The sequence below is a fragment of the Hippopotamus amphibius genome, chromosome 5 (genome assembly GCF_030028045.1).
Source record: "Hippopotamus amphibius kiboko isolate mHipAmp2 chromosome 5, mHipAmp2.hap2, whole genome shotgun sequence".
NCBI classification, from domain to species: Eukaryota; Metazoa; Chordata; class Mammalia; order Artiodactyla; family Hippopotamidae; genus Hippopotamus; species Hippopotamus amphibius.
Genome location: NC_080190.1, coordinates 131,364,730 through 131,436,818, shown reverse-complemented (window position 1 = coordinate 131,436,818; position 72,089 = coordinate 131,364,730).

Below are 72,089 nucleotides of genomic sequence, written 5' to 3'. Positions count from 1 at the left end.
ACAAATCCCATATGCTAATGCATATATATGGAATCCAGAAAAATGGTACTGATGAACCTAGTGACAGGGCAGGAATAAAGATGCAGAAGTAGAGAATGCACTTGAGGACACAGTGGGGGAAGGGGAGGCTGGGACGTAGTGAGAGAGTAGTGTTGACATATATACACTACCAATTGTAAAACAGAGTCGTTTGAAGATACTGCAGTCTTAAGTCTGAGGTTAGTGGAGGCAAAATTCCTTCTTTCTTGGGAGACCTCAGTCCTTTAAAATTTGCAACTGATTGGATGACACTCGCTCACATTATGGTGGATAATCTGCTTTACTCAAAGCCTACTGACTAAACTGCTAATTACATCTAAAAATACCTTTACAGCAACACCTAGACTGGTGCTTGACCACAGACTAGCCAAGTTGACACATAAACCCCATCATTTCAAGGGGCATGGATACATTGGACCAAGGACCAAGGACAAATAAAGGAATGTAGTATAATAACAAGGACCCAGATGAGGCTGGAGACCACTCCACATGGTTGCTGGGATTTTCTCAAGCAGTGCTTGGAGTCTGGATATGGGAATAGAGAAGATGAATTATGGGAATGTCTCAGGGTTGGGGTTAAGATCCGACACTGTATAAGGACTGTGAGGAAGGTGAGTGACTGCTGACAGAATATTTGTGTAATCACCATAGGTCAGGGCTAGTCAGGGAAAGGAGTCTATATGATTGTATGACAGACAATGAAGTGATCTAGAGACTTCAAGTCTCTATGGCATAAAGTGCAGCGGTGGTGGGAATAGGTATATGAGAGAGGTGTTAGGTTGGAAAATATAGGAAATTGTTGACAAAGAATTAAGTGCTGAAGTTTGATATTACATGTTAGAATGATTCAGAATGAAGACAAATTCAAGAAGCAGAGTGGTTTTGATGGCCACTGGAGCTGTGAATGATAAGGAACTGTTGATTTGAATGTGGAATGGGTCTTCCACATCTTTATGGTGGCTAAATTTGGGCTAAAGCTGTGATTCATATGCTAACATTTATAATTAATGAGGGACATAAGAAGTTGGGAGAGAGTCAGTGGTATGTGACCAGATGCCACATACCTCAAAGATGGAGTGTGGAAAGTATTATAATTTGGACGTAGCCAGGCAAAGCAAGAATAATGCCAAAATCTCCTCATGAGGCTTATGGGGTTATGAGTGTTGGGAAATAAGATACTTCCATCAGGGAAGGTATAAGGAAAACAGCATAATGATTTTGATAAAGGCAAAGATAGGAAAAAAGTATCCTTTAATGAGTTTGAGGCTCAAAGGCACTATTTTATGTGATGTTTTGCCTATGGTGCTGAGTGTGTGATATTTAGTATAAACATGAAAATTATCACTGTCACACAATACGTGGCAAAGCTGAGTTAAACTCGGTAATCCATTCATTCATTCGATAAAAATGTATTGAGCACCTATTATGTGTGTGTGTCTAGGACCTTGAGAGGTGATCATGACAGAAATTGGTTTGTACCCTTATGCTGCTTACAACCTAGGAAGAGTCTTACTTTCTTGATCTCAGTCAAGCATGAAAATCTTGAAAAAGTGTCAGTGATAATGCCATACAGAGTTCAAACTTCATTCCAGTCACCCTAAGATCTCGGGGGCAGGAGATTTTCTGATGTCACAGTTCAATTAGTCTCTTTCAAGCAGCATTATTTATTGCTTCACCTCTCAACCTCATACTGTGTGTCTAACCTGATACACCCCAGCAAAACCATGACAGTGCGCGCATGGCTCTTTCTCAATTAAGATCAAGGCTAACTGTCAAGGACAGCAGGTTTCATTAGGTTGGAATTGTGGTTTTAGAACTAGAGGGGCTCTCTGGAGAAGGGAACGGGCACAGACCAAACTAGCCAACATGTTTTTAGGTGAATTGGCCAAAGAGAAAGGAACTGTCCGTGCTCAGGATGAATATGGGAGAAAACAACATGGTGCACGTCAGACAAGTCAGTAAGTAAACAAAGGCATTTAAACAGTATCGCTCAGGCATTTCATTTGGTGGAAGGAAATGAGACAAATGTCTCATGGGGACTGAAACAGCAATTATCTGCATTGCTTCACTGATGCTTCTTCCCTCCCCACTTTCATTTCACTTCTCTTTCCACTCAACATTTGAAGGTCTTACCTATTTCTTCTCCATTTCCATAGAGAGAAATACCTTTAAGTTTGACAAACTCAGTGATCTACCAGTGCCAGACCAGTGTGGCCCCGTCCAGTTCCCTTCACCTGGAAGAAAAGGAATGCCAGGACCAAGGCAGTTGCTCTTTCTCAGTCCCTTCAGAAACAATTCATTCCACAAGACTTTTAAGGGGTAACCTTTACACTCCATGCTGTGTGCCCTTCATCACGATTCTATTGTTAACCATGTGAGCTCAACTGTTAACTGCTCACTTAAAAAAAAGATCTCTCCCCCACCCTCATTTTGCCCAGTAATAGCCTGACAAACAAATAGCACCTGCCGTTGCTCACAGAGAAAAATACGAGAAAATGGAAAAATAAAGGCGCAAAGCATGAGAATGGCACTAATGCCTGATGACTGATCTTGTTAGCGCACACAGTGCGTCCTCATATTTTTCCAGAACCTTAGCTCTCTCTACTGAAGGACCACTAACGCACATACACACAGACAAAAGCACTTTGGAACAGGCGACATAGCTCCCCCCACCCTCCGCCTGGAGCTTGATTGTCAGTCTCATACACAAACCCAGACAATGCTCTCAATAGGCGTCTTTTGGGGAGACAATTGCAGAAAGCATGATAACGGGATTTGTCACCCTGATGTGGCTGCTGTTTCAGCAAGCATTTCAATAATGAAAGAAAGTTTTACTAATTGTAAATGTGAATGAATTTCAGCTGTCTCCTCTTAAAAAAATTCTTTTGGAAGAAAGCCAATTAAGATCATCTGTCTAATGCATCTCTTCACCCCCACTGCAACAATATGTCAGTTGTAATAGATGTCTAATAAACTCAGACTTCTCAGGACAGAGTGCTGAGCATGCTGAAAGAAGGCAGTGACCAGGGCCTCTACCTGCAAAATGTTTGGAAGTGACTGATGAAACTTCTCTCTATGAAAGTTTAGTCCATAGGGCGGTAGAGCTGGGGGGCAGGGGCGGGGAGTGTATTTACAGTACATCAGCACATCAAGACAGAATGGATTTCAAAACAATGATCTTCCATACTGGCGGCCTGGTGCACTAATTGTCATTTTTCCGGAGAACTGTAGAAGCTAATTGTCAAAATCCACGGCCTGGCTCCTGGATGCCTGCTGCCTTACGTCCAGAGAGGAAGTATTTACCTGAAGGAGAATGCACAAGTGCCTTCAGAAACAAGTGTAAGCAATCGTGTTGGCAAATTCTCTTTCATGAAGAAATCTTCATATAAATGCTATTCCCCTACAAGTGTGAGGCTTTACCTGTCACTATCTCAGCCTGCTGCTGTAGGCTGCTCAGCTTGCTGACAGTTACTTGCTGAAGGTCAGACTATGGTTAGTCCATTTAGTGCACTCTGCTCTGTCCTTTGGAGTCACAGTCAAAGGTACCGTCAGCACTGTGACATATGCTGTGTCCAACCCACCACCGAAACTAAATCACCTTCACTAAAGTCCCCAGTGCTGCCATTGTTCTCTCCTTAGCATAACCATTGTCTCTGCCTGCGTCAACATTGCCTCCGCTGCCATCACAGTTTGGACTAAGAGCACAGCACTTGTCAACACTTCTGCTATTGTCTACAGTAACATCATTGCCATCTTCACTACCTCTGCCACCGGAACCATTAGCATTTCTTTGGTAAGCTGCATAATGGTCCCCGACGATATCCAGGTTCTGATCCCTGGAACCTGTAAATGTTACCTTATATGGCAAAAGGTACTTTGAAGATGTGATTAAATTAAGGATCTAGAGGTGGGGCGATTATCCTGGATTATCCAGGGCTTCCAATGCAATCATAAGGGATACAGAGTTTGTATTTCCCAAAATGGCATTTTGACACTGTTCTCTACCAGAGAAGGAGAAATTAAGATAAGCAGCTTAGATATTTGTGCAGAAGTCTTAGATAGTCTCTTCTCTTTTTAATCCAGATTATTCCATGAGAATAGTATGGAATTGATCTAAAATTAACAGAAAGCAATTGCTCTGCAAGCAAACGGTAAATAGGTGATAGTCTATTCTCTTACCTCAGCAGTTCAAACCTCAGACAGGAGGAAAAGTATCTTCTTTCCTCCAATTTTCCTTGACCTATGATCCCAGCCACCCATGGCATATGCAGATGATCTTGAGAATGTTCAGTTGTGGGTAACTTATATGTGTAAAAATCAGTAGATATAGGAATGACTTTTTTGTTTTTTGTTTTTTTTTAAATAAACCCATTGATGAAGTTATTTGATGTTTCATACTCCCACAAGTAAAAAGAAAGCAGATAGAATAGGAGAAGAAGAAGAAGAAAAGTATTAATTTTGCTTCTTACCATTGGCAGGATTTACTAACCGTCTATTTGCACATAGCTGGGTCCTGGGCAGGGTGGCCTTGCTTTCTTGGAGATACAATGAACCTGACTAATTTAGATTAGGTGACTACACTAACTGAATTTACCACATAATTAGCTCATGGTTTTCACTTCACTCTGCCATGCAAGTCCGTTTTAAAAAGTAAAACTCATTCTAATTTAACTGTTTTATGAATACTTCAAATGAAAGCTTGGTCAACCAATTTTTATAGTGAGGAAAAGATATATTTCCTTTGAGTTATGTTTTTGAAGATTCAATGTAGTATTGATATGCTAATAATAATTTAATTTTTCCTTTACAAATGTAATATAATTACATTAAAAACACTTTGACAAAAAACACACAATCTTATCCCTTGGACATAACCATCTGTAGCAATTTGCTAGTTTTTCATTCTTTATTTCTTATGCCTATAACAGTCACATAATTAAAACTAGAGTGTAGGTACCATTTAAAATACTTTAAATAAAATATTTTTGTTTTTGCATTATTTTTTATTGAAAATAATCATCAGAGTATATAAAATATTTACCTAATATGTAATGATAAATTAGAAATATCAAAATTCATATTTAAAATTGTAAAAAAATGTTTTTTTCAGATAATATTCTGAAAAGCAATCTTAGAAACTGGAAGGTACACCAAACATGACTTATTTGTCTCTTCCTATTTGGAATAATAAATTTCTTTATTACCTTTAAGACATGTATAACCATCATCATTGGTTACACGTAATGGAGTCTTTTCTGGGGGAAATGGAGCCCTTAAAATGTCAGGAAATCTAATAACCTGCCAATAGAGGCCATGTCTAGTACACATCAGTACAATCTGAGATATGTAATTCTTAAAGCTAAATTTATGAGCATTTCCATCAGCTTTTAAATGATGATTAAAGTGTATGCTACTAAACCATACTACAAACCAAACTTAGACTTTTGTAAAATGGCTTTGACATTTTGTGCATTGTAATGAATTAACATTGTTAAGGATTAAAATATTATTTGTGTGCACATAAGTGAATACTTACTTTTATCCTCTAAGATAACTCAGTTAAGATAAATCATCAAAATTATTTCCACTTCTAGTCTTGCCTATATAGCTTTGAAACATCTTCAATATAAAGCAGATATATAATTTACTGCATAGGTTTTCTTCTTTATGTTTCAATTTCTCCAACAATAAAATGGTAGTATCTACTTACTACTTATATAACAATTTTATTTGAAAAGAATTATCTATAAAGCATTTGGAACTGTAAGATTTCCTTAAGAAGCAAAATAAATGGAAAACATCAAATTTATGATTAGAAATTAGCAACCATATAATACAGAGATTAAATTAAAATACAAAATACAGAATTAAAAAAATACAGATATTATTATCAAATACTCATCTCTGTAGCATCTTGGAGGCAGAGTAGAACAATGAACATGGAGTTTGGAATCAGTTATTTGGGTTTATTTGGGCTTAAATCCTTGTTCTGTTCTCACTCAGTGGTTATTTAGGAGTGGGGGGCAGGTTTTTAGAATGTCACTTAACCTCTTTGAGCTTGATCTCCATGTAACGATCTTACTGTAACATAGTGGTTTCCTCAAATGTATTTCTTTGAAATAGGCATTGTTCTAGAGCTGTGCTGTCCAATATGGCAGATACTAACCCCACATGACTATTTAAATTTAAATTTCTTAAAATTAAATACAATAAAAATTTATCCTCTCAGTTGCACCAGCCACATTTCAAGGACTCACCGTGTAGTCAGTGGCTACCATATTGGACAGTAAAGATACAAGAAACATTTCCAACATCTCAGAATGTTCTAGTGGAAAACACTGGTCAAAACATAACTGTTGTGTGAAAAAAAAATTGTGTGTTAAAAGATTTTGGAAACATTAAACAAAGTGAAACATATTTCTATATTGTAGCACATCTTGGAGGTTTTGATATGTGTAACATGGACATCCAAAAAGAGTGACATTCTAGCAGAAACTATTCCTCATCTGATAAAATTCCCCCCCACCACTTTTTTTCTTGCAAACATGACCCAAGTTTTATTATTATTTGGAATTTTTTTCTCTACTGTACAAATTGTTTGTAATGTGACTATATTACAAATGTAAGAAAAGTTAAATCATTTATTTGAAAAAGATCCTTTGATCTCAAGGAAAGTGGAGCTCCTGAACTAAGAATGTACCTGAGACCTAGTTCTGAAATGCTAAGAGAAACCCGGCACATTTCTAGAAGAATTTTAACACGTGATGGAAGAGGTGTGAACTTGAAGGTGGAATGGCAAGTTTATAATCGTGAGATGTACTCAAAGATGAAAGTCACTGTAAAGATGACATAGCAGAAACATAAAAGATTCCTGGAACATTGGTGATATTAAAGAATTGTGTCACCAGCCTTCTTATGTTAAAATAAACTCCTATTTGACTAAGCCATTATAGGCATGCATCCAAAAGTAACTCCTAATAAATGCAATCCGTTGATTTACATAATTCCTAGTCTCCAAAAAATGTGCATGTTTGTATGTTGCTTATTAACTTATACCAATAATAGGGGAACTGATCAGATTTATGTATTAAATTTATGAATTATCTTTTTGTCTGTTCACTTGAATATAGGGACTGAGTTTTACTTATCATTTTCCCCAGTATTTTCCACATAATCTGAAATATAATAACATTAATAGCACAGAGATAGAGATGTGTTAAAAGTTTGGATAAAAAAATTAGCTTCTATATACTGAGCTCCTTGTATTGTGACGTAAATGGTTTATAATCAAAGTAGATAGGAAAGTGACAGAATCTTGAAGTAAAATGTAAATGGAAGGATGCTTTTTAATTTCTGAATTGTTTGTTCATATTGGTTCTCCAATATTCTTTATCAAAAAGAAAAAAAGAAAAAGGAAGAAACAGACCTAAGATCTATTCTGAGAAATTTGAATTGTGCTAGTAAAAAGACAATGGGTGAATATTTTTCTTCCTTGGTGATTCACTAATAATTTCAAAGAAAAACTTTAGGCTAAATTTATAAATATTTAATCATTTATTCCCAGAAATGAAAAAAAATATGATTTTTTAAAATAACTACTGTCTTTTTGGTGATAACAGATGCAATCAATATTTAGAATTATGTCTGCTACATTTGCATAAAAAGAGCATCCTGAATATGGTTTCTATGGAAAAAAATACAGAACTTTAGTGAAAGATCGGCATGCACAGTGGCAGAATTCGGAATCTGATATATGGGAGATTTATCAAGAAGTATAACTTTCTTACACCTAATTTATTGTGTCCTTATCTTTTGAGAAGAGAAAGCCTCTATTCTTTGATTTTGCATCAGTGTCTTAGTATGTGCATCTATGCAGAAAATAAAAAGATTCATATTTTCACTTGACATTTCCTGTGTCTACTCTAAGATCCAAATAATTGTTTGAAGAAAAAAAAAATAAACAAGGTCATTTTGCTGTAGTTTAGAAAGTAGAAGATATTAGATTAGCAAAGAGAGTAGGTTTGAAGTTGGACAGAGTTAACATTTAGATTTTTTTTTTTAGCAAGACTACTCAATATGAAATCATCAGCTCTTTGTAGATAGGCATTTTTTTTTAATCTTACTTTTCTTTGAATGGTGCACAGTTGGTTCATTAATTTTAGTTTCTTTCTGAAATGCACTCTATGAAAGCATGCCATAAATTCCAACATACTCAGCACTGCACGCTCAAGATGATATCCACAGGCTTCCTAGGTGGCGCAGTGGTTAAGAATCCGCCTGACAATGCAGAGGTCACGGGTTCGATCCCAGCTCCAGGAAGATCCCATTAAAAAAAAAAAAAAAAAAAGATGATATCCGCTTGTGATGGTGTTCTGCTTCCATTGACATCCATAAACTTTTCCTCACTCTTTCCTCTTCTAAATTAAAGGTATAAGAAATACTGTCGAATATGATTTATTACTTATTTCCTCAGAGGATCTGAACAGAAACTATTATCTCCTTCAAATCTTTTGTGCTATCTTTCTTGAAAATTTTCAGGGAGACCTGAACCAATGTACTTACTGTTGACCTCAGAGCTACAGTACCACAATTTTTGTACTGGAAAAAAAATAACAAATAAAGGAGCTAGAAAAGATACACATTTAGAGTTACAAAAAGAAGCTTGCCCTATGTTTTGATTGACAAGAATTCAACATACTGCATCATCTGAGGCACAACTAGCTTTAAAAAAAAAAGCGTAGAATAAATGATGCAATTTTCATATTTATGGCATTATAAGCGATAGATATGACATTAGAATGTTCACAAAGAAAGGCTGGAGTAAAAATAAGCTATTTTTCTATATACCTAAACATATTAACACTCAGAGTAATTGTGTTAAAACTAAAAATGGGTTAAATCAGGTGGTGAACATTACCAATATTCATTTGTACGCTTATGTTAGTTAACGTCATAAATTCTGCATCAACCTAGGCTAGAAAAGGGAAAACTTAGTTCTGTTTCCTCCTGTTAGGATTGATTGTTTATTTGTTCATTTACTCATTCAATAAACATTTTTTAAGTGCCTCTATATGAAGTGGTTCCAACAAATAAATGCAAAACCCTGATATGTGAAATAATATCAGTATGTGCAATGTATAATGGGGTCTCAATACTCCCTGGGGAAGCAAGACAATGACTCTTGAACTGAGTCCTGTATCAGGATGTTTCAAAGTTGAACTGGAGAGGATGCCAAACCAGAGTGGAGGCCGTGGAGATGAGAGGTGTGAAGACAGCAGAAGAAATGAAGAGTCAATAATTGACTTGCTTGGGGGGGAATGAATTGAGAGATTGGGATGGCCATATACACATTACTACTAATAAGAAAAAAATAGCAAATTGTACACTTTAAATATATGCAGATTATTGTATGTCAAAACATAAATAAATAAAATAACTTACTTGCCTTTAGGCGTGAGGGGAGGGAAGACTTCAGTATGAGCAACTTGGTGAATAGTGTCGTTATTTACTGAGCGGCAGCAATCAGAGAGAGTAGACCATAAGATAACTTTGAGCTTTGTTTTGTTCTAATTGCCTGGGACACATCTGACAGGAGATTCCACTAGCAGCTGGATCCACAGGTCTGGAGCTCATAGAGAGAAGATAGTACTGGAGCTAGAAGTCTTTAGCATAGGAATGCTTTCTGAAGCCTTCTAGTGGGTGAGCTCCCTTACGGAGAGTGTGTGGAGAGTGAAGACATAAAGACCGGACTGGCCAATGGCTTCGTTAGACTGAAGCATAGCATGGACGAAAGAGAGCAGGGATTGGAATCACGAGGCCTCTGAACGCCAGGCTGAAGAAACTGGATTTTGTTTCCTGGGTTCTGTGGAGCAATAGTTCAGTGTCTCTGTCAAAACCTGGTTTCAGAGGATTCATTTAGAGTGAAAAATAGGGGAAAGCCAGATGACCCAATCTGGAAGCAACTGTTGGTGAAAATACCAAAGATCCAGTGGAGATGACCCAGATCTTAAGGCTCTGGAGAAGGTGTGGAGTCAAAGACATTCCAGTGGCAGATTCTATAAGACTAGGCACCTAATAGGATGTGGGGGAAAGACATGTGACCAAGAGGACATTAAGCACCATTTAAAGGAGAGAAAGCTGAGTTTGAATATTATAGGATGAATTCAAGTAAAGTTTCAAATTTAAACATTGGAGGGGAGGGGAGATACCCCACAGGCTTGGACACCTGACCTCAGCTCTGATAAGAGCCAGGGGCCTTGTCAAGGACGGACATGAAGAATTGGGAGTCATCTGAAGCGAGCTGATAGCTGACTCCATAAGAATGTTTCCTGTCAGAGAAATACTGTCCACATTGAGACTCAGGGAAAGCAGAAGTTACATTTAATAGAGGCTCTTAGAAGTGAAGAGCTTTGTGTTTCTATTGTCATTGGATACCCCTGGTTTATACATGAAGTACCAGGAGACTAAGTAACTTTTTTGGACTTGTTGGTAAGAATGTTAAACTGAACACCAATCCTGAACTTTCTCATTCTCTTTGTTCATGAGCTTAAAATAATTATTGAAAACAGTATTTTCTTTAGTTTTTTAAAATATAACGTTTTAACTCAGGTTTGGCAGTTCAAATAAATTTCCTGATAACACTGGCTGAGGACAGACTCCTCCGGAAAGCTGGAGCAGTCTCCCAACGAGGCCAGTTAAAGGCTACCAGTTTCCCACTATGACTTCAGGGATGCATGCAGAATGCCTAATGTATTATTAACTACTCAAAATGTACTCTGGTTCCTGCTGTTTCACAGAACAAGTATGGCAGCCTGCATTGTTTTGCAAAACACCTTTCAAAACTGACTCCCAGTTTTGCCTTACCTGCTGACATTTAAAAATAACTGTGTTGTTTACTCTGTTTTCATTTCTTGGAGCAAATAAAAGTAAAAAAGATACTGTTAGCATTTGGGTCCTGGAGCCACAGTTGGAGATGCATTTTCCCCCCTCTTTCCTTCTTGCTGCATTTTTTTTTTTAATGAAAGGTTGTTATTTTTGTTGATTGGCCAATTAGAGGAGCTGATGGCTGCTACCTACTTCTAAGACTTGATTCTATTATAAAACCTCAGAGGCTGCTTCAATCTTGCCCTAAAGAGACATAAAAGGATACACTTGCAGTTAAGTCTCCCGGCAGATGAAGGAGCATAAGCCATTGATCACAATGCGAAATGCTGAAAACTGAAAAGGAATCCAATTTATTTTAAATAAAACTACTCTGTTCTCCAGTGACAGATTCCAGAATCAGACAACAGAAAGGAACTGACAGCAGATGTTTTAGAGCCAAGACACAGAGAGACTGAGTAATAGTATAGAAAAGAAATTGCTTTGAACTTCACCCCTGCTTTAAATACTTCAAATCAATAGGGTCACAGAGCTCTTTAATAGAGTGATGAGGTCTTGCCCTAGCAGATCTGCACAGTGACAAGTTGATGTGCGTCCTAGCAGCAGGGTCATAAAAATGGCAGGCTTCTCCCTGAAAGGGGCCTTTGTGTGAGCGGGGTCCATTGGAGTGACTCCCCTGTATGGCCGCTCTCGAGAACCAGGCCCTAATAGTCTCCATCTAAATGGGACTGACCTCATGAATTACCTCAGGAAACTTAATCTATAAACTGGCTTCTTCTTATGCAGACTGATGAATTCTTGTTTATTCCTAAATGGCTGTCACAAGACCTATTCATCAAACTCTTAAGGGGGGAAGGAAACTCACAGAAGCCAGCCTCAAGTGCGGCACCGTTAAATAATCATTAGGCTTCACGGCTGGTCTTGAGACCCACTCCAAATCCACAAAGCGGGCTTCTTTTTTATTTTTTAAACTATTCATCAGAACTGCATTGAGATGAGATTCTGACCTGATTTAAAAAAAAAAAAAAAAAAAGAGTGCTTTTTGTCACTATCAGTTTCATGGCTGTGTTCTTTCTCTTTCGAGAGTTTTTTTTTTAAACAAAAGTAAAAGAAAATAAAGGCAGATGGCCAACTCTTTTCAATATCCGTTTGCTTTATTTGAGCAGTTTAATGTAGTGAAACAGAGTGAAATGTTGCTACTTGCTAAATGGTAAACAACACCATTACCCAGAATTCTGCTGTAGATTGGTACAAAACAGGGTGCTGGTGATTAATTAAACTGTTGTTGTAATTGTAATGCATGATACATAATAGATAGTGTGCCGTGTATTTTAAAAGCAGCAAATTAGCAAATAATAACTTTCCTACATAGCACATCTCCATTGCTTACTGCTAATGCATAAATAATCAAAAATAAAAGGCTATTATGCAAGTACCTAATAAAATGAATGTTTCTGATGTTCACCAATCTGTAAACACGTGCTAGTGAAGCTACACTGCATGGCTGCTGCAGGTCAGGTGCCCCTGGAGGCAAGAGGAAGAAGTTTCTCCCCAGTGGACTTTCCATTGACTACTGAATTATAATCTCCCCATCCTCATAACAGTCATACATGCGGTGGTCTACTCTACACGTATTATGCTTTTGTAGGATACCAGCCTGGGTTACAGAGATGGCTGCACAAATACTTTTTATAGAGGAAATATAAAGTGATAAGAGCAATTTTCTGATGTCATATTCATGTTTTACCTACTTTTTCACTGCGACAATTAAAAAAAAAAAGAATGTAAAGGTACTCATTTCTCCTCCCCAATTCTTTCCACCTGAAGTTCTCTAACATTTGGTAGGCAAAGAAAGAGATCCAAAAGAAGGTAATTTAGGAAGAGTGCATGCTGGTCACTCATTTGGCATAACTGAGGTAAAAATGCGCAGATGGAAAGAAAGGGCTCAGGAGATTTCGGTGAACATGAGAAACTTACAGCACAGTGTCTTTTTCCTTTCCCTTTTCTTATTTAAGCTGAATGATCAACCTTGGATATTTTTAGTTAAATAGCTTTATTGAGGTATAATTTACATACTGTAAAATTCACCCATTTTAACTGCACAATTCGGTGATCTTTAATAAATTTACAGAGTTGTGCAACCATCACCACAGTTCAATTGTAGAGCACTTCTATCACTTTCAAAAGATTCCATGTCCCCATTTGCAGTCACTCCCTGTTCCCACCCCAACATTTAGGCAACTACTAATCTATTTTATATCTTTATAGATTTATCTTTTTTGGAAATTTCATATAAATAAAATCATACTATATGCAGTTTTTATGTCTGGCTTCTTTTACTTAGCACAGTATTTTTGATGTGTACCATGTTGTAGCATATATCAGTATTTTCATACCTCTTAATGACTGAATAATATTCCATCAAATAGATATATCACATTATGTTTATCTGTTCACCAACTGATGAACCTTTGCAAATGTTTTCATTTCTCTTGGGTGGATTACTAGGAGTGGAATTGTTGAGTCATATGGTAAATTGATTCAATCTGAACTTTTAAAATGATCTCTCAAAAAAAAACAATAAAATGATCTCTCTCCATTTGCAAAATGATACTGAATTTCAGGACAAAAGCTGTTGGTAATGTCCCTGGTGGGACTAGGAGATGCTGGGTCTGCTTACACGCCCACCATTTCCACCCATGTGACCCCAGACACAGTCAGGTTGCTCACTTTCCCTGAAAGTTAGCTTCCCTCCCTCAAATCCCCAAAGGCAAAAGAGCACAATCAACTCAAGACTCGGTTAGCATTGGTTGACTCGATTAGCATGTCACAGAGACAAATAATATTTTGGCACACTGTTTTAAGCACACTAACTAGAGGCAGCACCCTAACTGATGTCTGGAATTGGGGCCTGGGATGTGGAATGGGAGCTGGTGAGTCTTGCCTCCTTTGGTCGAGTGCTACTCCACGAGAAGAGGGTGAGTGAACCGCAGCAGCACTTTGCCACCACAGAAGCTCGCTATATGTGCTGCTGTTTGAGTGGACTTTTCCCTTTCAATCGCATAAACATACTCCAGGAGGTAAGGCATCTGGGGCTCCATGTTTCCCACTTCGCTCAAGCATTTACTACTGGTGATGAAGAAGACCTCTGCCTATTCTGGTGCTAGGGATTATTTTTGGATACATGGCCACCTCTGTGATTTCTACTACCAGCCTTTGGCGTGGAGTGCTGATAAACCACACTTCATCCTACCTGCACTCTCTGAAGATAAAAACAAATGATGACTTCTCTAAGTGTAGTCTAGTAAAACTCTGATCAATGCTATAAAGCAAAATGTAGTTGATTACTGCCTGGCATGTAAGTAATACATTTCAACACACATCATCCTCCTTTAATAGTCCAGGTAGCTTTTAGTCAATAAGGACTTGGAGTGTGTGTGTGTATTCTTCCTTCTTTGCCAGACACAAGATTCTGCTCTCTGCCTCACAGTGGAGCTCACAGAATTTGCCAAGTGAAACAAGGACATCCTGAGAGCTGCGAGCAGTGTAAACCCTGCAGAGTGAGCTGCCCAAACTTCTGTGGGATTCAAAAGTTTCATGGAGCATAGACAACTTCCCAGTGGGAGATGAGAACATTATGTACAAATAACTCTGTCTTCACAGGGTGTGTGCCATGCACAGGTTTTGCCCGCTTGTATTTGTTTCTTCTCTGACACAGCATGATTTTTTAAATTGCATAAGGGTAGGGTTCTGCTTTTACTTACCTAAGATTGCCCATGCTGGGCAGCTGAGATGTGGCATAGAGAGTGTCCCATGGGGAACACACACACAAATAGAATAGTGCAATCGCACAAGGGCAGGGCTACCTGAGTCACAGCAATGCCAGATTTGCAGTACATTCCTTTCAGGTGTCTTCCTAGTGTAGCCTCAGCAGTGTAGCAAAGGACTGGGATGTACTTCGAATGAAAGTTGTGGCAGAAAGCTTAATTTGTTTTATTCTTTTGGTTGTCAGGATCTGAGACTCACATAAGCCACTCTAAGGAAAAGGAGACTTAGAGTGGATAACTGTGATTAAGAATTAAAAGTGAAAGACCATCCAGAGCCCAGGAAAACAATAAGGACCTGTTATTTGCAGCTAGTCTTATCAGTGCTATTGTTCCCTATATTTAATTAGAAATAAGATTAACCAAATTGAACCAAAATAGGAATTTCCACGTGATAAATTTTGACCTATTAAACAATGAAGAATCATTGTAGTATGGCAGAGCAATGCTTTGAAATGTTCACTAGTGTATATTTTCACCGCTCACCAGGACACCTTGGATTCTGAGGTTCAGAATCTTAAGTCTAAAGCAAATAGGAAGGATTCGTGTATTAAAACATAATTGGAGTGAATAAGTGATGGGGAAAAGCAAGGCTTGCTATGCACCCTTCCTCCCAAACTCCAAGACTTGAAACCAATTACCCCAGATTGGGGAAGAAGGAGAACATAAGGTAAAATAAAAAGTAAGGAGATAACGTGCATTCCTTAGAAAGACGATCTCTCTCTCTGGTTCCTTCACATTTTGAAAGCAGCATTTAGGGAGACTAGATATTGCAGCTGCAAGAGGGAAGACTGAGTGGTAAGTGAAACTGAAAACTTACTTTTATAAAGCACAGCAATCCTTGAGAAATTTATAATCTAACAAATATGTACATTATATATGTATATGTATATGTATATACACACACACACACATAGCAATGGATACCACAAAAATAAACAGCTGTTGATTGAAAATAGCCCTGGATGGGGAAAGCAGGGAGCGTTGGGGGTGGGGGGATGAATTGGGAGATTGGGATTGCCATATATACATTAATAATAAGAAAAAAAAATACCAAATTGTTTACTCTAAATATATGCAGTTTATTGTCTGTTAACTGTATCTTAATTAAAATTCTTAAAGAAAAGAAAAGAAAAGAAAATACCCTTGGAATTTGTTGAGCTGACTAGCTGGACCAATGCTTAGTAGGTTAGATTAGGATGAAAGATGCATTATTTGGAAAGAATGATGATGCCTTTAATTGTATTAATCTGATATGACTCTCTTATACTTCCTGGGCCAGTGATTAATTATGCTACTACAGACTAGCTACTAAACATTAGGTTTTTTTTTTTGTTTTTTTTCTATTTATTCTTCAACCTCAAACTAACCAAAAAGTAAGAAACTTTTGTCAGTTGGAGTTTTGGGTATCCAGCAGCAGGAAGCAGAGTTCGGCTAACTTAAAACGAAAAAACAATTTATTACAAGATAATAGTTTCAGGATAACAGTTTCAGGATCAAGAAGAGGCTGAAAATCTGGTAGAGAAACAACAGGAGCCAGGCAGCTTCAAGGGACTCAGGCTCCTCACTATAGGAATTACGACAGTCTTTTCCAGGCACTGTGGCAGGAAATGCGTCACATCCAAATATATTCATTCCCTGCCATGATTTATATTTCAGGGAGGGAACTTGGGTCACATGCTTGCCACCTAGATAGAAGAAGGATGGGGTTTCCTGACCGATAGTATCACCAAGCTGTACTCAATGATACAGAGGGAAAGTCCTCAACAGGAATTCAGAGTCCTGGTATCCAAAGAGGGAAGAGTTGGTTTTACAGAGCCACCAGTAACACACGTTCCTTGCCAGTTGTATGCCATCTTGACACTTGTGAATAAGCAGCAGAGGTACATCTGATATCTATGCCATAGTTCCACTTATCTTCTTCTGTGTTTTCTGGCTTACAGTTTCCATTTGCACAAATGATGTCAGAATTGCTCTCAAATGCCAATTGCCTTCTAAAAGAAGGAGCAACTTAACAGATCCTGTGATGCTAAGACTGGGTCTGAGCCAGAGATACTAAGTGCTGAACATTAACAGTTGGCCAGTGACCACGAGGTCTCCTACATGCAGTCATATATCTCTTCTTAAAAGAGAGTGTCCTTCCCAATCAACTTGAAAAACAACCCCAGCACACTCATTATTTAATGTGCTTTTGTAAATATCTTTGCTGACAGAACATTTTTCTGTTGTAAAGGAAACTGCTACCTCTTCATTCATCACTGAGATCAACCCTAGGAACCTAAGTATTTGGAACCTCTCAGTCCTCACAATGCATAATTAAGTTAACCTTACATTTAAAGTAAATGATATATTTTATGGATTAAACTAGGTGATCACTTGCATTCATAGTCAAAGAATGAGTGATGGGTATTTTTCACTGCAGTCTAAAATTTTCAGTTTGTAACAATGACATTCTGACTTTAATGCTGAGCATTCTACTGGACTTTCTGCACCAAAATACTGGGTTTTTCAGGCAAACTAAAGAAATATCAACTGCTTTCTATATAAATATATTAACTCATTTATTTATACCATTTATTAGAAATCAATTATTATAGAATACTCAACACTCAGAGACCAGTCCATTTAAAAAATCAATTACACAGTAAGGTTGTTTAATGTATCAATTAGTCTAAATGATTTTGGCCTTTTGGAAACTTTGTAATCTACAAATATATCTCATTAAGTTCATAGAAATACCATTAATAATTCAGCAACCTGCATTTTTATACATATAATTTCTGTGACAGCACTAGATATAAATATTGGATATAGGGATATGGAGAATGCTACAGCTCATCACTTTCTACCTACCTCACTGAAAAGAGTAGCTTTTCAGTGAGGTTGGGTTACTTCACTGAAATTTATAACCTGATATGGGCTTATTCCTTCATGTAATCTAATCTGGAGGTAAAAAACCAGAGCAATCCATTTCAGGTACAGCTGGAACACAGACATGACATATAGACATACAGACACACACTCAAATGCACAACATACACACATTCAGAGACACACAAAGAGCATAAAAGAGGCCAAAGGAGTCTACTCCTGATTATCTGTAAGTCTAAGCTGGTGAAATTCAGACTATAAAGCAGTTTTCTGTTTGAGTTTCATCTCTGTACTTATTTCACTATGGTAGTTTTCATTGCGCCTAGCAGAGTTCATTGGTAGCAGTTGTTCAGTTGTGTTTTTTTTTTTAATAAAAATGTCGGTGAAAAAATCCACATGGTTTTATAATGTCATTATACAGTAGTTTCTATTGTGCCTAATATTTGTGTTTCGAAAGAAACAGAAAAAAGTAATTATTTTATTTTGTTTTGATAATTTTCCTTATTCTGTCTGGTGGAGATATTAATAAGAAATTTATAACCTCAAAGCAGGTGTCCAAACTCACCCACAAGCTGGGTCATCAGCTGCTAGACATTGGAGAATAAGTCTTCTCCTGATTCAATGCCCAAGAGTCCTGCAATGTCCTATGCTGTTTTTTTTTTTCCCTCTGAAAGAAATGTGAAATGAAATGTAAACGACAGCCAATTTGGAGGAGAACATGACACCAAATTTATTCAGTTTATGATAAAAAAACACATGTATCGAAGATAAATTTCATGCTCAGAATACATGTCATTCCTGGTATATTGTTAAGATATTCTTGTGAAATTCCTGGAATCTCGAATATTTTAACCACTTTAGGGCAGAAGCTACTGTCAGACACGTGGGCCTTGGCACTAATTACTCCACCTCTTTGATTTGTCTTTAAATTTCCAGGGCTTTAAAGTATTCCAAGAAAACATTTAGATAGATTTTTGGCAATTGTTTCAAAATGTATCATTTCATCAACCTTATAACCTAGATAGCAACAGAATTCCATTTTAAAACAGTAAAACTGTATGAGGACAAAACAAATCTTAGAAGCAAATGTTTATATTCACATACATGTATTTTTGGAATCATTGTCATTCATCGTAAACGATTGAAATCCTTTTCTGAAATTCAGTCGAACATTATTTTCCAACTTAAGTGGGTATTTGTATTCTGAGTTTTAAGGTTTCTTCTTTCTTTTTTTTTTTTTTTTCCAATTTGGTAAAGTCAGTTGCTTCTTACTTTTTTCTTCTAAAATAAATAACCAATGGGAATGATAGTGATTTCACATTTCCCTGTGATACCACAGATATAGCTGAATCATCAAATCCTAAAGAAATTTGCCTCATGTCTTAAAGTGTTCCTTCTACAACCTAATTTCATAAGATCAAAATTACTTCATTGTTCAATGGCGTTAACTTAGAGGGGTAACATATAAAGAAGTTCGGAGGACTGACATTTTGATTTGGAAATTAACATATCACAAGGTATTTAGATTGACAAAATGGAGAAATTTGGAAAGAAATCATGCTCTTTGTAATGTTAGCACCAAGTGATTGGTCACCTTTAGGAATGAAGTAATTTATTCTTTAAAAAAGTAGCAAGAAAGACATTTTCTGATGAATTAAAGAAATACAGATTGCCAGATCTGCTTCTTTGTCCCTCTGAAATGTTTCTGTAATATGAACATTTGGACTAACCTGAATCTCTCTCTCATTACAAGAGGAAGTTGGCACTATGACTTCTAAAAAGGGGTTACAATGTCCCACCTGATGTATGAAATGATGAGAGTAAAGGAGGATTGTTGGGAAGAATAGGAGGTGGGGGGCAATGAGAGGGGAGAGAGGAAAGTGAGTCCAAGTTCTTGACCTGCAGGAACTGCAGCCCCTGGAAACTATTTGTGAGATGTATCCAAGCTCCCCAAATCCTACCAGGGTGCCCGGGTGTCTGGGTGCCTGGGTGCTGAATGCAATCTGCTAGACTGGGTCAGGGACTAGCTCTTGTTTCCTAAGTATCATGTTTAGAGCAAACTGGGTCAGATAGAGTTTCAGAAATATCATTATCTGAGTTATCACAGGCAGAGTTTCAAATGAACCACAAGTCTGCAGACAAATCTGTCCATAACTAAAAACAGCCATTCTTAGAGAAATGGAATTTGGCTTGGTGACCTCCGAAGGCCTTTCTTTTTTTTTTCTTTTTCTTCTTCTTTTTTTTTTAAATGTATTTATTGGCTGCATTGGGTCTCGGTTGCTGCACATGGGCTTTTCTCTAGTTGTGGAGCGTGGGGGCTACTCTTCATTGCGCTGTGCGGGCTCTAGAGCACAGGCTCAGTAGTCGTGGTGCATGGGCTTACTTGCTCCGTGCCCTGTGGGATCTTCCTGGAGCAGGGATCGAACCCATGTCCCCTGCACTGGGAGGTGGATTCTTAACTGCTGCGCCACTTAGGAAGTCCCTGAAGTCCTTTTGCAGTTCAAAGGCCCTGTGGTTTCCTGCTGAAGGCTAGAGAGATGGGGATGCTGATGATAAATGGTTCCCCAGATTTTGAGTGGACACATTTCACACATTGTAACGGGAACCCAATTTCTTGTGTTTGCCTTGCAGAACCCATAAAACTAATAAAATCAGTTATTGCATATAGAAGGAGGTTTAAGGTCTACAAGTTTTTTTTTTTTTTTTTTGGTATATGAAATAAAAGAAATACAAAGAACTGAAGAATAGTTTTTAGTTAAATTATTTTCTGTATTTTTAATGAATATGATTCAGAATTAAAACAAAACCAAACCACTAACTCTTTTAAGTTGGTCAAATTTACTTGACGGCAGTCTTGGTTTTCAAAAGAATGACAGAAATGTTCCTTTTCTTCCTCCCTTCCTGGCTGATGCTTCAGATCTGTACTTCCTCAGCCACCTCAAAAGATGGGGAAATGTGTGCCAGACTTAAGGTTGTCATATTTAGCAAATAAAGACATAGAATGTCCAGTTAAATGTGGATTTTATATTTTCAGATGAATTATTATGTTTAGTATCAGTATTTCGCATGTAATATTTGGGATATACTTATACTAACACTTCTGTTGTTGTTTATCTGAAATTCAAATTTAACTGGGGGTTCTATGTTGCACCTGTCAACACTATCTGGCCTTTGCCTGTGCTCTGTTTCCATGAGTGGCTAATTTGACACACAATGTGCCCTGTACTGCTTATCTACCTTGCTGGTCAGTGATCTAGCGCTTTTTTTCAGACTCCCCACCCTCACCAGAGCCACCATGACCTCAGGCTTCTCTCAGACATAAACCATTTTGCTATTAGTTACAAATCATCAAAGCCAAGAGAATTTAAGATTCCAGCAATAAACATAATGCAACTTGTGCTCTGAATATCTTGATAAAATTCTCATCGTTTAGAATTTTAGATGTCAGCAAAAGAAAAAGAATGTACCAAATCCTCCTCACTAAATCTTGGCCACTGAAACTCTTAGATTTGAATCCCAACTCTGCCATCTACAAGCCCTAAGAGCAGAAGCAAGCTATTTGAATTCTGAGTCTCAGCATCCTCACTTTCAAATTGAGGTTAATGATAGATAATAATGATAACTACCCTGGGAGAAGGATTAAATGAGATAAACATGTAAAGTACTTACCACAGTCATGGTAACAGCTATTTCTAGTACTACTTTTACCATTACTGTCTCAACAACTATTGCTATCAGTATGGTTATGTACAAGGCATTGTGGCAGACAGTATAAAGCACTTGTTAAAGAGCTTGCAGCCTGTTTGGAAGTAGCCCAATTCTTTAAGAAATAAAGAACAATACAAGCCAGCAGGTTCTAAGTGCCAAAGGAGGGTCACAGATGGATAGACTACAGGAGCTCGGGGGAGGAAGGGACATTGACCACATCCCTCAAAGCATGTGAAGATAGAATGGTTTATGTCCTACCATTTTCCCCTGGGAACTTTCCTCTTAATGGACACCTCCAAATGCAGATAACTGATTACTTGTTATGGCTCTACCAGCTGCCTTAAGTCTTTTCACTATAACGAACAGAAGTGCTCTCCCTAGAATCACCAATAATTTTCTCCATGTTAAATTGAAAGGCTATTATTTCTTTGCATGTCCTTCCAAAAATTTTGTGACCATCTGTTGCATCATACTTAACATTCTTTTTTAAAAATATACAATATGTATGTACCTACTCCACTTTCTTCTTTCTACCCTTTGCTTTGGTTGTCAGTTCTGTGCCTTTTCTTTTTACTCTTTTCTGCATTTTTACTTTTTAGCTCCTTCATGCAAATGGTTACTATTGTTCATTCTATAGAAATATTTTGTCCCTTGTAAAACAATCCCTTCCAATAAATTAAAACAGTTCAGTCTCTGTTGTCTGTACTCATCATAATTGCGTACTGTTGAAAGAGGTATATCTGGATAGTGTGGCACTTTTATGAAAATAGTGGTGAGTCTGTAATCTTATACCGACAGTGAATTCATGAAATTGGAGTCAATATAAAATTAGCATTCGACGGAACCAGAGTAAGGCTGACGGATGTCCACTCAACTAAATTAATATTTCCAAGTTTAATTGAATCATTTGGCAAGAATCAGGTGGTTCTTCCCACTGCCCCACCCCACAAAATATTATTAGATTGTCACTTCAGTAAACATTGAGAAATGGTAAGCTTTATGTTTTCTTCTTTTTTACAGTGACACCCATTGACCTCTTTCTGACATTTTGTGAAACAAGCATGTACCAGGGACCATAACAAACAGGACAATAGAGGGAGGTGAAAGGTCTACGGTGGTGGGGAGCCAGAGAAGAACAATGGTGGGGAGTTTTCTAATTTATCAACATAGGATTTGTTTTAATATAATAAGTTACACAGCTTTAAGGATATTATAGAAAGTAAGATGTTCAGCAAGTGAAGGCAAAAACCTTTCCAGAGCACTAATTATGTGACTGGTACTCATGGTTCAAAAATAACTAAAATGCACGCCCTTCATCTAAAGTCTCACATGTAGCCTGAAAGCATCTGAATGATATTAAACTAATAAACTGGCCTACCTGAGCAAAACATTTGTTGTTTTACAAAACTAATACCTCAACAGAACTGGTTGGTTTAGGCAACTCTTCAGGAAAAAAGAGTTTTAAAACCCAACATGAGAAAAGTGAAGTATGTGTCTCTCCCTGGGGACTAAAGAGGATTTGGACATTCGTGAACAATAAAGCAAAACCGACTATCAAGCAACTGATTACTTGTCTTTTAGCATTGAGGGTCTACTCAAAGTCATAGTTTGTAAGCCACTTTCTACCTTCATTTTTATATAGAAGAATATTCTTTTTTAGTAGGAACCAAAATGTCTATAATTCATATTATAGACATATATATTATAAACCTTTGTCATTTTCAGATAGTTTCTTTACGTACATGGTGAAGGGAACAGGGTCAGCAGTCAGAGAACAGGGTTTTGGTTCAACTCCACCACTTTCAAGGTCATCAGTTTTTCCACTTGTAGAAAGGGACTGCTAATACCGCTCAGGACTGTTAAGAGAATTCACTGAGTTTGCCAAATACATTTCTTCCTTGGGATCCTCATAGTTAAAAAGAATTAACACCTCCATTATCCAAATTATATAAAATAATTGTTATTATAATAAAGCATACTAATTTTGAACTAAAAAGCAAACAAAAATGGTTTCCTTATGTTTGTCATTCAGAAATGCCTGTCAAAGTAAAGAATTTAGTTTATCAATTAATTACATACATGTACATGAGCTTCTTGAACATGGCAATCAACAAATATTTGTTAACAGATTTAAAATGACACTGATGAATATCAAAACAAAAAATTTCATTTAGTAACTAAAGATTTTATATGCATAATATAAAAGCAGAAGGTCCTTTTTACCATTATATTTGAATCACACACCCTTTCTGGTAAGGCAGATTTTGTGCTAATACACCCCAGAATAGGCTTACCTGTCATTTAAGGCCAGTATCCTTTATGATTTGCTGATGTCCATGACATAGGTGTTACGTAGTTTTTATTTCACCCCTACTTACAAAAACATTTTCAAAATTGCAAAAAATAATTAGTTGATATCCAATTCATTCTCACCATACTATGTTACCAGAGAGAGTCACTATTATTTGTTATTTAATTACCTCATGGGCAAGATCTGTGCAACTGTTTTGTCCCCTTTTTTAAGCAATACGCATAATAAATTACACAGAACATCTATAGTAGTGATAAATATTCCCATCCATGAAACTTTTTATATTTATAGTTCTTGTTGGCTGCATCTACATAGTGCTAAAGATCTAGATAAAAACTTTGAAAGATATCAAATTAAAAATTTCTCAGATGTTTGGAAATATATTTTATATTTACCTTTATTAGTATCTTTCTTTGTTATGTGTTTTGAGAATGTCTTGGATAAGAAATGAATTATTTTCCAGCCTATATACAGATACGTGGTGTGTTGACTTGTTAGCAAATGTTCAAGTAGATAGTTGTTCATACAGATAGCTGGAAATCACCAGAATTATCACTATTATTGATTTTTTTTTTTTTTTTTTTTGCCTCAGGCTCGAACATGGCTCAGCACAGCACTGTTCCTGATTCTGTATCATTTACAATTTTGATATTTTGTTGGTCATGGATTTTTTTTTTGTATTTATTTTGGCTGTGTGGTATTGATGGAGGGGTAGGCATATAGATCAATGAAATAGAGTTAAGAATCCAGAAATAGACAAACCAAACATGCTCAATTGTTTTTTGACAAGGGTGCAATAGCAATCCAAGGGAGGAAATGTTGCCTTGTCAATAAATAGTGCTAAAGCAATTAAACCTCATGGGCAAAAAATGAACCTCAACCTAAGTTTTACATTTTATGCAACAAAATAACTCAAAATGGAATTAAATACAAAAAATAAAAGTATAAAACTTTTAGAAGAAAACATAGGAGAAATCTTTGGAATCTGAGGCTAGACAAAGTGTTCTTACACTTGACACTAAAAGCACAATCCAAAACTGAAAATTATTAATAAGTTGGACTTCATCAGAATTTATAACTTTTACTCTGTTAAGACCCTGTGAAGGGGATAAAAAGACAAGCTACACAAAGGGGGGAGGGGACAGAATATTTTCAAAATACATATCCAACAAAGATGAGTATCTAGAATACATAAAGAAGTCTCAAACTCAACAGTAAAAAAAAAAAAAAAAAAAACAAATTAGGAAATAGACAAGAGAAATGAAGAAGTTTTTCTAAAGAGGATATACAGATTGCAAATAAGCAACAAAAAGATGTTAAATATCATTGGATTGGTGTTAGGGAAATGCAAACTAAAACCACTTCACCTGTCAGAATGGCTAAAATGAGAAACAGTGACAAAGCCAAATGCAATGCTGGTAAAGAGGGAGAAAATGGATCACTCATACATTGCTGGTGAGAATGTAAAATGGTACAGCCATCCTGGAAAACAGTTTGGTAGTTTCTTAAGACCGAAGCATGTAACTGCCATATGACCCAGCCGTTGCAGCTTTGGGCATTTATCCCCCTAAAATGAAAATTATGTCCTCACAAAAATCTGTACATGATGTTTTACAGGAGCTTGATTCGTAATAGCCCTAAAGTGGGGAAACAAGCCAGATGCCCCTCAATAAGTGAATGGATAAACAAAACGTAGCTGATCCCCACTAGGGAAAACCACTCGGCAATAAAAGGAACATACTATCAATGCATGCAACCACCTGATGAATCTCCAAAGAATTATTCTCAGTGCAAACAAAAATCCCCAAGGATTATATACTGTATGACTTTGTTGATAGAACATTCTCGAAGCGTCAAAATTATTAAAAAAGGAGAAGATATTAGTGATTGCCTAGAGGGGGACAGGCATGTGAGAGAAGTGGGCATGACTGCAAAAGGGCAACATGAGGAACCCTTGTCATGATGGAAATGCTCTGTATCTTGACTGTATCAATGTCAACATTCCTGGTCGTGATGTATAGTATAGTTTTGCAAGATGTTACCATCGAGGGAAACTGAGTAAAAAGCAATGGTAGGGAAATTTCTTTATACTATTTCTTACGGCTGCATGTGAAAACTACAATTATTTCAAAATTTAAAAAAAGTTTAACTATAAAAATGTATTGTACTGAACCATTATTTATATTGGTTACAGAGTTTTTTGGTGTCCCTTAAATTTTCTACCTGAGAAGAGTAACTTTCTTACCTCACTGTACTCTCAGCTCTAGAAGTCACGTTAAATTCCTGAGGGGTGCTTCCCTTGCTTACGTGATCGAAGACTTTAAGATATTGGGGGAAATGAGACAAGAACGATAGACTAGAAATCAGGAAATCTTCAGGAAAAGTTTAGAGATGCAGAGTTTAGGGACAGAATCTTCCTTTCAGCACTTGGAGGCAGGCACAAAGAGTTGGGATATTATGCAAATACAGATATTTAGAGGAATAAAACAAAACAAGGTTTTTGTTGTTATTCCCCTTTCATCACTTCCTCCCTCCTGCTGTGAATCTTGCCAGGAGGAATCTTAGAATGCTAATGTCTTGGTATTTGACACAGCGAGTGATACTTGCACAGTGGCCAATTGATTTCTGACTTACCCTTTGCAGATCAGCCCTGCAACTTCGCATTCATTCCAAGCCTCCAGGAGTTGAGCACAGCAACCACAGAGCCCACCTTCACCATCGGATAATAAAGTTTAGTCATGCAGCTTAAAATAAAATAAGCAAGAAGCAGATGGCAAAAGGACAGAATGTAGTGTATTTAATCAGTCCATGTTTGCAAGGAAGCAATTGTCTTCTTAGCTCCAGAAAAACCGAGCAAGACAAATAATAACGCTTCTCTTTCCCTGGCACATGTGACAACTGTTTATATAGGTGATCTGGAGTTTGGGGTAATTTGCCCCTCAGGTTGTTGAATTCTCTTTCTTGGAACCAGGGAACTGAGCCAGCCCACTTCTCCCTGTAGGCAATCCATGCAGGGGCCTGTTTAGCAGAGCTTGCTCAGTAAACAATGCTGATCAAAATGATAATGCCCCAGTGAAACCAATATTGGACCAAGGGAACGTCTCAAGACCTGGGGTGCTCATCTATAATAAAAGGGCTGCTGACCAAATGGGCAAGTGCTACCCGGTTCCGTGTAACCTGTTAGGCAGTCACCACTACGATCGGCAAGCGGTGAGGTAGCATGATGGAGATTTTATTCAAATTTGGCTCCTTGAGAATCCCTGCAATGCTGGAAAAAGGCAGTGGGAAAGAATGACTTCGCTTCTCCGAGGGGGCGCTCTGACACAGAAATCTGGAAGGCTGTCTTGAGCCCTTTGTTTGGGATTTATTCTTGTTCCAGTTCAAATGGTGCCTGAGTATATTTTAATGATGTGTCAATTAAGACCCATGGCTGACTGCCAGAGTGGAAGTGCCCAATAGAAATCTATGAGCAAGAAGAAGGTAGGATAAACAAGGTCCTACTGTATAGCACAGAGAACTATATTCAGTATCCTATGATAAACCATATGGAAAAGAATATAAAAAGCAATTGTATATATATGTAACTGGATCACTTTGCTGTACAGAAGAAATGGACACATTGTAAATCAACTATACTGTAATTTAAAAAAAAAGAATGAGGTAGAGCTGGGCAGCTAGAAAACAAGAGGCTGTGAGGAAATGGAAAGAAATGCTAAAAAGCAAATGAAAATGAGGTTAAGGCCAGCTATTTTTTCCATTATGGTTAATCATATGACTGATAAAACTTTCATACAACCTGCATGTTTTTAAAAAGAATCCATTCAAGTAGAAGGAATTTGGGGTTGATCAAGAAGAAAACTCAGTTGCTCCAACATCTAATATTGTTGTACATCTACATCTTTGCAGAGTGTACGTTTGGAAGAGAGGAAATGCTACACGACCTACCAATACTTGAAAGCCATTCCCCTGGTCCACAGAAGCTGGGCTTTGAGCTTAGTCTTCCGGTACATGGACTATGCTCGTTGTTTACTACTGTGAGTCAGGAACCAAGTGAGGAAGACAATAAGGAAATTGGCTTTCCCTTTTCATTGTGTATCTGTTCTCAACCATTCCAAGTTTTTACCAAGTCCAGTATACGTCAAAGCTTTCTTTGCTTCTCTGTTTCTATCCTATAGACCACGTAACACACGTCTCAACCCTTAACTTTCATGTTTTCATTTTCATCTGCCTCACATGTTCATTCTTTTGGCCAACTGGGTCTTAGCACTAACATTAATATGGCGAGCAAAATAGCTAGGTTGCTGTCTTCATAGAACTTACGATCAGGCAGGGGAGCAGATTTTAATGGAAGTTCCTTAAAAACAAGGACCCTTCCTGCATTCCATGATTTCTCAGAGAGTACGTTTAAGTGGTTTCACCTGGAAATACGTAATCTCAGGAGTGCACTGAACTCATCCAGTATAGTGCCTCCTTAAGCAGGTTTTCCTTACAAAAATACAGATGTTGGGCATATCGTTTTAATTATTTTCTGAGAGTAAAGTATGAGACTTCTAAAAATGGAGTTAATGTAAACTGTAGTACATCATGGGCAATAAGAAATGAAATTGCCCATGCAAAAACAGAGATTGGAATCTGCTTCTAACTGTGGTTCTAACCATGTGGCCAGAGAAATGGAGAAAGCTGGTCAGCAGACGGAGAAAATGAAGCAGACACTCAGAGGGACACAGTCATGAGGGATGGTGACCAGCTCTCCCAGTGTGCCTTCACTGAGTGGCTTCCCAGGCCAGTGGACTTTCAGTGCTAAATCCAGGAAAGTTCCAGGCAAGCTGGGTTGAGTTGGCCACCTTACTAAGAATTCCTAGAACTCAACTTTGTTCTTGCACTTGATCCTATGACTTCTTTTGGTTTACATTTTTTCTGATTAGGGTTTCTGTCACTTACTTGCAAACCAGTCTTACTGAAAAGTAATTAGATTGTATTTTCTACCTTATAAAGATTTTTTGAGTCTCACAACCACTCTTTAAAACAAAGTAGATGACATCCCCATTTTAGAGAGGAGAGAATGGACTTGGAATCCTGGGAACATTTATCAGGATCATATGGTTAAGGGTTCAGAAGCTTTCTACTTTTAGGAGGGCTCCTTCTCAGTGTGCAGGGGTTTAAGCATCTTGCAGAAATGGATTTTGCAATTCATGGGCAATCCACCAGTCACAACTTACACGTTTAGAGACTCCTACCCACACCTCTACTTTGCTCAGTCTGAGGGTTGCATACACTTTCTATACCCTGCTTTAAACTCTACCATCATCACACCTTTCCCAATCCATAGTCTTCATTGCAGCTTCACTGCGTGAGCAGTAGGAAAGTAAGAATAACCAAAACTCAGAGATTACCTCCTTTGGGGGCTTTACATACATTATCTAATTTAATCCTGAAAGTTATTGTGTGAGGTAGGTTTTACCATTTCATTTTACAGATAAAGGATCTGAAACTCAGAGATTAGTAAGTGGCTTGTTCAATGTCACACAGCCATTATCCAATGGAACCATGATTCAGATCAAGAGCTTCTGACTCCAGACTTCCGGGCATGCAGATTACGCTATTTGGGGATATATAATTTTTTTCACATGGGAAGAACAAAGGGGAGTCTGTGCAAATTTTTGGGTTGGAGAAAGGCCAGTGAGAACGTCAGGTGACTCTGGATACCCAGTCTTAGGGCCATCCTATGCAGTACAATTCTAGAGCTGCTAGAACTGGAGAAGCCCCAAGATACATGGCATTTTCTATTCACAATTCATTTATGCTCACTCTGGAACTTTCTCCTTCATGTATTTGAAAGCTTGCCTGAATGAATAGTCCTCAAAAGGAAAAAACAATTCAAAAAAAAGGAGAAAAAGACATGTTTGTTTAATACATATTATTTTTATGTCATTAAGTCATAGGTGTTTATTATAAAATCATAATAATGAATTACAAAATTATTAAAAATACAGATGGACAAAACAAATTATAAAGAGCCATCCTTAATATACACACCTCCAATCACACTTGTAAAGATTTTGCCATTTATTTTTTCTGGTTAAAATCACATACAACCACATGTGCAAGCACACGCATGCATGCACACACATACACACTTTTTAACCAAAAGTAAAATCATATAGAAATGGTTTTTAACCAATTTATTTCCCTCTTAAAAATAAATTGTGAATATCCGTACATGTCAATGAACAATAATTCTGATTGTTTTTATCTAATAGCATCGAGCATTAGTCTCTACTCAGATAGATGCCAGTAGTTATGCTTAACTGTTTTCTCTCTTCCTCCCTCCCCCATCACCAAAATTCAGGCCCATCCATGAGTAATGCAGTGCCTGATGAGCTGAAGTATTTAGTAAGCTAATGTTCACTGTCCACAGCAGGAGGCCCTCGCAGCTTGGCTGATGAGAAATGAACTGCCTGAAGCGATCTTTTAATGGCAACTAATTTCCCATATTTGATTCTCAGCTTAGCCAACTAATATCTAGTTCAAGCGTGACAAAGCATTCACAGTTCCTTTTGAAAATTCTCTATCTGAGAAGCCAAGCAATGTGTTCAGGGCCATCGTGATATGTTGTCCTGTCTTTTCCAGACCAAACTTTGATCAGCTGGGGTCAGTGATCTTACAAAAAAGTTTAAGGGTGAGTGTCTTCACATTGAGAGCTTTCTCTTTTTAATTCTATTTTCAGATAAGTTTGTGATGAAAATTTCTGGGCAATAAAATTTGTAAATGTCCACTAAGACTCTTCAGAGAGACCATACATCTAACCCTTAAGAATATTTTCATTTTCTCTGTTTCCTCCAAGTGATTTTGCATCAATCAGTCTTTCTTACTCTTAATGCATTCGAGATAGCTAACGTGTGTTAAGCTTCTCTATCCCTGCCTTAAACAAATCCTATTACTCTGTGAGTCTATCCCATTACACAGTGATTACCAAATAGAGCTCAACTTAATTGGATATGATCATGTCCTGGTATGTAGAATTATCATGCAGGAAAGTTAGTATTTTTAGTTGTCACCAATATGCTATTTCTGCTATATTTTACATTTAATTTTTTTTTCAAAATCTATGGAAGTTTTCACTAGCATTTAGAAAAAATAGCTCTAAATATTTTTTAATGACTAAAGATCCCACATGCCGAGGGGCAACTAAGCCTGTGGGCCACAAGTATTGAGCCTGTGCTTTAGAGCCCATGAGCCACAACTATTGAGCCCGTGTGCCGCAACTACTGAAGCCCACGTGCCTAGAGCCTGTGCTCCGCCCGCAACAAGAAAAGCCACAGCAATGAGGAGTCCCTGCTCACCGCAACTAGACAACGCCTGTGTGCAGCAACAAAGACCCAAAACAGCCAATAAATAAATAAATAAATAAGAAACAGTAGCAATGCTGCATCATTTTAAAAATATATCAAGAACAGTCTCCCAAGCTGATACAGATAGACCCACTTAAACAATGCAGGAGAATTCCAGGCTACAGAAATATAACTGTTCTTATATCATCATTCTCCTGGTGATTGTTTCAGTTGTTTCCAATTCCAAGGAAAGCTGTGATAAATCTTCTTTTTTGGATTTATCTGTGTTTGTGTTTGCCTATCTTAGAAATTGAATGCTTTTGTTTTTGAATAAATCTCTGTGAATGAAACTAAAAAAAAAAAGCTCTAAATATTTTCAATAACTAAAGTATGACTAGATTCCAGGGAGAATATATTCAAGGATCACTTGCTCACAAGTTTTACAGACAGAGAGGGAGGTACAGGGTAGCATAGTGAAAACTGACAGTCCTGAAACGTGGGTGCAGGCATGTGTGTGTAAGGGCACACATGCATGTGTGCACACACTACACAACCCTGAAGTTGTTTGTATCATCAAAAGAAAGTGCCACCTCCTGCGCTCCCACCTCCCATCTGTGACCTCTATTTCACATTCCTGGTTGCTGGAAACCAGAATTATGAATTTTTATTTTGAACCAGATCACCATTTTTCAATTCTAAGACAACCTCACCGCTTTATTTACACTTCAGTAAGAATGGCAATCTCAAATGGTATATAAATCATTCACAGAAGCCCAGCCTGATATAGGCAGCACAGCGAGCCTCACAGAAGGAAAGGAGTCAGGAGGCTGTCAGGGAGTGTGGTGGGCCATGGGTCTTCAGCCTACACTGACCACAGCACGAATGTGTTCTTGTCAACCCTAGGCTATTCATTCCAGGGAATTAGACTTCCCAATAAACTGGACTCAAGTGGTTCATTCCATTCCAGCCCTTTAGGAAGAAGTGAGATCATTGCTTGCCTTAGAAAAAGGTTGGTCTAGAGACTCCTTTGCCCTGATAGTCCCTTAAATTGCCCAGGAAGCAGTTTTCTGAGTTGCGGACTCACTGATATTAATCCAGCAGAGTGGTTGTCTAGCATGGAAACTTCTGTTCTCCTATGAAGCCTAAGAAATTCCATCACCTTTCTAGAACATTCTTCCCTTAAAGTGGTACAAAATCACATCACACAGTGGTTAGGGTAGTAGGCTCTAGAGTCTGGCTAATCTGGCTTTGAACCTCAGCTCTGCCATGTGTTCTTGCTATAACCTTGGATAAGTTATGCAGCCTTTCTAAGTCTCAGTTCTTCAATCAGCAAAACGGGGACACTAATAACAACCACTGCATGAGGCTGCATGAGGAATAAATTATATAACACATACAGAGTTCTTAGATGAGTGCCTAAGCCATAATAAGTAATTGTTGTTAGTATATTATTATTACTGTTATCATTTTATCTATGTTTTCAAAGTTAGGAATTATTTCTTTGTTATAGGGTTCCAGGTACTCGGTTAGGGCACAGACTCTGATTCCTTAATAGCTCATGTCAGTTAGATGATATTCTCATACCTAATACCCTTCAATAATCAGATTGCAGATACTGAAGACTTCAGAAAAGATCTGCCTTTCTATTTCCTTGTTATTTATTTTGTTTTAGGTTAAGTTCTAATAAAAGTAAATTAACTGTAGTCTTTAGATCTTTGTGCTTTATTTTAGTTTATTGATGCTAAGAAAAATGGCTTAAAAAGTGCCAAAGATTGCCATGAAAAGGGAGGACTGGCAATGAATATTTTAAAGGATAGGAGTAAACAACTGTGGGCAGTAAATGACATTCACAGTCCATGGTGTTGAATTATCATTTAATTAAATGTCTTATTTTTCCCTTGTTGCACTGTCTAACGTGGTAGCCATTAGCCTCATGTGACTCTGTATATTTAAGTTAAATTATTTTAAATTAAAAAAAAAATAGTTCCTGAGTTCCCACTAGCTACACATTGTGTTCAACCGTTACATGTAGCTAGTGGCTACCATATTGGACAGTGAAGATTATGGGATATTTCTATCAGCACAGAAAGTTCTCCTTGAATGCTTGACTTTCTAGGGTGCAGGGAGGAAAAGGTCAGCTTCTGGGTGGTTTGAAGCTACTGCACAGATCTTTTCCACTGTCCTATGGGAATCATAGGCTTAAGTGCTCTGGAAATGTCCACACTCTTCCATTTTAGAAGACTAATCTAGTCTTGACCCAACCTTTGGACCCTTGGACTAGCCTGAGGGACTTTGTTAGATCTGGAAAAGGTCAGGGAAACTTGCTTCAAGCATAGCTCTGTCCAGGATGACTTCCGTTGAGTTGGGTCTCCTGCTTTCTGGTAGTGAGAGAGGTGGGGACCTGGTGGTCAGCCCCTCCAAGTGGAGGAGGGGAACAGGAACCAATCAACACTAACAGATAAAATAGTCCTGCTAGGGTTCATCTTGACCTGGAACAGGCATCAACACAATGTGCTTAATACCAGCACTAGTAATACAAGATGCATTAAATAATAATAATCATATTCAGTTTCCACATGAACAAAAATATTATCTTCATTTTGAAGAACTTTGATTCTGTGTTTTTAAGTGACTTGCCTACATTTGGATATCTGGAATTGACTTAGCTACATGGGATTTCAATCCAGGTTTTCTGATTAAAAATCCTGGGCTTTCCTCCATGAACTAGAATATCTTGTGGCTTTAATAATAAATACAGAATAACTAGTATCTTTGTCAGTGTGGTCAGAGAGTTTATTTTCCTCTTGGGCTAATGACTCATCTTTTATTAGTATGCATATCCCATTCACACATGGTTCTAATAAGAATGTCACAAATATGATATGATTATATTTTTACAGACTAGGGTGCCATGGGTGCAGAGCAAAAGTGCATTTGTCCTATTATTTCTCAAAAGCTCACCTGGCATATGCCAATCAGGTAATTGCTTGTACAAACGCATCATTAGGTGCACAATTACCTCATTTGAAACACAAATTCAGGGCTGAGTGGAAGCAACCCCTGCAAGTGCAGTTTCCTGAGTGTACTCATCATTACACCCAGTATGGAAAAATTAGCCCTTAAATCCTTTTCCCACCCATGGCTTTCTGTTTCCTTCACTGATGGTATCCATTAAAATCAAACAAACATGATGTGTTTTCTGGACATAAACAATTAGTCACTTTCCATCTTCGCTTTTTGAGTAAACACGTACATAAAACCAAGTTGAGTATGCAAACTTCACCTCATTCTGTACAGGCAGGATAGTTCTCCCTTTACCCCAGGCTCTGGCTGACATTCTATTTCATAACTGTTTGCATGGAAATGATGAAGGCTTTATTTTATTTTATTTTTTTCTTTCCAAATACATTTGGCAAAATCTTCCAAGCTGTCTCTTTATGGCAGAATATTGTCCCTAGCCCATTTATATGCTAATTGCTGAAGTGTTACCTTTTACTGACAAGTATTTACATGTTAATTAACTTTGGGAGGAGGGTTAGAAATACTAGTTTGCCCTGTTTAAAGTGATAAAGGGGATGCTCTTTCCTTTCAAGAAGAGAACAAAGACAGTATCATAAAAGGAAATTATTTAATTACCTCCTCCTAAGAATTAGAAATATGTTTTCCAACCTTTCTCTTTGTAGAGGAATTCTCCAGATTGTGACCTGAGGCACAAAAGGAGCAGGAAGTGAACATTCCCCCATTTAATCCGGGATCCAGGTGAACACATCTGGTGTGGGGAATCTAGGTCAGTGATAGTGACTGAGGAAGAAAAAAAAAAAAGAAAGAAAAGAAAGCAATCTTGGAAATAGCATACCTGAGAATAAATGGATTCCATGAAAATCCATACAAGTAAATTAGAAATAGTCTCTTGACCTCTTACTTTCTTATGCTGGTGTATGTCCTATTAATCATTGATGGAGGAAGAAGAGGAGGGCTGTGATAGAAAGACGACGTGACAGTGAAAATACTAGGGGCCTGCTAGGAAGAAAGGATCAAAGTGATGAGGCAGGAGATAGATGGGCCCTAGGCTGACCAGTTTCTCCCCTGTGGACAGAAACTCCAAAATAGCAAAAACTCCATAAAAGCAGGATGATGGAGGAGGGTGGGCCCTGTCCAGATAAGAGATAAAAGACCACATATTCCTCATTCTCGAAATCAAGGAGCCTCCCCAACTACAGAAAGGCTCTCTGGAGGTCAAAAAGGGAGGGGGCACTACCTCACAGCAAGTGATGCTAACTACCCACAGGCCTTTTTGCTAGAATCCAACTTGGCTAAGAGATGTGCACGCACCCAGGGGAGGACCCTGAGATATACCAAATATGGGCTCAGAATCAGGCAAAGAAGATGACTGGTCAAAGGAAACCTTGAAAAAATTCCCCATAACAGTGATTCAAACTACCACGAGGGCGTGACTCTCTCTGAGCCCGCCTTCGGGTCTATCCACATGTACTATACTCTTTTTCCTCCTAATAAACATATTATTTGCTTCACTACTTTCTGTCTCTATGTGGAAATTCGCTTCTACACAGCTGATGGGCCAGGGTCTTGTCACTGGCCACTGGTCCCTGATCTAGTGGCTAGGAATCAGTGCTCTCACTGCTTCCGCCTGACTTCAATCTCTGGCCAGAAACTGAAACACTGCTTCAAGCTGCTGCAGGCCAAGGCCACCTGAGATCAGTAGGAGTCAATAATGTTAGAAGAGCTAAATGAAGAGTACTTTGAATTCAATGAACAAAAGAAATCTTTACTGTAATGTACAGCAGATCAAATGGGAGTGTTCAATTGAGGCATATTAAAAATTTTAATAATGTATTTGAACAAAAATCAATTCAAATCACGCAGCACCAAACCAGAATTGTTTAGGGGGGTGCCACCACAGGAGCTAGGTACCAACTAAAAATTGGCATTTGTCATCTACCTCTATAAGGATTAAATCATGAGCCACTGAAGTTGCTGGCCTTCAACACCCCCTGAAAGGAATTCAGGGTGGAGATCAGGAAGAGGCACTCTGTGTTCTGGGAAAAACTAGCAGAAAAGGTCTTCAGATAGTTAAATATTTCCAGGAGAAGATTTTATGAGCCCAATTCTTGCATCTCCTCATATCTAGAAAAGCACTAAAATCATTAGCGGTGACATCTGTGAAATCAAGCAGGACCCTGTGGGGCTGTGTCCTCCGTTTTTCGTTTGTAGGGAATAGGCTTCAACCTCCACGAACTTCCCTGAGTTCCAAAGGGCAGGTTCAACAGTTGCTAATAAGGAAAGGGAGGGGATGCAGAGACAAGGGAGGAGGTCAGGAAACAATAGTGCAGCCTTGGGGTAGGGTCCTGGCTCTCACCTCAAGGGATACACATAACAATATCTTTGAGCTCTTCTGCAGAACTAAAACCCCCAACAAATGGAAGATGTTAACTACTTGATGAAGCATTCTTCATTTCAGAGAGAAGATCACAGTTTGATAACCTGGTGAACCACAGGCCCTATACACACCCTGATCCTTATCAGCAACCCGGCCTTGAACCATTGCTATAAAACTCCTCACCAAATCCACCTGGGTTGGGACACACAGTTTTGAGGGCATCAGCCCACTGTGCCCCCCTTTGCCTGGCAAAGCAATAAAGCTGTTCTTGTCTACTTCACCCAAAACTCTGGCTCAGAGACTTGATTTGGCATCATCTGCTCCTCATGACTAGCAGAAAGACTCTGCCAAAATGTGTGCTTGACAGCATGTACCCCCTTCACTAAAATCATATATAACACTGACCTTCCCCTCCTACCACTTTGGAGCAGTTTCTCAGAGCTATCTGAAATGCTGTCTGCTCGGCAATAGTCCTCACTTTGCCCCAAATAAAACTTAACTCACAAGTCTCAAGTTGTGCATTTTTTATTTTTTCAGGGAAATACTTGTAAAGAGGAAAAAGAAAAGCAAGAAAAGTATTTGACTGATAATAGCTGAAGCTGATGCTTTATTTGGGAAAGCCTGGTTGGCTGTTTGTGATTGGTTCTCCTTAGGGTTCCTTTTCTTAAACTTGAGGCATTACAGACTTAGATTCTGTTTTGCTTACACCTAAAGGCCTGCTTGTTTAATTAATTTAAGAAGATCAAGAAAGTAAAAAAGCATACACGTTAATCCCTGTCACCATGTGAAGGACACTTGGGAGGGCAGATGATATAGTAAATTCAGTCCTTGTCCCCCTAAATCTTGTAAACTCACAAATGTCCATTCTTACCCTGAGGATATTCATAGATTTTTTGAAATGCTCAGAGTTTTAGGTAAATACCAGCTGGTACCCAGGATTGCCTGTCTTTGTCATCCTCTTGGGCAGCAAATCCTAGAGATTTTACCTCCTCTCCTTCTTGAACATATATCTGGCCCCTGCTCTCCATTTTTGCTACTTTTTTAGATCCTCCTCCCTTACCCCCTTAGCATCACTGAAAATCTCCTACCTGGTCACACTAGTTCCAGCATGGCCAGTCCCCAGTTCATCTTCCACACTTCAGCCAGAATGATACCCTGCATCCTCAGTTTGCTGCAGGAAGGGGGACTCCCTCCAGGACCCAAGAGTAGGCTGTTGTCTAACACTAGGAAATGAATTGTCTGAGGAGACACACGTACTAACAAAGCAAAAGACTCTATTGCAAAGGGGCATCTGGGTGGAGAAAAGCAGGGTAAGGGAACCCAGGAGAACTGCTCTGCCACGTGGCTCATCAGGTTTTACGGTGATGGGGTTAGTTTCTGGGTTGTCTCTGGCCATGTCATTCTGATTCAGGGTCCTTCCTGGTGGTGCACACATCTCTCAGCCAAGATGGATTCCAGTGTGAGGGTTTCTGGGAGGTTGACAGGACATATCGTTTCCTCCCTCTTCCTTTTGGCCCCTCCTGAATTCTCCCAGTTAGTTTTCAGGGGCAGCACCCTGTTCTTTATTGGAACCTCCTGATGTGAGACAACTCAGGCAAGTGGTTATCATCCTGCCTGGCCAAGGTGTGCAGTTATAGTCAATGGTTCCCTAACTGAAGTTCACTGACTCATCTATTTACCAAACATTTACTGGGAATTCTCCATGTTACAAGCTCCATGATAGGTGTGTAAATTTTACATGACCTCAAATATCTTAATTTGAATGGGCTTGATACACAAGTTACATACCTCTCTACCTGCTAATTGGTAACCATTTTCATTAAATATAATAAAGTTTAAGAGAACTATACTCTTAGCTATGAATTTTGGATTTGTGGTATTTTATGTGTTGAGCACAATAGAGAGGATGGAAATATTTGTAGTTTTCTAGAAATTTAAACATGTACAATTTACGTCATTCTTCTCTAACAGCGTAGATCTGTCTTACTGATAGAGGTAGCTTTAGGGAAACTACTGCTCAGGAGAGATAGAAAACTAGAAAGTTCATATCATCCTCTGCAACTTCTCTGTTCTTCAAAAAGGAAATGGTGAATGGTATAAGATGGTGAGGTCTGTTTGGGGAGGGAGGTGGGAACTTGTGTACATTAATGTATAGAGGGAGAGAAAAAGGTAAAGAGAGGGCAAGAAAAGTTCAAGGAATTGTATGTGTTGAGGGGATGACGGGATAGTGGAGGGAAAACAAGGAAGGCTAAAAAGAGAGAAAAGACAAAAAAACCCCTCTCATTTCAAAGCAGAAAAGTGCCCTGATAGGGACATGAAGAAATATAGAGTAAATGCTGTATGTCTATTTAAATATATTAAAAATTAAACTTTAGCAATAGACATCATTTTGTACCTGAAGATAGTATGTTCCTTTTGAAAAACTTTTTGCTGTAATAAGGAAACATGATATGCCTATGAGGTTTTATTTGTAAATCTAAGCATTACATGAAATTTCAAACTTCTGATCAAATGGAAGAGAGTTTGTATCAGTATTTGGTAGAAATGGAAGTAATTTTCTGATTGTATTCTGTATAAAAGAGCATTTATTGCCCTGTTGATTTTTTTTTTTTTCACTTTCACATTTTGTTTGATCTTAAGCCAAAAGAGGAAATAGAGTCTGAGTGCCATAACTTGGGAGGATAATTAGGGCCTTTCCTCCAACTGGCTGGTGAGAGCTCTTTCTCTAGGAAGTAGCAATCTGTAAGAAGCCAAAGACCAAATGTTTTTTGTTTTCCTGTTTTTGTGCCAATGTGCCCCAGGTCTAGCAGTGTGTATACCTCAAAAGGGCTCTTGTCTAGACACAGATATTCATAATGAGATGACATAAGCATCCCACCCAAGCCTGGCTGAGAGTCATGGGTACATAGGAATTAAATGGTAATTAGCCCTAGTTGAAATTTGGTGAATGATACATTGAAAAAATGTATTTGTACATTATTCAACAAATACTTGATGACATAGTGTTTTAATAACATATGCTGGACTCTATCCTAGTTGCTGGGAGTACATGGATAAACCAAATCATCTGTCCTCATGGAGATTACAGTCTAGTGGAAATATACCTACATGTTGGTTTTTTTTTTTTTTAATCTTGCTTTATTAAATAGAAAGCTTGCTTTCAAATAGAAATGATTACTAATTATTGGTTATGTTGGGAAGGCAGACAGTAATTTTTTTCTTTTAATAAAGGGTTGAAAAGCTGTGTGCCCCGAAGCCCTAATTAAACCTCATTTCTTGCTATGCATTTGTTGGGACTATATTCTTATTGCAGATGAAATATCAAGGAGAAAATTAAGTTCACTTATATTCTGTTCAGACACCCAACTCTAAGAGATGAGTAAACATCATAGAAGCAGGCTCTTTGGGAAAATTCTACATTAAAAAATGAAAAACTTTTTCTATAGTACATGGTATTTTGCTAAAGTTCTTTCATGATCCACACACACATAAATAGCACATTAGAATCTTCTTATTACTGTTCAGTGTTACTTGATAAATTAATATAAAAAGGAAACAATGGTTAACTTTTTCTGAGACTTCAGAGATTTTTGTACACAAAGGGATAAAAACTGTTCACTGTATGTCCAGTTAATAACTATGGTAATTCTTTAATATGATGAAGATGCTATATGATATGAAATTAATAAACAATTGTTCTAATTGTGGTAAACATTATTATTTTAGGTCTCTGTTTCTCAAGGCTTCTATTGTTTAAAATTTTATCTCCCTTTCCTTTTGAATACTCGAGTTAATGACTGAAGTGTTCACGTCAGAATTTTCCCCTTTTATGTAGCCCTCTCAAACCCCACTGTTCACATCCACTTGAAATGTACATAATTATAAAAGATGAGAGCCTAATTATTATCTTCTCTCCACCCCATATCCTCACAGGTGCCTGGCTACTTCAGGAGTGTGAGCTAATCACAGGGAAGATTCATCCTCACTCAGCTGCCTCATTTGATCAACTCAAGAATGAGTCCAACAAAAGTGGTCTACTTAATGAAACTGATTTTCATTTTTCCTTATTAGTTTATACAGGATTGAGACTGTGAAAGGACAGAAGAACGTAAAGAAGAATGATGATTAAAAAATCATTTTTCTGACCCTTTATTTTTATTTTGACCCTTTCTCTTCTTAAAAATATTAAAAATAAAAATTAGCTATTTGTGTGTTTTTTTCTTTCTCATTCTCTGCTACTTGTCTTCTCCTGTTTTACCCCTTTAGGAAGAGAGAATTAGAAACCCATGGTCTAAGTGCTGAGATGATCTGATGGACCTCCAGTTTTCAGCTCTACTGTGGATAAGAACTATATACAGTTGACCCTTGAACAAAGCATGGGTTGGGGCACCGACCTTACACCCCATTGAAAATCTGAGTATAATTTAAAGTCGGCCCTCTGTATCCACAGTTCTGCACCCGAGGAGTCAACCAACTGGAGAATCAGGATTTAACCGACTGAAGATGTGTAGTATTGTAATATTTACTTTTGAAAAAAATCTGCATATTAAGTGGACCTGTGCAGTTCAAACCCATGTTGTTAAAAAGTCAACTACTCCATCACAGAGCCTGACATTGGCTCTATCATCCCAGAAATCCAGGAGAGCCTCCCCACAAGGAAAAACACAAGGCAGCAAAGTCAGGAAATTATGAGCATGTGCATAAAATTGTGTAATTGTGTATTTTTGCTCACATATAATAACTACACCTTTGGGCTAATTTTTCCTCTTAAACGTTATTATTATGTTATTTGAAATTCATTATCTAGTAAAGCTGCAATTCAACTCTCTAATTTACCTGTTTTGTTCCTGGTAACACAGAAGAGGGACCTGAGTAAGCTTTCTATTCTCTTTTCGTGCCAGGATCAAAATAAAGCAATGGAGAGAAAACAAGGATCTTGTGTCAGAAATCTTTTAATTCCAAGTAATGACAACTGGAATCCAAATGACTTTTAAAAAGGGGATGAGAAAGTGTCTTACACAACTAAAAAATCCTGAAGCAGACAGGTGAAGATTAATTTCATAGACCAACAATGTCCCCCAAAGAACCCAGTTCTTTCCTTCTCTCCTCTCTTCTCAAGCTGTTGTCCACAACTAGTGGGAACTATTTGCTTCTTATCATATCTAATAGGAAGAGACAGTATATCTTGCAGAAGTTCTCTTAGAGCATAAGCAAATTTCTTAACATAAGATACATAAAAATATATCTGGGTGTCTGATTGGTACAATTGGCCATATTTTCTGAACCAATCACCATGGCCAGGAGGATGAAGCTTGAGTATTGATTGGTTGAGACAATCAGGACTACACAAAGAGGTGGGGGTAGAGTCAGTACATGTATGGGTGAGATATTAATGCCTAAATTATGGAAAATCCAAGGAAAAGGATGACTAGATGCTGGGAGGTTTAAAACAGCATATTCACCTGAAGGCTGAAAATCAGAAGGCTCAGGCAATTCTCAAAATGTCACTTACAAAATGATAAATAGTGATACAATAAGCATTAATTCAATAAGATTTTAAAACTCTAGTAAAATGAGTTTTACATATGTAAGGTGAATTTTGGCATGAGTTTTACATATGCATGGTGACCGTATTGTATATATATTTTATTTTCTGTATGTTATTTTATTTTAACCTCTTAAACTTATTCTACTGGGGAGAGACTGCCCCTCACTGGGCTACCAAATTCTTAGAAATAGCCTTTGATAGGCTCACCAATCCAGAGCCACAACTCATCTATTGCCCCATACACTCCAAGAGGCAATATTCCTCTGCCTTAATCATCCCAGGGCCAGATACCAGGAAACTAAAGACTGTACCTCACAGCTTAGAATTCATGGAAATTATTCAAACTAGAAAACCTTAAACTGTTCATCCTGTCTGACCTCTCTTTCCTGAAGAAACCCCAATAAAGGCTCTAGTCTCAGCTGTCCCTGGGCTCCTGTCATCTGACCCAAGCCTGACACTTCCCCTGTGCCCCTGTGTGGCATTTAGTGACCCTGTCTAGGACTATGAGTATAAAAAACTGTTTTCCTGAGCCTTCCTGTGTCTCCTTTTGTGGCAGAACCTGACTATCATGTAACAGAACATAGAAAAGTGAATTAGTAGGTTGGTTTTTCATACCTCAGAGAATAGACATTCAGGCACAGGGATTGTATGAGAGTAACATTGTACTGTTACCCACAAATTATATAATAAAGACTAGCCATGACACATGCCCTGTAATGATGCCCAGTCTGTGGGTGTGATGTGCCCAGGAAGGACTGAGGGCAGCAGGCCTGGAAGGGCCTGTTACACACGTTTTAGCTCCAGAGATCTCCAGAGGTCTCCCAACATGGTCTTACCATGGCACTGTCTTCAGCACAACACAGGCTCCACTGTGTACATTTTAGAGAAAGTTCTAGATGTTGGGGATGTCAAAAACCCTCCACTTAAACAATGATTGTCTTCTTGTAGTGTGTAGAATGTGTGACTCTACCCACCTGAAAACTTAAGAACCATCACATTCCTCTATTTTCTTTAAAATAAACTAAATCTAGTGAACTTCTTGGGTGGTGACAGGGAATATAGTCTTAGACATTGGTAAGATTTTTCCATCTCATTTTCCTTCTTCTCCATCTTCTGACCTTCTTTCCACCTTTACTTCTGTCTCTTCTCCATTGTCCCTTCAAGTTGCTCAGTCTTTAAGAATTCATATCCTAGTAAGTTTTTATTATACTTTGAAAGAAAGACCTTCAGTGCCATAAGGGAGTGTTAGGATCTGACTACTTCATTCAATAGGAAAGAAGAAAATGCAATAAGACTAAGCACAAATTAATGATTCAAACCATTATATTACCATGTTACCATGATATATATATATATATATATCTACAAACAGTTACCATCAAGTTTCCGGTAATGTATAGCTTCTCCCCTCAAAAAGACACTTGGAATTAATTGCCAAGGGGAAGTATGCAAAATCCTTCCCTGGAGAGCTTAATGATAAGCCGGAGAATTCCTAACCTAGAGGTTTAAGAGTGCCTTACAGTTCTTCAAATTCTTCTGCTTCTGTCAGTCTCTAGACATTTCTGTATGCCTGCCAACCTCTGCAAGGACTGCTTCCTCCTTTCCCCTCCACTTTTCACCTAGTTAAATCCTATTCATTCTAATTACCTCAACTCAGAAGTTACCCTCCCCCATCCAAATGATGCTTGCACATCCTGAGCTTTTTTTGGCATACATAGAGTTTGCAAATAGAATTAGTTAATGTCTACCCTCCCTGCCAGAAAGTCAGACTCATGTGGCCAATGACCATGTCCACTTTCCAGATTCTGCACAGTGCCTGTTATAGAATGTGTTTCAGACGTGTTTATCAGATAAGTGAATGTAGATTCATTTCACCTGATAGATAGAAAATGTCTTAGAAATAAAGAGGGACACTTTTGTTTCGGCTTGTCCGGGACTATGCCACTCTTATTATTTATTCTCGTAGCAACCTGAAGTGATAGATAGCATCATCTTCATTTTGGCGGGTGGAAAAAGTGAACCTTCAGAGATTGTTTAGCTTACTTGAGATCACAGTAGGTACCAAGAATATCTGGGTCAACTACTGTGTGTTTTATCATGGTCCATTGTCAAAGGGATTTGTCTGTTTCATCAACAGCCTCTGGAACAGTGAGAGTGGGGAATGCAAAACATTATATTTCTCCCTTAGAAGGAACAGACAGAAAAGGGATCATCCTGATGAGAAGAAATAAGGGAAAAGACATTTAAACTAGCTCTAAAAATCTAAAGAGAGGTGTCATTTTTTTCCGTGTTTACCCTCTGCCTTCATTGTTTCTAGGAAATCAGCATTGAAACTAGATCATAGAGGACTTCCTGTATGTGGCAGGAAGTTCAATGTTCTCTGACGGCTGAGACGCTTATTTCTTCAAAGTCGAAAGGACCATCAGTATACTGATGCTCAATCAGAGATTTACTTTGATTCCATAGCAGTGATTTTACTGGGATGGATATTTTCCAAGTGTGCCTGTATAAAGTACAGGACTAAACGAGGTTCACGGCCATCGCTGGGTCTGCCAAGATGAGGGGCCTTTCCACGACGTGCAAATCAACATTCACTGGCCCCAGGAGTGCTGCTCTGGTGGAGTGTGCAAAGTTCTCTCTGCTTTATGTCTGCTTCAGCCTTTCAAGCAAACGAAAGGATCATTTTTAGCGGGTGCCCTTGTCAGCTGTTTCTCTGAGAATAGGGCCTTTGATAACATCCAGAAAAAAAGTAATTGTGCCACCGCCCCTGCTTCATTTACATAACTGAGATTGATGAGAAGGGAAGGAAAGTGTTTACAGTGCAGGAAGATAGGAATTTCAGGATTAAGTAGGAAGCAAACCGAAATGAGCTGTCTGGGGTAATTATGAAACACATACTTCATATGTTTTCATTAGATATTGCTATTATACTACATAAGGCAAAGGAGTTTGATTAAACTACAGTTCAGTATATAAATGTATGCATAAATTACAGGGAAAGTAGTTACTTCATTACATTTCAAGAATTCTTCAGGGACATTAAGTAAGTAGAAATTTAGTCATTAGGTATACTGCCTTAGAATAAAACCATGGTCAGGCAAGGAGAGTGGAGTCACCAAACAGATAACAAGTGTGCCCACAAAACAAGGTCAATAAAACTTGATGATCATAGGTTAAAAAAATAAAAGCCAAGGGGGCAATCTGGTATATGATCTAAAAAGCCACACCAACCTCATAGCTTTTATTGGTACCTATTGAAAAATAATACCCTTAAAGTAATCTTTATGTAAACTATATGAAATAGTTTACCAATTCTCATCTGCTATTATGATATTTGTACTTTTTTTAAGTGCCTAAGACAAACTGAATGGCTTCTCATTGTGCCAGGACAACTCTGAGAAAGCCTCAGTGAGTCCCTGTTTTTCCTCAGGTAGCCAATAATGAGTTTCACCTTCCCTGGTTAGTGCTTTATCCATGAACCACCCACATTTGGTCCTTTGGAGGCTCTGCCTGAGTCTTATCTTGGAATGGAGTTAAAGGAAAAATAGGTTTCCTCTAGCCCCATCCATAAGCGTTCTCTCTCCTCCTCAAACAGTTATTCTATTTTCCTTAGTCAGACACTATCAAATTGAACTGATTTATTATATTCACGCAACAAATATTCTTTCCACAAACATTTGCCTACTAAATGAAAGACAGACTGTTTTACTTTCCTAGGGATGCTGTAACAAATTACCACAAACTTGAAAACGAAGCAAATGTGTTGTCTCAGTTCTGGAGGCCAGAAGTCCAAAACCAAGGTGTTGGCAGGTTGGTTCCTCCTAGAAACCACGAGGTAGGAACTGCCCTGTGCCTCTCAGCTTCACAGCGCTTCCTTCTCTTTGTCTTCTCCTTTTCTGTGCTGTATTAAGGATACTCTGATTGGATTTAGGGCCTACCCTAATCCACTATGATTTCATCTCTTGAACCTTATCGTCATTGTACCTGCAAAGACCCTTATTCCAAAAAAGGTCACATTCTAACGTGGCCATAAATTTTTGGGAAACTGTTAAATCCATTGCACAGATTAAATTGGATTTGGCTTAAGAAATTATCAGAGCTTTAGGTCACAAGTCTTGGTCTGCTCAGTGTGTGAAAAAAGTCCTGATTGAAACTCAAGACCAGAGCCTTGGCCAAATCCTCTGATCTGATAAGATGATTCTGACCAGTGAATTCAAATTATGGTTAGGAGAATTCCAGGTTTTGCAAGCGGTATCTAGGGATAGGGGCGAAATGGTTAGGGGACCTCTAGGTAAATGAAATGATACTTCAACTAGAGTCCCTGGGCTTTTTTCTGTTTCATGTATTGAGGTTTGGTGTAAAAATTTATTTGTAAAATAAATTTTCATAAATGATTGAAAATTAGTGACCAAAGTTTCCATTGCCCCAAACACATATTTTCAAGTAAGGAAGCATGTTACAGTTTTCAAAATTTGGCAGGAAATTAACTCCATCACCTTTCAAGGACATGAAGGAATGGCTCACAGAGCTGGTGGGTGTCAAGGGGAGAGGTGGCTGTAAGGGAAGGTCTAGACCTTGAGGTGCTGTTTTGCCTGGTGACCTCTTTTCATCACTGTTTTGAAACCAGCAACTTCAAATAGGACTGGAGCTATGGGTCATCAATATACTCTGGGAACAGAGCAAAGCGTTTTATAAAAGGCTCCTCTCTGAATGCTCAGGGGGTAAATGTTATCAGCTTAGACTTAAGCTCCTTCATTGTCCTCATACTGGCAAATGCTTAGTAAACATGAATAGTATTGGGTTGTGAGGAGTAGACTCAGGTCGAGGTACTGTGGTGATTATTCAGGGAATTGGGGAAAGCTCCTTTAACTCCCATTCAGGCTTCTCAGCTCTTCAGCAACCCCAAAGCAGTGAGATTGTTGGAGTTACAGAGGCTTTCTGGACTCACATCTGTTTATGAATAACCCCAAACTCTAAGCTAAGCAAATCTATTTAACTCACTGTAATTATAAATATGAGCTTTTATTATTCAAATGACTTCTTCATATGCCAGGAAAACCACCTTGCAAAGCTTATTAAGAACCACAGAACAGAAATCTTTGTTCTCAGAAATGACAGATGTCTTAAAGCAAAACAAAGCAAAATAATAATATAATACCCAATCTCCCCCAAATGGCAGCTTTTTATACTAGATGAAGAATAGATATTTGACCTCCAAACCAGTGAGATGTCTGGAGTGGAAGAAACGGCCACTTGCTGCTTCATCTTGATTAACAGGCTTCTACTTCAGTTGGTACACTCATTATGAAGTATTTCCACTGAGATCACGTCATCTCTGACAGCCCCTTTCCTCACCCCCTCCACCTCCCCACCCTACCATCACCACCAAATAAAAAGTCATTCTAAATTCTACATTCTCTGACATTACTTTGATCTTAGGGCATTCTTAGTCATGCTGGATTCTTACTCTGTAGTTTCTAATTAGTTTTGTTACTTTAATTTAAATTTATTTCTTTGGAGATGGAAATGGAACAGGGGGTAAAGTGCATGCCTCCATCAAACGTGTCTCATTGCAGGATGAGTTTAACCATGGGTACCAGTGGCTAGGTCGGGTGCTGCACGTCTGAGTGATGACAAGAGATACGGGCTTGTTTCAAAAGGTGAGGTGGTGGGATCAGGTATTCCCTTTGAGGGATAGTCCAGGTAAGTGGTGAAAGGCACAAGCTCCTGGTAAAATTCTGCTATCATTTACTAGCTGGTGACCTTACGCGAGGTCCTGGGCTCTTAGTCATAAAAATTACATGATCAACCTGTATAAAGTATTTAGACATGTACCTGGCCCTTTGTAAACGATAGCTACTGAACAAGTCAGACAAGGGCTCTGTCGTTGTCTTTGTGATCAATCAATCCATTGGTTAATTTCAGATACTGGTATGAAATAAATAAGAAACAGGAAAGGGACTAAGGCCAAGTTGGAGAAAAAAAACTTGATGTGAGAGGGTTAGAAAAGAAAGAGTGTAGCTGGAGTGTAGGGGGAGGGAAGAGGGGAGGATATTAGGTGAGGGAGGCGGGTGGTGACCAGATCATGGGGGGCTTGTGGGTCATGGTAAGGAAACTGGATTTTACCCAAATGTAGTGAGATCCACTGGAAATGACATTATAAGATTTATGCTTTAAAAAGATCCTTTGTTGTAGAAGGGCAGAAGCAGAATTAGGAAGGCCAGTTAGGAGGTCTGTGTCATGAAAGAGAACAGCGTTTGGAAGGAAAAATCTGTGTTTCACAGCAGTGTGATCACAGGTAGGCTTTCTGAGATTTGCTATTCTTATTTAGAAACACGAGAAACAGTAACATTCACCTTGCAGGGTTGTTATCAGGATGAAATGAGATAATGTATATGGAAATGTTTGCTGAACTGGAATGATAAACATTAGCTCTTAAAAATACTTCTATGACTACTGCTTAGAATTGTGTTTTTAACGTATGGTTCTGACACTATGTGCATCAGAACCGCCTGAGGCCCTTATTAAAAGTACAGAGGTTTTAGTTCAGGCTTATACATTCCCACCCACTTTTTCTAGTCACGCATAACTGTTCTGACTGCGGCATTGCAGTGCAGTGGTAAGCTGTGTGCAGGCTGGGGCAGGACAGCCTGTTTTCAAATTCTGGTTCTGCTGTGACAGATTTCTTTACCTTTCTGTGCCTCAGTTACCTCTTCTGTAAAGTGGGAATGATAAATCACTTCTTTCATCAGAGTTGGGAAAGGCTAGTGATTTAGTACATACGTAAATAGAATAGAGATTGAACCACTAAATGAGTGTTAACCATTGATACTCTCCTGGAAAGGTCTGGCTGGTCATAGATGTTAGTGTTGGACACAGTCCTTCGGGACTGACCCCTTGACATGCAAAGACACAGTCCTTGTTCGTGAAGTGCTCACGGTCTCACAGATGTGACAGACAAATAAGTAGATCAGTACACCGCAATGTCATAATTGGCACAATAAATGTTAAAGGAAAGAAATGTAGATAATAGAAAATTCATGCTGGTTGGTGACTTTTGGTTTTAATTTGCATTCCATGCTGATCTCTCTCTCTCTTTTTTTAAAATTTAGGCCTAGTTTAGTATTCTTCTATCTTTAGATTTGTTAAACCTGGCTAACTTCAACCACAGTTAAAATACCATTTAAATATTTGGTTCTGAGAAATGAGCCTCAGAGAAGAAAAAGAATTGCAAACGCTTTACTCCCTGTATTTTTCTCATAGGCTTCCTCCTAGTTTGTGTTCCAGTAAACATTTATATTTATAGCTGACTGAATAAGCTTGCTTCAGCTTTAAAGAATTCAATGCAGTCTGGCTTTAGATATGGAAACATTAGCAAAGCTGAGAACATGACTATCAAGCTGAGTATAAACTGGAGATGGAGAAACAATCTTTAAGAGTGTTTGCTTTGGGTGTGGACTTTTACATTTTCTATTGATTTTTAAATTTAGCGGTGGATCTTTAATGTGTCCCATTAAATAATGTATTAGGTGCCCATTGTGGTAGAGGATATGTAAAATATTACGTGGTTTCCAGGAGGCATATATATATGTATATATATATCAAGTGGGCTATGGTGGGGCAAGGGCTGTGATTGCTGTAGGAATTTAGAGAAGGAAAACAGTCAAGAGAAGCTTCATAAAGGATGTGATTCTTCAGCTGGGCCTACAGTGAAGGTTAAGAAAATAAATGTGTATTTTGACAAAGAGATTTTCTAGTACTTGATAAGTATAAGGTATCTAACCAAAAATAAATCACTTTTTTAAATAAAACCCATCATATATTGAGAGAACATTTCTGAAGTTATAATCTACTCCTACATTTCTGGAACTGACTCCTTCACCTTGGACAAACCATGCTATATACTGTTTTACTTTTTTAGTTTTTATGGGAACAAAACACACTGGCATCAAGAGCGTGCATCATATTGCTTAAGTGTTAAATATAGGCCCTGCTGTGTCAGCGTCACCTAGGGTGAGCTAAATAAACCTCTCAAACCCTCATTTTCTGATTTTCACAGTGAGAAGAATGATAGTACTTACCTCATAGTTTTTTGTTTGTTTGTTTGCTTTTTGTTTTGTTTTGGGTTTTTGTGGGTGGCATATTTAGGTGTAGCATTGGTAGAAATTGTGGTCAGGTTAATCTAAGTGGTTTATATATTTGAGAGCTCTAACTCAAGAGGAGAAATAGATGATAGTTACCCTTTTTAAAAAATACCACCACGGTAAAATTGAGTCTCTGGGAAGCAAATTCCTTCCCACATTTACACAATGAATATTCAGCCAAGCCAGAAACATAATGAAGATGGTTTCCCATCCTTCCCACATTTTCCTTCCAAACGTCTTCCATGGCTATCTAGGTCATGTCTACCTCCTTACTACCAATCAAATCATTCTTAGTCTGGTTTCCATCCAAATTTACTGTGGAAGGCTCTTGGAAGTGTCCTTTGAATAACCAAACCTCTTTGACCTTGTAGAATATTTGACATAATCATCCATTTCCTCCCTGAAATGCCCTCCAAACCAGGCTTTCTTGAGGTGGCACAGCTAGACTATGGTCTTTTTCTTTCTAAAGTTTGGCTGTTTACACATCACTGTCTTTATTTATTTTTGCCATTTCTGTATTCTGCTTCTATTATGATTTAATCAATAATTTTATTTACCTAATCACTTTTTTTAAGAAACTGAACTAGATCTATTTAACAAAAAGAAACAATGCTAATACTATAAAAGTCAGTATCAACTGCCATAAACAGAAGATAACAATTAAATAAATAGGGTTTGAATAAAACAAATTGTTAAATTCTAGACACACTGGTGCTGTAAATTTTGAACCTGAAATCATCACTCTTTTTGTTACAGAGGGGGGCTAACAATTTTGAAAGAGGTGTTTCAACTCTTAACGCTTATCAGAAACTTTCTCCTTAATGTGATTGCAAGGTTGGAAATAGTGTTCTATCTATATGATTAAATGTTACACAAAATCAAATTCATGTGCTCTTTCAAATGATATTTTTAACCACTAGTTGTCTTGGCCACACACTTCAGGAAACAGAAGCAAATAGAATGAAACATAAATCTCTCAGCCTGGCAGAGAAGCAAAAAATATATCTCAATTTTTTTCTAGCTTGCTATATTACCTGTCTACGTACACCCGATCCTGCAATGCAGTTGAACTACTCTCTCTTCATAAATGCATCTGGAACTTTTCATATCTTTCTCATACTCTTTTCTCTACCTAGAATATCACCTCAAATGCTCTGTTCTCTACTTATTTTCAAATGCTGCTTGAAGACTTTCTTGATTTCCTAACAAAGTAATCGCCTTTTTTAAAGTATTTAAGAGCTTACGCTTCCCTTGGGCCACCTCATTATTGAACTCATCACCCAATATTGTAATAACTGTCTGCATTTCTTTTTGGTTGGGGAGGCAGCAATCCTTGAGAACTTTACTTATTCTTCCTCATCCCCAGCAACTAGCAGATGGACCAGTAGATAGTAGGCACTTAGAAAATATCTATAGACTTGTTGTGTTGGGCTGGAGGGGGCCTGGCTTGTAATATTTCGCTGTATGTCATTTGATAGAAAGGACACTTATCTGGGAATCAGGATATCTGAATTTTTACTCAGTCAGATTGTCTCTAGGCAATCAACTAATTTCTCTGACCATTTGTGATCATGTCAGATCTGTCCCTGTCTGCATAGGGTGGGAAAAGTCTGGTCACCAGCTACTTAAATGGGCTGCTGAGAATGTCGCTGAGGGAGGAAGGGGGACTGGATGGAGGTCCCAAGGCAAATCCTGCCTAAGATGGCCATTGGTCATCATTTTCCCTGAGTACCCAGGCTCTTGATGGCAATAGCTCCTTTATAAGAGTGAGGGTACTACTCTCTCTCCTTTAAGAGACAAAAAACTTGCACTTGGGACTAAACCTACATTAATGTCTCATCTTTAAACTTCCTGTTTCTCATCTGTAACAGGGAGCTAATAGTGGTATCTACCTCCTAAAATTCATGTGATGATTAAATGAGATGATCTGTGAGAGATTTAATCCATGCTAATTATAAGTAAGTGCTCAATAATATATTAGTTTATTATTCTTATATGTTAAACTGCATCTGAAAAACATATGAACATTTCAGATCAAGCATAAGACATATAACCCAAACTTTATATACTTTTTTTTATAACTAATGAAATTAAATTTGCTTGCTAAAATTTGCCTTTGTCCCTGTTTGTGTTAATTTCTGCCATCCCCTCTCCTCCTGCCTCTCTTTTCATGTTCTGATATCAGGAAACAAAGCACTTCTCAATGGCAACCAAAACATTGCTTTTCTTCATAGAATCCCATAGAAACAATAGGGAAAGCTCGGAAGGACGGTCAGGGAGGGGAGGTCGGGGAGGATGGGAGGACAGCAGGTTGGCAGTGATTCTTCCTCCAGACCTTAGGTACTTTGTTCAGACATGGTTATTTTCTTTTCTGGATAATTTTAATCTCACCCATGGCTATGTTTGTGCTCTGTTCTGAGTCAACAGGAAGCATTTAAGATTTTTTTGGCCACTGAGTCTCATGTACTTATTGGTAGAATGAAAAGACATAGGACCTTTATTACCTGCATTTGATTAACCACTCTTCTTCCTCCACCCCCCACCCCCCCGTATTTTTTTTTTTCCTTCTGCCTTTGGCCTCCTTTTTTTTCTCCCTTCCTCCTCCACCTGATTCTACACTTTGCCCATAACCATTTAGATTTATTTTTGGTTCCTTGGCCATTTGTTCAATTTGATCTTCTATTCATGATCTATGCTGAAATTGGATTCATGAGTCTTCTTTCTTTATCCTCTCTGATTTCATTCCATGATAACTCTGCCCCTCTTGTTATTTCTCCAGTATTTCCTGTCTCATTTCTGTCAATGGCTTCAATAAAATGCATCGCTACTGCTTCCATTCCCTCTCATCACTTATAGGCAGTCATTATGCTTAAATATTTAGCCTCTATTGATTTCCACTTGCACAACACAGTTTAGTTAAGACTGTGATGTCAAATATCTTTTATAGCTTTTTCATTCCTCTTTTTCCCTTGTCATACTTCTTTGCTCCTACATAGAATTTCCTCAGAAATTTCGCTGGAGTGACTAAGATCTACCTCTTTTTTTTTGCCTTGGGCCATTGGCTTTCTGTTTCACTGCTAAATTTCTTTTTCTTTTCTTCTGTGCTTGTGTTAACTATTGCTTCTCTTATTTTCTTTCCTCCTTTAACTTAATAAGGCGCACAATTGCTGATTCTTATACAATCTTCTGATTTAAAGAAGCTGAGGAAGAGGTCTTCACCTTCACTCCAAATTTTCTGCTATGCTGTGGTAGGATTGAAAAGAAAGGAGAAATGTTATGAATTAAGTAATATATGAAAGACTATTTTGGTAAGTTATCCACACAAGCTAGAAGAAAGCAAAATGTTATTCTTATAAACAGAACTCTGGCCATGAGATTAATAAGGAGTAAAGGGGATGGCCTGGGTCTCTGAATTTGGTAAGGTAGTGTGGTTAAAGAGCTTTTCTACTCAAAGTGTGGTCCATCTTGAATAGCAAACTTGACATCACCTAGATGCTTGTTAGAAATGAAGGCCTTTTGGTCCCACCCTAGGCTTGCATAATCAGAATCTGCATTTTGAACAGATCTATGCACATCACAGTTTGGAAGCATGGGCATAGAGGAGAGTCTCCTTAAAATTCAGATCAGTTCAGCTTTAACACTCTTTAGGCAGACTTTGACTTAACTCTTTGAATTTCTGTTTATTCACCCATTGAATTGTGAGTAATAATATCTAATCTTTCGAGTTGTTTTAAGAAATAGAAATAAAATGTGTACAATTCTCACAGTCAATAAATAGTAATGGTTATACTTATGGATTTCTTAAAAGATAGAACTAGGAGGGGATTTTAGTTTCTCTGGTTATATTTTAAGTTTGGAATCATTAAAAAGAGAAAAACCTGGTCCAAAAATGTTCCCATTTCCCCCCCACCATCTGAAACAAAAGCCCAATTTCTCAAGCCACATAGATGAAAGCCAAATTATTTTGTGAATTATAAAGGTATTAACAGATGTTAAGCAAATGTTAAAAACTGTGTATTTTTAACCAGACAAGTGATTAAATGTTAACCCATGTTACCATTTCAGGAACTCTCTTAGTATCAAGAATAATGACTGGAATTGGGTTCGAGTCTCAATTCACTTACTAACCATGTGAGCTTGGCCAAGTCACAGAACTTTTTAGGGCTTTGATTTTCTCAACTATAAAATGTGAGAAATAATAATTAGTAGAGTTGCTTTGAGAATCAAATAAAAATAATGAGATATATTTATTTATGTATTTGTCCATCCATCCATCCATTTGACAAACATTTATTTTGTCAAATACACAAACTGCCTATTACATTCTGGGCACTGGGAAAGGCACTAGGCATCTAAAAGTGAAGAAGACATAGTCTTTCTCTCAAGAAGCTCACTCTTTTAAAAACAATATCTGTAAACCCTAGCAACCATAATATTGAACGCACACTGTTGAACACATAATAAATGTCAGGCACCATACTAAACACTTTATGCTATTTTACTTGTTTCTCAGGAAAACTGAGGCTTAGAGAGGTTGAGTTACTTCCCAAGGGCATTCAGTGAGGCTGTGGCAGACACAGAATACAATAAACCCTAGTAGTATAAGATACAGAGCAAGCACTATGCAACAGTTAGCTGCTATGATCATGGCAGAGGGCAGAACTCAGAACTAGATGGCTTTATTGGAGACTTCCCTGACCCTGGGGTTCCCTGTTTTGCATCTTTTCCTGAGAAATGAATTCCTTCCACTGTGGGCTGTTTCTCTCGTACAGATGCTTCCCAGCTGGAGCTGGGACGGAGGAGTCACCTGCAGAATGTTGAGACTCACTCTCCTTCCCTCCCCAGAAGAAGAAAACAATCTTCTGTGGTTAAATTTCATGAGCTTTTTAACTCTCCAGCAGCCGTTTGGTCTCTGCTATTTCTGTTTTGTGGATGAATTTATTTTATGTGTTATTTCCCCCTTAAATTTTAAGGACATGTATCTTCCAGAAAAGAACAAAGGAAGAAAAACAACTTGTAAATTATCACAAGAAAAACCCCTGCTAAAAGCAATAAGTTTGCTAACAGATGGCAGAATCAGTTGAAAAGCGAGCACCATATTTCCTGAGTCTAACCCAGTTAGTAAGCCAAAAAAGTGTTATCTAATTCTATCCCCTGTGTATGTGTATGTTTTGGAATAAACAGATGCCTAATGAGAAATGTGTCTAGTGTAGTTTTGGAGGAACCTGGATAAACCCAGGTTCTGGTTCAGGGTTTGATTTTGTGCAAATTCAAGTCTATCATAAATTAAGTTGTCAGAGCAAAAAGCATGAAAATGCTGTCAAAGAAAAGTTATTTTTAAAAAACAACACACCCCAGAATTATACCACATAGGTTTGCTTTTAAACATCCCTCTATTATATAGTTTTGTATCAACTACAAAGTACTTATCAAAAGGACACATGCCCTGTCATCATTAGGAAACTTGGATGTGTGTCTGGCGGGTATAACAAATTTGGATATTATCAAGTTTTTAAAAAACAATTGAAAACAAAATGGAAACAACTCAGCAAAGCATACATTGGTTATATTGTACAGGACATGGCTGAGACATGACCTTCCCCCCACCTAGTTCCTCCAAACCTCAGTTTTCTAAAAGAAAGAAATGCTAATCCTATGAATGTCTTATTTTGAGATTGTGTATTCAGATGAAGATGTATCATGACCTAGTCTAAGCCACAAGGCGTTACGTGAAGTCAGGGATACCATATTTACAAAAAGAACTAAGAATAGACTCAAATTCTAAGTGAGCACATGGACCATGGTTTGTGGAAAGTGGACTTATTGGTTATTATTTAATGCCTCTGTGAATTTCCATAAGTAAAACATTGAGAGCAATGAATTGCGCAGGGTCGGTATGAGTGCAGACATTCCTCCCTAGGTAACCAGCACTCAAGGAGAAAAAGTCAAGGGATTGCTCTTCTTTCTGGACTTTCTTTCCTCTCTTTCTTTCTTTCTCTTTCTTTCTTTCTTTCTTTCTTTCTTTCTTTCTTTCTTTCTTTCTTTCTTTCTTTCTTTCTTTCTTTCTTTCTTTCTTTCCTTTCCTTTCTCCTTCAATACAGAGCATGGAAACACGAACAATCAATTAATATAACACAAAAGGAAACTTCAAAATAAGGAGTATTGCTAGAGAAGAAGAAAAACATAACAATGATAAATGGTTCAACTCACTAAGAACCCACTGAGGTTCTAAATGAGTATGTATTTAATAACAGAATTTCAAAAGCCATAATGACAGAAATAAAAAGCCAAATAGAAAAAGTACCCAATCATAATTGGAGATGTTAACAATCCTTCCTCAGTAATTGATAGAACAAGTAGAGAGCAAAGCAGAAAAGACAGCTATGAATGGCTACCTTATTGACTTTTATAGAAGCCCATACCTAACAGCTGCAGAACATATATTCTTTTCAAATGCATATGGAACATGTGGTATCTCATTGGGCTTTAATTTTTATGTTTGTAATTCACGAGCATAAACATGCTTTTATGATTATTGGCTATTGGCATAGGTGCTATTGGTGCCCTGACCAGATCTCCTCCGCCAGCACAGTGCTTCTGTGCTTCAGCTGCTGCTGACAGCTTACTCCTCTCTCTTCTTAGAGAATTGCCATTGGCTGAGGGGAGCCACTTCACCTGTAGAAGCCACTCTGCTTGCAACTCTTGAAAGGACACGCCAGCCTGCCAGAGGCAGCCCACAGCTAGACTGACTGAAGCTGGGGTACAATAAGTCAGCTACCTTGTGTCTGGGTGGGACAAGCTGTGGGGCGCAATTCATATTGCAGAGCTTCCTATAAGACCAGGTGAGGCTAGATTTAAACCAAAAAAAGCAAAGTGCTTGGCTTTTCCTCTTTCCCATGCCTGCTGGGGATGGGAGCTGTGTGTATGGAGGAAGGCAGTGAGACAGTGGGCACTGCCAGTGCTTCCATTTCCACTCACCCAGGAGAAGTAGGGGAGAAGTCTACTCACTTTGGTCTTTGTTTCTTTAAGGTATAAATTGCTAATAGTGACAGGAGAGAATCTGTTGGCTGCTTTTTATAAAGAAAAATGATTACAGGGCATTACAAGAACAGAAAAGCTTTAATTTTTTTTTTTTTTTTTTTTTTTTATCATTTGAGTCCTAAAACCTTTTTAAATCCAAGGTTACTAGCAAGGTTGAGTTACCTTCTTAAAATAGGCAGGGCTAATTCTGTAAATCCAGTTAGTAACACACTTTTCAGGTGGTAGCCAGCGTTTTTCCCTCTCCTTGCAAAGTACAAAAAGTTCTAGTTCACATAAAGGTCCCAGAGAAAATTCTTGACTTTCTTCTGGGTAGGTTCAACCAACATTCAAGTACAGAGCTTCTTCTTTTTCTTTTTTTCTTTCCAGTAATTTGCTGAGCTGTGCTGTGCTGTGCTGCTTGGCAAGCTACTTAACCTTTCTGAACCCGAATGTAGAAAACTTCAAAATACTTGACACATTTCTCTTGAGGCGCCAGTGGAATTAGCAAATGATTCAGCAAATGGATTTCATGATTCCTGGAAAAGTAAGCTCATATTTTTTATAAGCACTGGTCAGTGAAAATAAGTCTTATCAAACACTTTGCCCATCTATCTTAACGTACTATTTTAAACGAATACTCCAGTTTTTCTTTATGTGCTCATTTTATTTATGACTTCCTTCTTTCTAGAAAGCCAGGCTATGTAGCCTTCATTTGATGAAGCAAAGTCTGGAAAACCTAAGCTTTGAGCAGGGGAGTCCTTTCTATTTTTTATTTTTCTGACTGAAACACTAAAATATATTTGATTTTTTAAAAACTTCAAATATACGTATGATTTAGATCAGGGGTCAGATTTGGTCTAAGGGCTGTAGTTGGCCAACCTGTGATTTAGCTGGTAGAAGAAACTCGTATTTACCCCACCCCATACACAAACTCTCTCTCCCTCTCTCTTTCATGCATTATTTATTTGTGGTTTGTTGTACATGCTTCAGGAGATTTTTTCCACTTTATTTTTAATATACCAGATTAATTTCAGAGAAATGAGCTATATATACTATTCAGCTGTAGGGTAATTATAAAAGTATGAGAGGTAATTTTCTCCATCTGACCCTTTGTACCCATATTTGCCACCACCACTGTGAGTTGTGGCCCCCAGGCTCTAGAGCGCAGGCTCAGCAGTTGTGGAGCACAGGCTTAGTTTCTCCACAGCCTGTGGGATCTTCCCGGGCCAGGGCTTGAATCCATGTTCCCTGCATTGGCAGGTGGGTTCTTTTTTCTTTTTTAATATATATTTATTGGAGTATAATTGCTTTACAATGTTGTGTTAGTTTCTGCTGTGGAACAAAGTGAATCAGCCATATGTATACATATATCCCCATATCCCCTCCCTCTTGAGCCTCCCTCCCACCCTCCACATCCCATGCAGGCAGATTCTTAACCACTGCACTACCAGGAAAGTCCTACCTTCTCTTTAAAATTGTTTTTTTAAACATTTTATTTTCAAAACTTTCAAACCTACAGAAAAGCAAAATGAATACCTATATAATATTCACCTAAATTCACTAATTGTTATTTCCCACATTTATCTCTTTTAAATACATTTACTTTGCTGAAATATTTGAATATAAGTTGCAGATATGCAGACATTATGACCCTTGACCCCTTTATACTTCAACATATAGAGTCTTAGAACAAGGACATTCTCTTACATAAACACAAAACCATTGTCATACTCCCGTATGAACAGTGATATACTAATATTATCTGATATACAATTGTTCCAAAATGTCTCTCAGCTGACCCTCTGCCCCCGCTCCCCCGTCCCAAGGTAGAATCCAATTAAGGATCACACATGGCATTCATTTGTTATGTATCTTTGTTTTCTTTAATATAATAATGGTCCCCTTGTCTTTTTGTTTGTTTTTCATGACATTAATATTTTTGATGAATATAGGTGAACTGGTGTGTAACATGCCTTCAAATCTGGATTAGTCCAATACTTTCCTCATTACTGCATTCAAGTTAAACAGTTTGGCAGGAATATTAGATGGGTGCTGTCTTGAACTTTGTATTGCATCCCACCAGGAGACATATGATGTCTGTTTCTGTCATTCTTGGTGATGATAACTTGGATTACTTGGTTAAGGCATACCTCCCAGCTCTCTCTTTGTAACTGAGAAGTACTCTGTGGTGTGATATTTTGAAATAAGTCCTGTCCCCAGTCCAAACAGTGCCTTCAAAAATGGCAGAAACCACAGCGGAGAGGTTCAGGGAGGGAACAGAAAGGAACTGTAAGGACCCAGGCCATGGAAGTCTAACAAATTTCCTGGTGACTGAGCAGAATTGGAAGGAGTGGATTCTCTGTGCAACAAAGCCACCCATTCTCCAAAATACTACCCAGGCTTGGGAAAGTCTCATCTCATTTGTGGCCATGAGAGAAGCAAGGACAGAGGTCGCCCCCAAAGTTTCATGACTTTTAAGCTCCCAGAACTCTTGCATAAATGTAGGACAGAGGAGGAACACTGAAAATATTACTGAGCTTGAACTTTCTACCAGCCAAGAGAGACAGGAAAATAAAGACATGAGATGTTTCTTTGCCCCACTGCTGTGAAGTAAATTCATTCCTAGTCCCCAACTTATTTTTTATTTGCATGTGTATATGTGTGTGTTTATTGAAATGGTACCATATTCTAAATGTTTACTAAATGGTATAACATTTTCTTTTATTACTCATTTTTCTCACTTTACAAAATATATTGCACATCTTGCATTTTTTCCACATGTGCATAGTATTTTACTATAAGGATATACGCAATTCTTTCTTGATAAGGTGCTATTAGGATAAATAAGTACTAAGATAGCCATGGAGTATTACATAGATCTTTTAGAAGCAGACTTTGCAGCTGATTGTGCTGCTCTAAGAAAGTTTTAGCTCTAAGAAACTCTGCATTCATGTTTTTCATAAGGAAAATAATTATACAGTGTTCTTTGTATTTTTACAACATTGACAGATGGTGAGTGAACAGCCTGGGAGGAGGAGAAGTGACCCAACTTGCTTCTGCAGTGTTAGAAAAGATATCAAAGCAAGAGGCAGACACTCCCAGGGCCAGACCTTGTTTTCTTTTTCACTCATCTCATTCAAATTGCTTTATTGCATTCTACTGTGTCAAAGTAATTCCTCTTTAGCTTCGTATTGAAGAAGTGTCTTAGCCTATGATAAAATGATTTCCTCAGTTCATGAGGTTGAGAGTAATTGGTAATAAAAATTGTTCAGAAATCTGTCATAGTCATCATAACAATATATGGAAATACAGAATATTTACTCTTCAATATGAAAAGGCAAAAGTGAACACTTCGCTGAGCATATCGTGTGGGCGGCAGAAAACACATGGGCAAGAAGGTAGGGAAATTTTTTATGATTCCTCACCACCCCAGAACGTACACTGGAACTCCACTGCTTTGCACAATGACAGATTTAAGTTGTCATTAATTAAACAACAATATAAAGAACATTCTATATTTCCAGTGGGAATTATTTCGTCCATTTTTCCTTTGTTTAGCATACATATATAACCAGTCAGCCTCTAAGGTGGGAACTTTGACACCTAATTTGCAAATATTCTTGAAAAACAAAAAGCATAGAGAAATGGCTTATATCTAATGAGATTGGGGAGGGGGGATGGAGGAATATGAATGATAAATAGCCCATATACTTAACTTCTTTTTCAAATACCTCAGACCCTAAAGAGAAGGTAAACATGGATAACAGCAATGATTGAAAAGTGTTATGTAATAGAAAGAGTACAAAAACTAAAGTCAGAACATTTGGTTCTAATTTTTTCATTAACTGCGTGACTGTGGGCAAGTCACATTCAGCACCATTATTTGATAAAAACTGTGTATGGGGGAAGTGTTGGACTAGATGATTGTCAATGTCCTAGTGATTATTTTGCTTCTCCTGGCAACATTTTCACATAAAAGTAACGTGTTTAAAATGATGGAATGTGATTTAGCACTCCAAAAACTTCTCCAGTACCATGTAGTTGTTTTTTATTTATTGATAGCATATCCTAGAAAATAGAGTAAGTTTATTTCCATGGTATAGGTGATGAAATAATAATATTCATAAACTTTGTTTTCTCTGAAAGATCAGTGTATTACAAATATATAAGTACAATCCAGACTCTGAATATTGACTTCTTATATTCACAAATATTTAGTTAGTGAATATTAGGAAGGAACTAACATGTATTGAGTACTTACTATACTAGGAAGTTGGAAAGCAAGGATTCTGGAGTCAAAACTGATCGAATTTTAATCCTGATGCTGCCATTTTTTAGCTGTAACCTTGGACAACTTACGTGATCTTTGGGTGTCAGAAGTTTGTGGAGAAAGCCTCAATTCCTTGAAGGTGAAACATATCTATCTAAACACATTTCAATGTTTTCATTTCTGGTACAAGTGTGCTATATAATATTACTTCTGAACCTGGATTATAGTGAAAGTTATCAAGTAAAATTTTGTTTATAATAAACAGAATACATGTTAACCTTTTCTTTATAAATTATCTAAGTCGATGGCAGAAAAAGTCACTAGCTAACATGTTGAGCATACACTGTGGACTAGGATGCTGCTTAGAAGGGAAGGATATCTGAAATGAGAACCAATTCTCAAGGTAGGAAATCTTTTTTGGAGGTCCTGAAAATAGATGCTGAACAGACAGGCCATTTAACCCAAAATCCCACTGAAAGAAGAGTCCAGGATCATATTACAGAAACGTGGCGTAGCCCCCTAAAAAGATAGTAACTTCAAAGACCTCTCCTCCTGAATGCGGTGGGAAGCATTCTGAAATCCAACAAACTGTTCAATCTTATGTTGAAATAGGAAATGGGAAAAATAATAGAATCACTTGCATGAAACTTTTGAATGAATTAAAGGAAATAATATGAGTAACTGAAATATAACTTAGTTACCATGAGACCAGTCTCTGTTTTGTCAAACATTCTAAAGGAAAATAAATATGAGTGCATACAAAAATCTCCGGAAAATTATAAATATGTTCTCTGATAATCTCTTGGGAGCACTAGGGAGAAGGAAAGACAGGATGCCACACCGAAAAAAAAAAATCATCTTGATCCAGCTTTCTTACTAAAACCAAACCCCACAGGGCAGTTGCCCCAATATTTCTTGGTTGTCTGTACAGACTCTTCTTAAAACTACGCTTTCCTTCCTTCATCTTGGCGCTTCTCCCCTTCTTGCCCTCACATACTCTGGCCCACTCATTATTACGTCATGCAATCTGGTCTCAGTTCCTTCCAATTGAACTCCAAATGAATATTTTATTCCTAATGACCTCCTCCAATCCCATGATCTTATATAACATTATATAACATCTATATGCTAATACCAACCAAATTACCATATTCAGTAAGTACCTACAGCATCTGACAGCCACTACAGACTCTTAAACCAACTAGTAACTTAAATGTTATCTCCAATTGACAGGCCAAAAACATAACTCCCATCATCCCAAATGTTTTCTTCTCTCATTCTTCCCTATATAAACAAGGTACCATCATTTATCTACTTTATGAAAGGGAAGAGTTTATTTATCCTTTCCCTAAACCTTACACTGTGTCTGTCAACAGTCTTTCATTTCTAATTCAAAACATGTGGCAAATCTATCCCCTTCCATCATCCTAGATCCAGACGTAATCACTTCTCAAATTCGTTCCTACATTTAAGCCTCCTTCTCTGGTCTTGATCCCTGAGGGTGGCCATGCTCTTCCCATTCTCTTTCTCTTCTTTAAGGAGGTTCAGGAATCACACGTATTTCGATGACCTCTTGGGTTGGAGGTGGAATCTAAGTCTGTTCAGCAGCACTTTGCTGTGGCTTGTTCATAATCTGACTTGAGAAGTTTCTGATTTTTAAAACTGTGCTCTACTACACCTTACCAGAGGACAGATTGAAGAAATCGCTTCAATATGCACATAAAACAGGTGTCTCTTTTATGGAGATGTGCAGTTATGAGCTCCACATGTGAATTTTAGAAGCTCCTCACAGTACTATAAACTGAAACTTACACCTGTAACTGGCAATCAACTACAAAGACAGAGCTCTTTGTGGCCTTGAGCCTCAGGATCATTTTTTTGGTGGACATGGTGCTCCTCACCTAGCCTCCATCAATCCCCAAAGGGCAACATCAGTTATCCTGCCAGAATTTCTGTTATTTGATCTAACTACAATTCTGCATCTTATTCTCCCATCCCTAGCACAGGTTTTTCACCAGTTTCTCTTGTTTTGAGTAGCAAGTGGTCTCAATACACTCCAAAGTTTGACTAATTTCTTGTCCAGGCTGAGGCAGATATGACTAGACAAGTACATACCCATTGCCTCAAATTCATTTATTTATTCCTTATCTTCGAGTATCAGCTTGTCCATATTACTGCCATCCCTTCCCCAATTCTTGCATCAGTCTCTTACCTCTCTTCCTTAATCCATCATTGCCCCCATCAACCTCTTGTATACCTTATACTATGATCTTTTCAAGCCTTAAAAGTGATCATGTCTCTTACTTGCTTGAACACTTTAAATATTTCCCATTGTTAGAAGTTAGGATAAAGACCAGAATCTTTAATATGGCCTTTAAGTAGGGTAATAATATAATTTCCTCAGTACACTGGAGTGCATTTAGAGTGAAAGGGTATGTTATTATTACATTTGACAGCAGGTGTAAACTGAGAGTGTCTTGGACTTTCTGGGGCATAAATCATCCTGCTCTGAGCCTCTGCATCTGCTTATCCCTGCCTCTTTTTCCAGCCTCATGTCTCATCTTACTTGCTCTTGCTTTCTGCCCTCAGCTATATTAGGCTACTATCAAATTCTCAAATGTGCTATGCCATTTTAGCTGCAGAAGCATTTTTTCTTCTGGCTGGATTATTCTTCATTCATCCCAGCTCTACCTTTCTCTTTGCATAGTTAATTACTTTTCTTAAGTGAAATCCTATTCTAATATCACATCAGCTAGCAATCATTTCCTCAGCAAACTTCATCCTTCCTGCATCTTTTAGCTAGTTCCCTCACTGACAATGCACTCACATGCCTCTAAAGCTCATATTTATTATTGTGATGATTCCATTATGTTGGTCTCCCCCCATGCAACCGAAGGCATGACACTATTTTATCTCTGGATCTAGAAAGGTGCCTGAATCTCTGCATGTAGAAAGTGCTTGATACATTATAATACCCACTTCATCAGTAACTATTGATTACATTAATTGACACTGCCCACAGAGTTTACATAGGAGACCTGAGGCATATATACACTTAAGAATAATCATCATATATGTGTGACTTTTTAAAGCATGTTTTGATTTGTTTTTTAAAAAAATGTTGAATTCAGGAAATCTTAGCCTCTTACCTACATCTCTCATGTAACTATTTAAATTTGTCCCTCTTTCAGAAGAAAAATGCTTAGGTTTGCATAAGATGAGGTAACCATCGTGGGAAGTAAGGAGTCACGATTCAATGACTATATTTCACATTCATGAAATGAATAATCCATAGTATATCCAATATTTTAATTTCAGAAATATTCACAATCAATACTGATCATCAAAGTCCACTCAATTGTTCAGTGATCCATGTCGATCATGATGACAACTGAAATTCATTGATTGGGTATGTCCTACGCAGGCAGAGTTGCCATTGGGAAAAGCATTTTGAAGGAAGCAACACCAAGCTTAGACCAATTCGTGAAATAACTGTCAGTTGTTATATGAGCCCCTGGTGGTTTTGTACCCTCAGTACCCTCCAATTCAAGTGCCAAGTTCTCTAGGTGTGCCCCAACCTTATCAAAACCTATTTTCAGAAAATGATTGGTTACATATATTGCAGGGAGAATTCTAACTTCATTTATAGAAACTTCCAAACTTTAAGCATCATCTCTTAATGTGTTGAAGGAGTATTAGGGGATTTGACATGGGGCTTATTGGCCATCCTAAGAAACTTCAAAATAAAACCTATTGAGCTCTGTGATAAAGAATTAGTCTCACTCTCCAGGAAAGGTTACTCTACATTAGTAATTTCACACTCATGTTTAGAATATTTCATCCATTTCTTCTTAAGATTTCAAGAACCTCTTAGTTTAAAAAATTTTTTTTTCTGCCTGAAGAATGGATAAATTTAATGTGAAATTTAGTATCAAATATTTGTTAACCAATATTGTTTTTAGAGCAAGATCTTACAAAAGAAAATTTTAAGAAAATCTTCAGAATCTGTTTTTAGTAGTTTAATGATTACCGTCCCTAAATTATTCTCTTTTAGGACTGGTTATCCTCAAACTACATGAAGTCAGTCTTAGTATAGGCCATTTGATGAGAGAGAGAGAGAGAGAGAGAGAGGAGTCCAGATGACCTATCGTTCTCTCTTTCTACCTTAAAATACACACACACACACACACACACACACACACACACAAACATTCCCGCAAACACCCAAACAGGCACACACACTGCCATCTCCTACTGCATCAGCTATAAGCCTAGTCTTTAGCTCATAATTCAGTGGAAAAGATAATTAGCTAGGCAGAGATTAATAGGAAAGAAATCATGGAGATTCTATCACGCTTTGTCATAGAAAATAGAGGCTGCTAAAAATGTCTGGAAATAAGAAAAATTGTATTGAGAAAATATAATTTGTATTTTCTAGAACTTTAAGATCCCTATAGAAGCCCTACAGAGAGCCTTTTACTTTTATAGTCAATATGCTTTCTCATGTTAAGTATGAAGAGAACATAATAAATGGCATGAAAACCCTGGAATATTAGAATATTGGTTATGAAGAAAAGTAAAAGGAACATAATATGTTTCATCCTAGAAATACAATGAGAATTCAAAGACAACATGAGTAAAAGAACACAATGAGATGAGAGAGAGACTGAAGAGGCAAGGAAACAAATTGAGAACCGTTATAGGAAACCAAGGAGAAAAGCAAAGGCAGAGGGAGACAAAGAGGGAGGGAGGGAGGGAAGGAAGGAAGGAGGGAAGGAAGGAAGTTAAGCAGCCAAGATAAATTGATTCATGAAAAAAAATTCAATTCACTAACATTAGCTCACAATAATCTCAATGAATACAAAGGCAAAAGGCAAAAGGAATAAAACAATTACAGTAGAGATAAAAGATATGATAGGAAAAGAGAATTCAGCATAATATATCATTGCTACGTTCAGAATGAATAATCCAATAAATGAAGTTAAAATGAAGGATGATTTCCCCAGAGATGAAGAGATACTTTGAATCTACATAGTGAAAACTCCTCTGCATCTCAGGAACTGAAAACTCCCACAGAACCATATCCTGGTTAGTTAAAAAGAATGGCAAAAATTGGGGAGTGATTTTTTAGGCATCCATAAAAATTCATTAACTAAAGGGGTGGAAATCAGACTCATTTTGGATTTCTACATAACAGTCGATGCTAGAATGTGATAGAGTAATGTATAGAAAATTTCAGGAAAAACAAAGTGTGACAAAAAAATATTAGCATTTATGGAATGTGAGTATAAAAACAATAGGCAGATATTTAGCAACACACGGGGACTCAGAAAAAGAGAAACAATGACCTCCTCTTGAGAAAAAAAAAAGAGAGAGAGAGAGAAGCCCCATATATTCAAGCCACACAAAAAGTTAATTAAAAAAAGAATTCATACAAGTTAAAACTGGTAAAAGGACTGAAACTGTTTATAATTATTAGAGACTAAAGTGTAAGTTGTTAAGATAATTATTAAATAATAATTACTTATAACACTACATATAATAACATATCAATAATACAATGTATAATCATTAAAATTAGTAAAAGTATAAAATTATTAGTATAAATATAATACTCCAACTATCCCAAATCAGGAAGTGGAGAATTGGGGAGAAAATCTAAGATTGTTAGTTTCACATATGCCATAGTAGGAGATAAAATGTAATGTGGATACGGGGATATATGTATAAATACAGCTGATTCACTTTGTTGTACAGCAGAAACTGGCACAACAGTGTAAAGCAATTATACTCCAATAAAGAGCTTAAAAAATATAATAACAATATCCAGGTGCCCATCACCTAGTTTATGAAACAATGTTTCTAGTGGTTTTGAAGTCCATTCCCCACCCTCAATTTTTTTTCAGTCTTTCTTACCTCATTGTTCATTCTTTGCTCTTTTTTTTCTCTCTTATAAGAAGACATGTTTATAAGTATCTTCTTGCTTTGCTTTATGGAATTTCCATTTATTGATGTATGTATCCAAAACAAAATACTTTGACCTATTTTTGATTTTTATGTAAATTAAATCATTATACATACATATTCATTCTTCTATAATGCCATATTTTTGATATGCATTCATATTATGCACTTGTTTATAGTTCATATTTTTCACAACTATATACTATTTGTATGAGTTCTCCAGAGAAACAGAAATGATAGACGATATAGAGATATAATAAAAAGGGATTTATTCTGAGACATTGGCTCACATTATTATGAAGGCTAAGAAGTCCCACAATCTGCTGTCTGTAAGCTGGAGGCCCAGGAAAGCCGGTAGTGTAGTTCCAGTCCAAACCCAAAGGCCTAGGAATCAGGGGAGCCAATGATCTAAGCTGGAGTCCAAAGGCCCAGGAACCAGGATCAATGATGTAAATCCCTGTCTGAGTTCAAACCAGTAGCACCAAAGTCCACAGACAGGAGATGGATGTCTCACCTCAAGCAGGGAGAATTCACCCATCCTCTGCCTTTTTGTTCTCTTCAGGCCCTCAGCAGATAGGATGATGCCCACCTGCACTGGAATTCTTGGAACGCCAATTGGATGTTCTTCTTTTATCTTCCATATCTCTTAATCTTTCTTTTATATATTCCATCTACTTCTTTTACCATGTTAAAAATCTATGTAATTTATTCAGTTAAATATTATGTTACAAATGATGTCTTCACCCTTGTCCAGGCTTCTTTTCAACCTACTCATTGAATTTTAGATTTATGTTTTTAAGTTTAATTTATAGAATTTTCTATGGATATTTTACAATTCTAAGTGGTCTTTTGACAATATAATTGTTCAATGCTCCTATGTGTGACCTCTATTTCACATTTTTAAATGCTAATAGCAGAGGGGAGTTTCAGCTGTCTGCAGATGATCTCTTATAGGATTACATTCCCCCACCAGAAAACTACTAGAGCTAATCAATGAATTTGGTAAAGTTGCAGGATACAAAATTAACACACAGAAATCACTTGCATTCCCATACACTAACAATGAAAGATCAGAAAGAGAAATTAAGGAAGCAATCCCATTCACCATTGCAACAAAAAGAATAAAATACCTAGGGATAAACCTACGTAAGGAGGTAAAAGACCTGTACTCAGAAATCTATAAGATGCTGATGAAGGAAATCAAAGATGACACAAACAGATGGAGAGATACACCAGGTTCTTGGACTGGAAAAATCAACATTGTGAAAATGACTATACTACCCAAAGCAATCTACAGATTCAATGCAATCCCTATCAAATTACCAATGGCAATTTTTACAGAACTAGAACAAAAAATCCTAAAATTTGTATGGAGACACAAAATACCCTGAATAACCAAAGCAATTTTGAGGGGAAAAAACAGAGCTGAAGGAATCAAACTCCCTGACTTCAGACTATACTACAAGGCTGCAGTAATCAAGACAATATGGTACTGGCACAAAAGCAGAAATATGGATCAATGGAACAGGGTAGAAAGCTAAGAGATATACTATGGTCAACTAATCTATGACAAAGGAGGCAAGGATATACAATGGAGAAAAGATAGCCTCTTCAATAAGTGGTGCTGGGAAAACTGGACAGCTACATGTAAAAGAATGAAATTAGAACACTTCCTAACACCATACACAAAAATAAACTCAAAATGGATTAAAGAGCTAAATGTAAGGCCAGACACTACAAAACCCCTAGAAGAAAACATAGGAAGAACATTCTTTGACATAAATCACAGCTAGATCTTTTTTGATCCTCCTCCTAGAGTAATGGAAATAAAAACAAAAATAAACAAACGGGACCTAATGAAACTTAAAAGCTTTTGCACAGCAAAGGAAACGATAAACAAGATGAAAAGACAACCCTCAAAATGGGAGAAAATATTTGCAAACGAATGAACAAAGGATTGATCTTCAAAATATATGAACAGTTCATGCAGCTCAATATCAAAAAACAAACAACCCAATCAAAAAATGGGCAGAAGACCTAAATAGGCATTTATCCAAAGAAGACATACAGATGGCTGAGGCACATGAAAAGCTGCTCAACATCACTAATTATTAGAAAAATGCAAATCAAAACTACAATGAGGTATCACCTCACACGGGTTAGAATAGGCATCATCAGAAAATCTACAAACAGTAAATGCTGGAGAGGGTGTGGAGAAAAGGGAACGCTTTTGCACTGTTGGTGGGAATGTAAATTGATACAGCCACTGTGGATAATAGTATGGAGGTTCCTTAAAAAACTAAAAATGGAATTACCATATGACCCAGAAATCCTACTACTGGGCGTATACCCAGAGAAAACCATAATTCAAAAAGACACATGCACCTTAATGTTCATTGCAGCACTATTTACAAGAGCGAGGTCATGGAAGCTACCTAAATGTCCATCAACAGAATGGATAAAGAAGATGTGGTACATATATATAATGGAATATTACTCAGCCATAAAAGGAACAAAATCGGCACATTTGTAGAGACATGGATGGACCTAGAGACTGTCATACAGCGTGAAGTAAGTTAGAAAGAGAAAAACAAATATCATACATTAATGCATATATATGGAATCTAGAAATATGGTACAGATCAACCAGTTTGCAAGGCAGAAATAGAGATGCAGATGTAGAGAACAAAAAACAGGGGTTGAGGGGTTGGAGTGGGATGAACTGGAAGATTGGAATTACAAGATATATATTACTAATAAGAAAAAATATCAAATTGTATGCTTTAAATATATGCAGTTTATTGTATGTCAATTATATCTCAATAAAAGTTCTTAAAAAAACAAAAACAAACAAACAAAAAAGAAACAAACTAGTGAATATAAGAAAAAAGAAACAGACTCACAGATATAGAGAGCAAACTTGTGGTAACCAGACAGAAGATGGAAGTGGGGAGGGGCAAGATAGGGGTAGGGAATTAAGTGGTACAAACTACTATGTATAAAATAAATAAGCTACAAGGATATATTGTACAGCGTAGGGAATATAACAAACATTTTATAATAACTACATGGAGTATAATCTCTAAAAATTTTGAATCACTATGTTGTACACTTAAAACTAATATAATATTGTAAATAAACGATATCACAATAAATTTTTTTTGAATTAAAAGACTTCATTCCCTTAAGTGTTTTTATCTCTCTTGACTATTAGCTCATATTTCTTAGAATTTTATCTGTGGGCATACTTTGATTGTGGATTCAGGTACAGAGGTAGTGTAGATTTATCTATCTATTTATTTGTTTATTTGAGGATTTATAGTTTACGTTTTAAAGGCCTGGGATTCTAGGAAGCTAGTTGTGCAGATAATGTGAATGTGAATGATTAAAATACATAAAAACCAACTTGTGTTTACAAATTCTCAAGGCCTATGTTTATTTTTTTCTATCATCTTTCATAGGAAAGATTTCTGCTATTTATTCTGTGCAGTTTATTTTTCATTCATCCTTCTACTGAGGGTAGAACCATTTAGGATTCTTTCTTTGTTTCCTATCAAACTGTTCTTGGACAGCTCTAAGGCTTTTCTACAGTCTGCATCAGACACTGTGAACAATGCAAATAGTCATTAGCTGTGTACTGGATAAATCAATGATAGTATATTTATACAATGGATCCTATACATCAATAGAAGAAACTATTGCTAGTTGCTATCATATGAATAAGTCTTTCAAGTGAAACATTTTTAAAAAAGAAGCCAGTCACAAAAATATACGTATACTATGTAATTCCATTTCTTATGGGCAAAACTATTCTATAGTTGCAAAGTCAGATGGTCACCCTTAAGGGAGTTAGTAACTAGAGATGAGGGGGATGGAGGTGGGGGCTGGTAATATTATCTTTCTTGGGTACAAAGGTTGTACACTTGTTACATGGGTGGAGTTACATAGGTATGTGCTCACTTTGTGAAAATTAATTGAACTGACCCCTGTGATTTGTTTGCTTTTTTGTATGTATATTATAGTTTAGTAAAAGGCTAAACATGATTTTGCTCCAAAACCACTTACTGCATAGCCCATTGCTTCCCTACTGGGAGGTACTGCCAACTCTAGAAAGAAGGCAAAAGGGAGGGGCAGCTAGGGTGGCAGCAAGGAACAAGAGGGAACAGCTGCCTGGATGGCTGCCTCTTGAGGGGAGCCAGGCTGGTCCTGAGTACTGGCTCCTGGCTCCTTGTCATGCCAACAGCATTAGGGGCATGGGTGCATACTTGCTCTTTTCATTATGTTCTTCCAGGTTCTCTTTTTCTCCTTTTGTTTCCCTACACATGATGATTAAGGATGCAAGCACTGGAGTCAGACATCCTGGATTAGAATCCAGATGTTAAAACGTACTAGCTAGTTTGAGCTGGATGCTAACCTTCAACCTTCAGCTTTCTCATTGGCAACTTGAGGACAATAACAGCTCCTAAACGAAAGGATTATCATGAGGATTTAATTAGGTAATGTCCATAAAGCGCTTAGGACTGTGCTCAGAACACGGAAAGCTCTGACAAAGATTAGATGTGATTATTATTATTATTATTATTAACCTCTACTTCCCTTGATTTCTCCTTACATTCTCATCCTCCCTAGTCTATTTAGACTGGAGCATCATCTATTTAGATTCTCATCTATTCACTTTCCTTGTTCTTACTCTGCTTCCCACCATGCAACAGACCAAAGCAGACGGTGGCAGAGTGCCCAGATACTTTTATGATCTCCAAGAGTGTTCTTAAAAGCTATC